The sequence below is a fragment of the Platichthys flesus genome, chromosome 4 (assembly GCF_949316205.1).
Source record: "Platichthys flesus chromosome 4, fPlaFle2.1, whole genome shotgun sequence".
NCBI lineage: Eukaryota > Metazoa > Chordata > Actinopteri > Pleuronectiformes > Pleuronectidae > Platichthys > Platichthys flesus.
Window position 1 is genome coordinate 28,044,358 of NC_084948.1, and position 68,975 is coordinate 28,113,332.

Here is a 68,975-nt window from a genome sequence, read left to right on the forward strand (position 1 = left end):
TGTGTAACGACTCTTCAGCCAATAGAAAGCCAAGGGTAGTGATGACAAAGTGAACTGTCCCGCCCTCTTTATGGGTTCATTAGCTATACTTCTTTGACAGTCACTTTACCTTTACAATGTCTGGGCCAGGAGTCTATGTCCATTTTCATTAACTGTCTTTGGTGAGAACAGGAGCAAGCGAGGGTCTTGCAGTGCACCATGGGTAATGCAGTTCATACAGAGCCAGTTAGAATGACACAGAGAACATGGAGGAGAGAAAAGAGAAGCTTGTGCAGGGAGATCAGACCCACTTCAGTTTCTCTGGATCAGGTGAGTCCGAACACCGAACTGGAAGCAGCAGAAGAAGAGTAAAGGTCAAAGGTCAAAGTTGAACTTACAGACTCTGAAGCCTGGACCATGGGAGCCGTCTCTGCGTCCTCCTCCTCCTCCTCCTCCTCCTCCTCCTCCTCCCTCGGAGCTGCTGCTGTACAGCGTGGTCACGTTGCCTCTCTCACAGTAGTTGACACATCGGTCCTGGTTGCAGCGCACTTTGCAGATCGTCGGCGTGAACATCACCTGGATCCTCTCCCCCCCTCCTCCTCCCCCTCCCCCTGCTGTGGCGGTCTGTCCATCAGCTGGCGGAGGAGACACGAAGAAGAAGAAGACGATGACGGACAGAGAGCAGCAGAGCGAAGGCTGCAGCATGTCGACTGCTGCACTCAGAGTTTCTCAATGTGTTGCATCGTCTCAAACTCCAAAACCTCTCCCCTCTCCCTTTACTCTGACTCTACCTTGCTCGTTCCCCCCACCACCTCTCTCTCTCTCTCTCTCTCTCTCTCTCTCTCTCTCTCTCTCTCTCTCTCTCTCTCTCTCTCTCTCTCTTATCCGGGGGTCGACTGAAACGAGTGTCGCACGAAAAAAAGGAGAGAGGGAGGGAAGAAGAAGTAAATGACCACACGTCACCCCCCCCACACACACACACACTCTCTCTCTCTCTCTCTCTCTCTCTCTCTCTCTCTCTCTCTCTCTCTCTCTCTCTCTCTCTCTCTCTCTCTCTCTCTGCTTTCTGTTTTTTCCTAAACACTCCTGTGTGTGAGCGAGCGAGCAACAGTGCCTGAGCAAGGAGAGAGAGAGAGGGAGAGAGATAATTGAAAGCAGTGTGCAGGACTGGGCTTGGCTCCAAACTAAATGTTTAACAGGGATCTGGTCCATCAGTCCACACAGAGAGAGAGAGAGAGAGAGAGAATTAATACACAAATCTCTCTCTCCCTCCTTCCCTCCTCTTCTTCTCCTCTTTTCTGTTCTTGGCCTTTCTCTGGTGCGAACAGAGACGATCCATCTCCGCTCAGTTTCATAACCGGCTGCAGGATGTTGGAGGATGTCAGGCTGATGATGCAACACTGCTCTGGCTTTCAGGAGGACGGACTCACTGAATGTGTTGAAGTTCAAAGTGTCGACAGAGGAGAGCATGACACGCTTTGATTCTTCATGTGTGTTGTGTTAACGTCTTCCATGTTGCATGCACTGAACCTCTGGCCTCAATATTTAGGTGAACACAAACACAGACCCACTGATCGTAAAAGTTACACAAACGTCCTCAGTGTTGACACAAAGAGAGAGAGGCTGCGCTGGTTTGTGTAAATCAACTGTGAAAACTAAAGAAAAGAAAAGTTAATGAAGCTGCAGATGGAAAATACAGTTTTACACAAGGCTCAAAATATCACTGCAGTACTTACACATGTAAAACACTACTGCAGTAGATCCAACACATATAAAACACAACTGCAGTAGTATTAACACATGTAAAACATTACTGCTGTAATACTAACACATATAAAACACTACTGCAGTAGTACTTACACATGTAAAACACTACTGCAGTAGATCCAACACATATAAAACACAACTGCAGTAGTATTAACACATGTAAAACATTACTGCTGTAATACTAACACATATAAAACACTACTGCAGTAGTACTTACACATGTAAAACATTACTGCAGTAGTACTAACACATATAAAACACTACTGCAGTAGTACTTACACATGTAAAACATTACTGCAGTAGTACTAACACATATAAAACACTACTGCAGTAGTACTTACACATGTAAAACATTACTGCAGTAGTACTAACACATATAAAACACTACTGCAGTAGTACTTACACATGTAAAACATTACTGCAGTAGTACTAACACATATAAAACACTACTGCAGTAGTACTAACACATATAAAACACAACTGCAGTAGTATTAACACATGTAAAACATTACTGCTGTAATACTAACACATATAAAACACTACTGCAGTAGTACTTACACATGTAAAACAATACTGCAGTAGTACTAACACATATAAAACACTACTGCAGTAGTACTTACACATGTAAAACATTACTGCAGTAGTACTAACACATATAAAACACTACTGCAGTAGTACTAACACATATAAAACACAACTGCAGTAGTACTAACACATATAAAACACTACTGCAGTAGTACTTACACATGTAAAACATTACTGCTGTAATACTAACACATATAAAACACTACTGCAGTAGTACTTACACATGTAAAACATTACTGCAGTAGTACTAACACATATAAAACACTACTGCAGTAGTACTTACACATGTAAAACATTACTGCAGTAGTACTAACACATATAAAACACTACTGCAGTAGTACTTACACATGTAAAACATTACTGCAGTAGTACTAACACATATAAAACACTACTGCAGTAGTACTTACACATGTAAAACATTACTGCAGTAGTACTAACACATATAAAACACTACTGCAGTAGTACTAACACATATAAAACACAACTGCAGTAGTATTAACACATGTAAAACATTACTGCTGTAATACTAACACATATAAAACACTACTGCAGTAGTACTTACACATGTAAAACATTACTGCAGTAGTACTAACACATATAAAACACTACTGCAGTAGTACTTACACATGTAAAACATTACTGCAGTAGTACTAGCACATGTAAAACATTACTGCAGTAGTACTAACAAATATAAAACACTACTGCAGTAGTACTTACACATGTAAAACATTACTGCAGTAGTACTAACACATATAAAACACTACTGCAGTAGTACTAACACATGTAAAACACTACTGCAGTAGTTCTAATACGTATACATTTTGGAAAAAGGATTTCGGTGAATATTCCTGATTCACTGTTAAACTGAGGACAAAGATTCTTCTGACTTCCTGCAGAGTTGTGTTGTGTCAGTGGATTTGTTCTGAGCTCCTCAAAGTAAAGAGAGATGACGAGAACACACCAGAGGCACACAGAGGCTGAACGCAGCGGCTCTCAGAGGGGCCCCCCGCAGCCTTAGGGGCCCCCGCAGAGCTGAGGGCCCGGCTGCTCTGCTGGTATAGAGACCCGTTGTTTCTGCAGCTATGAGCTCATGTCCTCTCACAGACACACACACACACACACACACACACACACACACACACACACTGAGCCAGTGAAGCAGAACAACAATTAACATGAGCAGTGGAACAAAGTGTTAACACTATGAGCACAGTGCTACAACAGCATGATGATGTAATGATGATTGATTCAACATGTCACCCGTCAGTCACATGGGCCGACACACACAACTCCGTGTGACGATGTTTCCATCAGTCGAGTTTCAAATGTAAAAAGTGTTTTCCCACAGAGCGTAAATAAAGATGGACGATACGACTCGGAATCGCCCCCTGGTGTCTGGCTGCAGTATAGTTCAAAAAACCACCTCCTTAATGTTAGCAGATGGGACATGGACCAAATAAAAAAATCATGGTGTTTCAGTTTTTTTCTGGCTACAGCAAAAAAGATTATATTCATCCCTCAATCTAATGTCAGGTTCATGCTCCTCAGTGAAGCTACGTTGTAGTGAAGCTGTAGTGAAGTTGTAGTGAAGCTGTAGTGACGTTGTAGTGAAGCTGTAGTGAAGCTGTAGTGAAGCTGTAGTGAAGTTGTAGTGAAGCTGTAGTGAAGCTGTAGTGAAGCTGTAGTGAAGCTGTAGTGACGTTGTAGTGAAGCTGTAGTGAAGCTGTAGTGAAGCTGTAGTGAAGCTGTAGTGACGTTGTAGTGAAGCTGTAGTGAAGCTGTAGTGAAGCTGTAGTGAAGTTGTAGTGAAGCTGTAGTGAAGCTGTAGTGACGTTGTAGTGAAGCTGTAGTGAAGCTGTAGTGAAGCTGTAGTGAAGCTGTAGTGACGTTGTAGTGAAGCTGTAGTGAAGCTGTAGTGACGTTGTAGTGACGCTGTAGTGAAGTTGTAGTGAAGCTGTAGTGAAGCTGTAGTGAAGTTGTAGTGAAGTTGTAGTGAAGCTGTAGTGAAGCTGTAGTGACGTTGTAGTGAAGCTGTAGTGAAGCTGTAGTGAAGCTGTAGTGAAGCTGTAGTGACGTTGTAGTGAAGCTGTAGTGAAGCTGTAGTGAAGCTGTAGTGAAGCTGTAGTGACGTTGTAGTGAAGTTGTAGTGAAGCTGTAGTGACGCTGTAGTGAAGCTGTAGTGAAGCTGTAGTGAAGCTGTAGTGAAGCTGTAGTGAAGCTGTAGTGAAGCTGTAGTGAAGCTGTAGTGAAGCTGTAGTGAAGTTGTAGTGAAGCTGTAGTGAAGCTGTAGTGAAGCTGTAGTTACACACAGGGCCGAGCTTTCATGGCCGTGCAGAGATGTGTGTGAGTCGTACTGTAATTACACCTCCGTAACACTAGTGGCGGTAGAGCCTCTATGCTGGTGTTGAGTGTCTTGTGGTTTCTGGTCGACTTGTGAACAAAGTCTGTGTGGTGTGTTAACAACATGGAGCGTGTTCCTCAGCGGATCCTGTTGGAGCTGAGAGGTGACGAGGAGCAGTTTCTCATAAACATGTTCCTTCCTTTAACTCAAATTAAAAATGGCGGTGATTCTGAGGGAAACGCGAGGCTACCAAGTGGACCAATCACAGCTCGGGTCGGGCACGGCGTGAACACAGGCTAAAGACATCAGCTTTACACTCACTGTTCTCCAGTCAGTTCTCCACATAGCTGACAGTAACAGGATTTGTTCACTGTTCTAATCACAGTGATTGTCGCTCGACTATGAGTCTGTATTAACAGTCACCTTATCTGCACCACACACTCACACACACACACAGACACACACACACACATTAAAAACCAGGCATTCCAGCTCCATTAAATCACCATCATGAAAAAAAAAAAAGCGTTACAACAACACACGTCAGCCGGTCCTGAGCTGTGTGTACAGTTTATCTCTGAGCTGCACACTGGTTCTTATAGAACTTGGTGACCCGTGTGTTGTGGTATGTGTGTTAAATAAACTGTCAGATTGTGTTAACATGTCCAAACATGATTAGAGCGTCTGCTCTGGTGTCTGTGACCCACCACAGCCAGATACACACATTGCCCACAGTGAATACACACTCTTTGGTTTCGGAGGAAAACAATCATCAACAATAAAAAATGGGTCAAACCCAACGTCCCCTGATGTCTACTTTGTTTGTGATCATTGCCCGACAGATGTGGATGTGAGGAGCCGATGCAGATTCCAGAATAATGAGATAAATGATCATGAAGAATAATCGTTGTCATCATCATTGTTCTCTAACTGACCTGCAGGTGCCGAGATGTGGACGGTGTACTGGCCCTTCTGAGAGTGGAAGCTCTTCACACTGGTTTTCACTGATGATGAGGAAGAGGAGGAGGATGAAGATGATGAGGACGGGTTTGAAGAGGAGGTCATGATGTTAAGTCTCTTCCTCTCCTTCTCAATGTGTTTCATCAGCAGGGCGGCCATCTTGTCTCCTCTTCCTCTCCTGAACAGAGTCTTCCTCAGCAGCACGGCCTGGGCCTCCCTCAGACTGTCACACACACACACACACACACACACACACACACACATATTTGTTTCAGTCGTGGTCAAACGTGACTGCTGCAGTGCATTGTGGGACGGCATCATCTCTTTCCCTTGAGTGAAGGACCCAGTGTTTGCTCAGCTCCGCCCCTCAGCTCTTATCACGCTGCCACTCAAACACCTCAGGTCATTTCACTCATTCTGGAACCTTCAGAAGAAAAATAGGTTTCGACCACGTCCCCGTCTTCCCACAGTCTGTCCTGACCCTGGCTCCGACCTCTGACCTCCACAACCTCTGACCCCTGACTCTGGGATCATGTTGATTGTTAAGATGGAGGAGACTCGCAGTGATCTGCTTTTTCTTTCTGACAAACTGTCCAAACGTCCTCCTACAGGGGAAGAGGACACGCAGACGTCCAGTGTCTAGTGACGGACAGTTGACCTTTGACCTTTTCAGATGAAATCTCTCACGCTCATCTGGAGAAACTCAAACTCACTCGAATCGACGGACCCTGACTTTGATTTGTAAAGTATTGCAGCTGCTCGCCCTTAACACAAACGTCTGTTTCTGCTCTGGTCACTAGGTGGCGGTAAAGTTTTTATCTAACACGTATTTTACTGATCTGCAGCGCCCCCTGGATCAGGACCAACACTGATGTTCCGTAAAGTTTTAATCTGCTTCCCTGCAGCTTGAGACTTAACATCAAGTGGCTGAGGGGGTAGAGCGGTCGTCCTCCAACAAGGAGGTCACCGGCTTGAATTCCAGCCTGTGCTGAAGTGTCCTTGGGCAAGATGCTTAACCCCAGATCCCCATCATAGATGGTACAATTAACTAACTGGAAGTCGCTGAAGGCCATGTAATGTTACATGTTAACTTTTTATAATAATTATTAGTTGTTTTTTATTCCAAATATTTATTTGTAATTGTTAAAATATTAACTTAAAGTGTTTTCATTGTGCAGCCTGCAGAGAGAGAGAGAACAGAGAGAGAGAGAGAGACAGAGAGAGAGTGAGTGAGAGAGAGAGAGAGAACGGAGAGAGAGACAGAGAGAGAGAGGGACAGAGAGAGATATAAAAAGAGAGAGAGAGCGAGAGAGAGACAGAGATAGAGACACAGAGAGAGTGAGAGAGCTTTCCTTTAAAGTAAAGTCAGGGGAAGAGCTTCACCTAGTGGCTGATCAGAGAACTGCAGCATGTATTCAGTCTGACCTTTGGATGATGAAACACAAAATAGTTTTCACAGAAGAGGAGGAGGAGGAAGAAAAGGAAGAGGAGGGGCCTATTTACTGTTACCTCGTCACAATAAACGATAACTCTCACTCAGGGAATCACGTGATCAGTAATTAAAATGTAAATATTGACTATAGCTGCTTTATAGCAGTGTTCGTTTGTCAGAGCTTCTGACAGATTTATATTGATCTCATCACATAGATTCATTGAGTGGGTTCACTGAACACGAGAGGAGGAGCCATCTTACCTGAGCGGCTGATTCTTGGCTCCTGCCGTCTTCACCTCTGTCCTCGGACCCGGATCAGACTCCACATGTTCTCCTCTCTCTGCTTTAGGCCTGAGGCTGGATTCTGGATTTGGAATTACATCTTCTGTGAATCTCTGTGGTGAGTCAGACTGAGGGTTCCCACTCTCTTCACCCTCCGACCCTGAAAGAGTCTCTGGATTCTGGTTTGTATTCGAAGGTTTCTCCAGGATCTCAGTCTCCAGAGTTGAGGTTTTGAAGGAGAGGAGTTGTTTCTCTGAGTGTGAGTGTTGGACCTCCTCTGGCTCTGAGTCAGAGTTTATTTTGGCCGCTCTCTCTGTGACCTCTGCTCTCTGCTCGTTTCTGGCCCAGAGCTGGAGGTCGTTCAACTCCGGTTCAGACTCAGCTCTTGTTGGTGTTTCCTCAGCTGCTGCCTTCATCTTCAGCTCCTCAGTTCTCAGAGCTCTGTTCTGCTCGTACACCGGAAACCTCTTGGATACACTTTTGGTTTTGAGTCCAGGACCAGAGTCCGGTGTGTGAGCCTCGTCCTCTTGGTCCTGGCTCTCGGTGGAGTTCAGCTGGGACGCTCCTGGTTTAGTGTTTAAAATGGCAGCTGTGGTGGAGACGGGCTGGGAGATGTGGCTCTGAGGAGGCTTGGTGATTCGCCGAAGGCTGGTGCTCGGCCCTGGAGGGCGGGGGAGTGGGTTGAAGTGCACAGGAGGCCGCCGAGGGACGATGGTGGGGTGGATGGAGGTCAGGGGCCGTCCCGGCAGAGACAAGGTCACCGTGGAGAGCTCGCAGCGAGAACCAGAGAAACCTCGTCTGCAAACACAGCGACCAGGCCGTCGGCACAGAGCTCCGTTAACACAGGGAGGGAAACATCTGGCTGCAGGAGACCGAGAAGAAAGAAGATCACATGTGAAACTGATAGATGGATAGATGGATACTTTATTCATCCCGAGGGAAATTCAGTGATTTATAAACTTCTTTGTTAGTTGTGATGTTAAACTGCCCTCTCACCAGTAGATGTCACAAAGTCCTACAAACTGCACCTTTAAATATGAACTTCCTTTAAATCAGATCCTAAAGATGTGTGTGTGTGTGTGTGTGTGTGTGTGTGTGTGTGTGTGTGTGTGTGTGTGTGAGTGTGTGTGCTTGTGTGTTGCCAGACATTTCCATCTTCAATCAGGACAATGTGACCAAACAGTAAAGCTTTACCCTGCAGACTCTGAGCCCACTGCGACTTACTGTGTGTGTGTGTGTGTGTGTGTGTGTGAGTGTGTGTGTGTGTGTGTGTGTGTGTGTGTGTGTGTGTGTGTGTGTGTGTGTGTGTGAGTGTGTGTGTGTAAGCCTCCCTCAGAGAGGCTAAATCTGTTTCCATTCACGAGTTTCTGCAGGCCATTCACAGCCATTTAATCCGGACCTGAAAGGAACACTGAGTGTGTTCACGACTCATTTAAAACAGGACCAGTGTTTTGGCACAAACTGTGATTGACCCTATTTACACACATTCTCTTTCTGTGTAAGAAACTATAAAACATACATTATAAAAATATGTTAATTAAGACCCAATCAAACTGAACAGGGAGAACAGCACATCAACGTCTGACGTGGTTCAAACAAAGAGTGAAATCTCTTCATCCACATGGTCCACATCAGAAGAACAGAAGACATTAAACTCCTCTCTCCCTCCGGCTTCCCCCTCGTCTTTCTGCAACAGCCTCAGAAGCCTGGGACGTCTTGTTGAGTGAGACCTGTGTGATGTGACCAGACTCTCAGCAAAAACCCACAACAGTTATTTGAGCCTTTTTATTTATTGTTAAAGAACGATTCCTGGAGAAGCAAAGCTTTCTCTGACAGCTGATCATCAAAAATCAGTTTCTGACTAAAAACCAGAAGCTGCTTTGTCTGCGTCTGTGAATCCAGGATCCATCCATCTAAACTTTCTGACTTTTCAAGTTAGGAACAATCAGATGAGCTGACGTCTCCAACCGACAGACGGTAGGAATTAAACCTCGTGTGTGTATAAAATGGAGGAGTATTTATGGCTGTGAATCTCCAGGTCTGCAGAACTTCCTCTGCATGAGGGTTCAATTAACCTCACATCAGATTCATAAAGAGCTGAATCACAGGAAATCCCTGAAGAAGCAACGAACGCCTCGTAAATCCAGCGCCGCATGTGGATCCCGGCGTCGGCCATCAGGTCGCACTTTGAACTGAGCCATGAAGCAGCGGGGGGGGGGGGGGGGGGGTGCAGCTTCAACCTGCTGTTATATATCAAATCTGTGATATAACGTCAAGCTCAGCACCTTTAATCTGGCATCAAGCGGGTCAGTCCTCCAGAAGATCCATCTATTCTCTGATCGTCCAGCAGGTGGTCCGTCCATCACAGACAAACACTCATGCTCCTCTTTCTCCTGCTCGAGTCCCAGCCCATGCTGAAGTGCCCTTGGGCAAGGAGCTGAAACTGGAAGGCTCCTCGGACGTTGAATCTATGGGAAACTCTCTGATTGGACAGTGCTCACAGCAAAGCACTGAGGGACTTGGTTGTAGAATTTATTAATTATTTTATTATATTTAAAGTTTAATTTACTGATTCAAGACACATATCTGAAATCACTCCCTCCTTTTTATCCTAAAATAAAAAACCTATCAAGCTTAAAGAGAGAAAAGACGGAAGCTGGCTGAGTCCAGATGTTCCTGTGAAGCAGATGTTCTACTGAGGATCCACAGCAGGTTTCTGTTGGAGTCAGTTTAACGTGTGCAGCTGCTGCCGGGTTTCACTACAACACGACAAGTCCAACTCACACATGAATTACACAAAGACAGATGTGCTGAAAACACACAAGTTGTAAATCCAACAACTTTGATTTTGAATAAATCTGATGGTCATTTTGTTAGAAGCAGTTTGATGTTGGGAGAAGTGTTTATGAGTTTATGATTTAGTTTGACAAGAAGAAGAAATAAACAAAGAACAGTTTGACGACAGTCGTTACTCACATTTGATGCAAGTCCTGGTTTTCTGTGACAACGTCCAACCGACACAACACTGACGTCCACAGACATGAGGACTGCAGAGAGAGAGAGAGAGACAGAGAGAGAGAGAGAGACAGAGAGAGACAGAGAGAGAGAGAGAGAGAGAGAGAGAGAGAGAGAGAGAGTAAGGGAGAGAATATAAAGCAACTGTTTTAAACATGACAATCACAGTGATATTAGAGTTTGACCTCTGACCTGACGTCGTGGCTCAAACTGCTTCAATCTGTCAAAGAACTCTGTGTGTGTCTGTGTGTGTTAGCCAACGGCCTCCTAACTGACACACATACAGACACACACAAACACACACACACACCATCAAAGTGACAGACCAACACAACTTCACAGTTGTGTGATACAGGAAGTGAGTTTGACAGGGCCTCTGTGTGTGTGTGTGTGGTGTGTGTGTGTGTGTGTGTGTGTGTGTGTGTGTGTGTGTGTGGTGTGTGTGTCTGTGTGTGCGTGTGTGTTTGTCTGTGTGTGTTAAATGGTTTGTTTGAGAGGTTTCAGCTGGTTTAAAAAGCGGAGCAGGAAACAATCAATTTACTTAATTGTTTGAGTGATTGATACAAACACAATTACATCAGGATGCAAATAAGTTTCTGATCTAAATTTAAATCTAATCTTCAAATGAAATCTAATATAAACTTTGAATTGTATTTTAAAGAAAATCTATAAATATGTGACACTACACTGAGTAAGGTGGTGTATTAAATATATATATGTAATATAAACATAATAAAAATAGATTTGTTTCGAACCATTGACTTTGTGTGGAATTGACTGAGCTCCTGATCCAGGTTTAAACCAGAAGCCCTCGTCCAGTGTTTCAGGTTCAGGCTTGAGTTCTGTTCACACTTTGGTTTTTCACAAACTTCAGATTTAATATGAAACCGATGTGAGGATGAGAGAGAAGAGGAGAAGAAGGAGTTTGTAAATGTGTGAACACGGCCTCGCTGCCGAGGATTTAATCATTACTCACAGTGAGTGGTCGTATTGTATCTGCAGAGGAGGCCCCACACACACACACACACACTATTGAACCTGTAAACACACAGACAGTCTGGTCTGGTCTTAGACTCTGAGCCTGTTTCCAATTTCAATCCCTTTTTATGAGACTGTACTGAGCTGCTTTCAGCCTCAGATATTTTATTATGTGTGAAGTTTATTGACTGAATAAAACTTCAACCATTTACCACACGGAACACAACTCCTTTAACTTTATCCAGATTCGTGATTCAAAGTGTTTTAGTGAATGAATCATGTGACATTTAAAGAACCAATCAGAGCTCTGTCCCTGAGTAGATATTAGAGTAGATATTAATCTACTAAAGAATCGAATTAGACGTTAAATAAATGTTTGTAAAGATGTTTCTGTCATTTCAAGTCGTTCTTCTCTCTTTGATGTTTGATCAAGTTTCTGATCAGTTTGGTTTGAATCAGTTATTTGATGATATAAGGGCAGGCTGAGACGTCCTGATTGACAGCTGACACTGACTCCTGATTGGTCGACACCAGAAGCACCGAAATATCCTGATTGAGTTTTTATTTTCTGTTGTGTAATTAACGGACTCGTCCTTTTGGTCACAGACAGTAGTGAGTTGTCTCCTGTGCAGGGAAGCACCAGTGTGAGTTCAGGTTGGAGTCGATCGCTCTGAACTTCCTCTTCTTCTTCTTCTTCTCAGTTTTCTGTTTCATGTCGAGGCAGCAGACAGGAGATGAGACGTGGAGGTGGAAGAGGCCCTCAGTGTTCTCAAGAAGAACAAAGGAGAATATTTGATTTGAAGTTGTTGTTGAGGTCGTTGGAGCGTTGGTGGGCGAACACAGACGACATATTGTTACTGCAGCGTAGAGAGAGAGAGAGAGAGAGAGAGAGAGAGAGAGAGAGAGCGAGAGAGAGAGAGAGAGAGCGAGAGAGAGAGAGAGAGAGAGCCTGTGAAGGGAGGTGACGGTGCTGCCTTTAAAGGACCAGACTGTTTCATCATGATTTAATCACCCATAGACAGTTTATAAACGTAAACTCTGGGTCTAGATGGTGAAGCCACGGAGGAAGTGTGTGAAACCTGTGTTCTGTGTCGTGACCAGCAGGGGGCGACTCCACTGGTTTCTATAGAAAGTGACTCTTCTTCTCTCTTTCTAACGTCAGTAAACATTCAGGAGTTTCTGTCACAGTCTCTAGTTTCAAGTCTTCTTCAAACAGCTGATGATCATTTAGTGAATTATGATCATTAGAGTCAAACAGACCATAAAGCACCAGAGTGTGACGGGGGGAGAGAGAGAGAGAGAGGAACTCTTTCCCCTTTTCACACATTCATACAAACATGCCCGTTTTAAACCTCTTTAAAGCGGCTCTGTTTACACACACACACACACACACACCTACACACACACACACACAAACACACAGAGTTTATGAGGCCAGTCAGTTCACAGGGTTTAGAATTAGATGCAAAGATCTGGATATGGTGTGTGTGTGTGTGTGTGTGTGTGTGTGTGTGTGTGTTGACTTTGCATCCATCACTTGACCGTCAGACAAACTTGCACTTGATGCCGAACACACACAAACACACACACACGCACACACACACACACACACACACACACAGAATTTCACACATTCCTGAGGTGTCTGCAGTCTCACACACCTGCCAGATGCTGATTGGTCGGATGCTGTGCGGCTCAGTCTGCCGGTAGAGAACAGACGGAGACGTCCCACCAATCAGATCGAGTTCAGCTGAACGTGGTTAAACATGTCGGCCGTGTTGATGAACAGTGACAACCAGTCCAAACCGAGCCCGGATTAAAAAGTGGTTTCAGCTTTGGACTCAGACTGTGAACAGTCACGCCCACCGGCGCTCACTCAACGGTTTCACTCGGCGACCATTTTCCTCAGACGTCAAGCTCAGGGCCGGACGCTCAACACGACGTGATGAAGTCGTCCTGCTGTGATCGAAGTTCATAAGTCGAACAAACATGAGATCAGAAAGTGAACTGAGGTGTCAGACTGTGAGGACGTGTCAGCGCTGCAGACGCTCGGTTCGTCTCTCAACTATAACATGTGGTGCATTGCATTGTGGGATTTATTTAGGCCATTATATCGTAAATAAGTTCAAGCTCAGAATTCAGACACAATCGACCTTTTCCAGTTTCCTAAGCAACATCAACAACAGCTTTCATCTACATTAGCAACTCATGTGTCACAATTTGGAGCTCTGTGATTGGTTGTTTCTTAACCAAATACAAACTGATTCTCCGGAAAAAAATCTTTTTTGTGCACAAACCACAGACTGAAGATGAAGACGCTCTCCACCTCCTCCAGAAGTTAAACTGAAACTCCTCAGGTACACTCAGGATTGACGTCCCACCCATAAACATGCTTGACCAATCCTGAGTCAGCCTCAGCTGTCAATCATTATGTCTCAGCCCATTTTTATATCATCAAATACCTGATTCAAACCAAACTGATCAGAAACACTTGAACAAACATCAGAGAGAAGAATGAGCTGAAATGACAGAAACATCTTTGACAAACAGTTTTACCTCTACTTTGATTTTTTGGTTTGGTCCATGTCCCATCTGCTCACATGGAGGAGGAGGGTTCATGCTCTAAACTGCAGCCAGCCACCAGGAGGAGCAAGAGATGCTTTGGCTTCAGTTTTGGGAGCTTTATATATAATATTTAAATATATGTTAAAATGAAGTGTTTTTTTAAACATGTTGGTGGCGTCATATCCTCTTTGTGTCAGAGTTGTGTTTGACTGAAGAGTCAAAAGTGAAAAAACATTTATAGCTCTCATGGTTTTTGCTCAATATTTGAAGCAGATGGAGGATTTGAGTCTTCGGACGTCTGGATCTGAAGTTTCCAGAGAAACAAGCTGAGCAGCATGTAGATATAAATATATGATACATTATATATATAATATGTTATATATAACATATTAATAAAATGTATCATATTGTCTTAAAGAATTAATGAAACCTTAAACAACACTTTTCAGCTGGATCATATTTTCACAGTGAAACTTTCAGTCCATCACTGACAATATGACATATATACATTTTCTGAATTATTATGTTGAAATATAAATGAATCCCTTTTCGATTGATATCTGATAATTTAGTGACATTTACAAACAAACGTGAAATCTGTGGAAAGAAGCCCGAACAAGCTCCTCAGTAAAAACCGTCCGAATATTAATAATCCTGTTTCATTTCAATGTTCCACCAAAGTGAAGGAGAAAGAGAAACATGAGGGTTTCAGATGTTTGCACGTTCAAGTATGAAATCCTTCAAACTATAAACCACTGCAGAGTTTCTCTCACCCGCTCAGAGCTGCTCTCCGCCGGGCTCCTGCTCCGACCTTCTCCCCGGCTCCTCTCACCGCCGCCGGCTTCTGGATGTCAAGCCGCGGAGGGGACACTGCGCTGGGCCGGAGCCCGGTCCGGGGCTCGGTCCGGGGCTCGGTCCGGAGCTCGGTCCGGAGCCGCAGGGTTTCCTCCTGAGCGGCGCAGAGCAGAGTGAAGATCCAGCTCGTCCACAGGAGACAGATCCACATGTCTGAGTCCTGATGGAAACTTGAATGACTTTAATCAGTTTGTTTTTACACGTGAGAGTAAAACCCTGCAGAATGCATTGTGTGCGCGTGCACAGTGAGGGTGCATGAGACTGTCAGGTTTATATAGAGTCTTTGGGAGGAGCCAGGTTTCCATCAAACTGACCACTGACAGTGTCCTTCCTCTGTATTTATACCAACATCAGCCAATAGGAGCACAGCACCTGAACAGCCAACAAGAGACCAGTGGCCACGGGAGGAGGCAAGGAGAGGAAGGATGGGAGGATGTAGGACGGTAGGATAGAAGGATGAAGGATGAAGGATAGAAGGATGAAGGATGGGAGGATGGGAGGATGTAGGACGGTAGGATAGAAGGATGAAGGATGAAGGATGAAGGATGAAGGATGAAGGATGAAGGATGAAGGATGAAGGATGGGAGGATGGGAAGATGGGAGGATGGGAGGATGGGAGGATGGAGGATGAAGGATGGGAGGATAGGAGGATAGGAGGATGGAGGATGAAGGATGGGAGGATAGGAGGATAGGAGGATAGGAGGATGAAGGATAATTAAACACTCAGAACAAACTCTACTCTATCTCCATGGTCCAGTCCTGCAGCTTCTGTAACTTAACACTCAACTCTCTCTGAAATAAAACGTATACAGAGCACTTCCTAACTGGAGGGAATTTAGATGGAAGATTAAAATGAGATACTTCAGAACTCCACTCATAACATCTAATGGAGCAACACCTCAGCACTATGCTGGAGGGGTTGTGGCAGCTGGGAGACCACACACGTATATTTTGGGACTGTCCAAAGTTAACAGAATACTGGTAAAAAATACAAAGAGAAATAAAAACATGTTTATTTATAGACATTCCGTTAGAACCGTCACACTTTATTTTAGGGTCACTGCCTGATAACCTTGAAGCAAATAGCCAAACAAAACTTCTGAGAGCCCTTCTTCTGATAAATAAAGTGATAACAGCCTCCTGGCTGAAGCCACAGCCCCCCCCACAATAACCCAATGGAGGGATAGAACTCAAGATATGTACAGGAAGGAACATAGACTGCTCTATTACAACTAAAAACAGAGGTATTCATAAACAACTGGTCTACGATTGCTCTACACTTCCATCTGATATGATAAGCAGAATGTAAATTTATATTTATTTTCACTTCTGTTTTTTTTTCTTTTAGGCGATGGACATTTGCAGGCGATCCTCTTTCTCTTTCAGAATACTGTCTTCATGTAATGTCATGTGTGATGAACTGTGTCTGTGGACAATGTTAATGTGTCAGTTCTGATATGCCTGCATCCTGATGGCTGGGCCCAAGACATCCATGGGCAGTTACCCCCCCTGGCCTAAGACTTGTACTCGTGGCACCTAAGTTAAAAATGACTGGATGTGATGTACTGTATGACTGCATTTGATAAAAGGAAATAAAAAGAAGTTCAAAAACAAAATGTGTGCCCCAAGGCTGGGTCCTTACTACACTGGTCTGGTGTCAATTCCAACCTACCGCCCTAACTTTCCAATCCAAATGAAGCAAAACAAATCTCAATATGTGGTGTCCAATGGTTTGGTGTCCAATGATTCTATGTGTAGTTCTGGTTTATAATCAACTAATCAACATTACTGTGCTGTGTGTACTGCCCCGTTCCCTCTTCTAACTTGTGGGTGTTTGCAGAGTTCCAGTGGATAACTAACCAGAACCTGCCTCACACATTCTGTCTGGATCCTGATCCCACACTCGTTTGATGGCTTTATTCCGACAAGAGGCTTCTGGAACTGAAGAGAATGCAGAAGCTTTGGCTGAAATGTTCAAAGTCCATGATGAACAGGTGATGTATATGTTAAATAAAGTATTTATAAATCAGAACACGTCTGATAGAGATGAAGGGAGAAATGCCAATGAATACGAGGAGCTGTATATGTAAAGATTATAACTAAAGTCAGATTGAATGAATTGGTTGAATGAACTCAGTAAATATGGATGTAGTACCGCCCCGCGCCGCCGCTGTCGCTGCACCTCTCATGTTTAGCTGTAACAACCCGGATCTCTGGCGGAACTGGAACTTAGCGGTCGGTTAGCAACCGCATCATCAGCAGGATGCTCGTCCAGCTGTTACAGTAAACTCACTGTTTGCGGTTTATTCACGCGTCTCTTCAAACCGCACCGCCATGCGTGGCACGCAAGAGCGCGTGCACACAGAGAGAGCATGCCCACCGCTGCAGCAGAGCTAACAGGCTAACAGGCTAACAGGCTAGCTGTCAGAATGAGGCTGTGTTAAACTCGATCGACACCTGGACCTAGTGACACCAACAGTCACACAACATGGACTCACTGCTGGACTTTGAGGAGTGTGTCATCGACTCACCTGCGTTCAGGTCAACACACACACACACACACACACATCCTGTTTGAATGTTGTAACTCTGCATTAACCCTTACTTATTGGGATTTTTTACTTTTCAGACTGAACCTGGATCAGTTTGAGAAGGAAGTTTCTCTGTTGGAGACAAACGTGGACATGGTACAATTACTGCTTATAATACTAATAGTTCGAATACTACAGCTAAAACTCTTAATACTAGACCACAACTACTAATAGTTGTGCTAATACTATTGATGATACTTGCACAACTAATAAAACAACTATTGCAAATAATACTGCTAATACAACTACAGCTTTTATTACCAGTAATACTCCTACAATTACTGTTTATAATACTGCTATCGCTCCAACTCCTGCAAATACTACTACTGCTGCTGCTGATGCAAATACTACTAGTACTGCTATTGTTACACCTACTGCCAATAATACAAATGCTATTAATACTGTTATTATTATAACCAATGCTAATAATAATGCTACATGTAGATGCTCCGACACCTTTCCTGATCCCATCTTGACTACAAAGGAAACCTGCTTCTCACCTGTCAGCGGGCTGTTGATTGGTCAATAATCTGTGTCTCTAACCAATCAGGTGATGAAGCTGTGCGGCAGGATGGTGGAGGCGGGACAGGCGTACAGCTCAGCCAACCAGCTGTTCCTGAGCAGCCTGGCCGAGCTCTCCATTTGCCAGAAGAAGGAAAACGTCATCACAGTATGGACCCACATTATGCTAATGCTAATGCTAACATCATACAGTTGAGATCATAGGGGGCGGAGTCTCGGCTCCTTGTTTCCATGTTTCCTGGGAAATGTTTCTCATCCACTTCCTGCTTCCTTCCTCCTCCAGAACTGCCTGAACCAGTTCCACCAAGGTCTGCAGGAGATGGTCGGCTTCCACACTGTGAGTACACACACATGCACACATGCACACATGCACACATGCACACACGGACACACACCCTGTTGGCATGTTCTAACTGTTGTGTGTGTGGGGTTGAAACTAATGATCACAATTTGAAACACTTCTAACCTTTTCCTTTTGACATTGTTGATTCTTTATTCTTGTTTCATCACCATTATGAATAACATATAAGGAGACGATTTAAAATGAAAACGTATAAAACCAAAATCCCCAACAGGCCAGCTACTTAACATTCAAGTAGAATTATAAGGGTATTTAAAAAAAGTCATAATCATTTTCATGATTTTCTATATTTTAATCTTTGTATTTCTATTGTTTCTGTAGATTCTTATTATAATCAAGTTGTGTGATTTTCTCGTTTGAGCTGCCACAGTAATCTGACTTCTGAGCAGCTGCACTAACTGGTGTTGTAGAATTATTAAGTGTCATAGTTAATCTGTCTCATCCTCAGATGTTGTTTGATCAGACTCAAAGAGCCATTAGCCAACAGCTGACCAACCTCTGCACACAGTAGGTCCAACACACACACACACACACACACACACACACACACACACACACACATTTCAGCATATTTTTGTTTGTCTAAAGTCTTTTAATTAAGATCAGTGAAACGTTATCAATTAACAGTGATATACATCTTGTGTTATTGTCGCAGATCAGCACTTCCTGTTGTTCTTTATCGCACCCTAACAATAAACAGAACATTAATATATATTTAGCTGATTCACAACAAGAGGATTAATCATCCTGACGATGAAGACGGTGTTTGTGTTCTGAGGTTCCTCCCCCAGCTGGCAGACACCAGGCGGCAGTTTGTGAGGATCAGTGAGGATCTGGAGACAGCGGCAGTGAAGAGCGCTCAGGTGTCTCGCCACAAGGCCGGCGACGCAGAGAGGGCCAGTCACCTGCTGCTCGCCACGCGGAAATGCTACCAGCACTTCGCCCTGGACTACTGTCTGCAGGTACGCCACGAGGACACGGGTCATGAGCTACGACTGAAGATGTGTTTTCTAATATCTAATGCTGTACACTGTTTTTAATTTCAGCTCAACACTTTCAAAACTCAGCAGAGGGCGGACATCCTAAACTCTGTGAGTTTCATTTTACTAACTGCATAAGAACCTGATATTGATAGGTATCATGAATAATATCAACAGTCTCTCAATCATAACAGTTAGTTGTTGTGTTGCAGCAGTGAGGGATCATGGGAGTTGTAGTCTTCTTCCCTCAGTGTCGATGGCTCAGGAGGTTTTTATCTGAATCCTCCTCTGACGTCTCCTCCTCCTCAAACACAAGCAGCTGATTCACTCCAGTAAAAACAGATTCCTGTTAAAACTCAGGTTTTCTTTATCTCGTCTCTGATTGGCTGAGAGTCGAGCTGCCGCTAACGTCACTCAGCTTGTTTCATTGAAAACTTCAGATCCAAACGTCGACGACTAAAATCCTTCAACTGCTTCAAACATTAAAAACCACCAAAATCTAAAAAGTGTTAAATATGATTTCATACTGGATAAAAAGTCACATTTGACACAACACTGACACAGAGAGGATAAGACGCCACCACCAGGCGACCAAAGGAACTGCACTGTTACATTGATGATAACCTGTGTGTGTGTGTGTGTGTGTGTGTGTGTGTGTGTGTGTGTGTGTGTGTGTGTGTGTGTGTGTGTGTGTGTGTGTGTGTGTGTGTGTGTGTGTGTGTGTCTGTCTGTCTGTCTGTCTCAGGTCTTCTCCTTCATTCAGGCTCAGTTCACTTTCTTCCACCAAGGCTTCGACCTAATCAGAGACCTGGATCCCACCATGAAGACCATGGCAGCACAGGTCCTGACCTCTGCTCCCTCCCTCTCACATCTACCTCCCTTAAATCACTGTCGACACAAAGTAAAACATGAATCTGACGTGTGTGTGTCCTCCTGTCTGTCCCTCAGTTGTCCCAGCTGTCCACAGAGTGTGCGGTTAAAAGAAAAGACCTGGAGAACAATCACCTGCTGGTGCAGCAGAGAGTAAGAACTTCTCCTCCGTTCATCAGCTGTGTCTCTATTCAGGGGCCGCGTCTTTCAGGGGCTCCTTCAAATGTGTCCTCGTATACCTGAGCAACAGAGGGTCCAACGGCAGGATCCTTCTCTGACCAACCCATCCCAGGATGGGTTGTGTTTCAGTGACGATGCCGACGAGCTGGCTGTGTGTGTCTGAGCTGCAGTAAGTGCAGCCGCTCAAAGAGAGTAGGATGAGCTGGTGACACGAAATACAAAATCCTCTGTAGACCAGAATATCTCATTATGATCCTAATTATTATTGGACTGTTTGATGTACGAAGGTACGGCCCTCGAGTGCAGCTCTGTCACAGGCTCGTCTAGGATCCATCATTCACTACACATCCTCAGAAAGAAGTTAATGTAAAGTGTGTGCTTGCGTGTGTGTGTATGTGTGTGTGTGTGTGTGTGTGTACGTGTGTGTGCTTGCGTGTGTGTGTGTGTGTGTGTGTGTGTGTGTGTGTGTGTGTGTGTGTGTGTGTGTGTGTGTGTGTGTACGTGTGTACGTGTGTACGTGTGTACGTGTGTGTGTGTGTGTGTGTGTGTGTGTGTGTGTGTGCAGGATGCCTCGGGTGAGCCGATGGTCAGCCCGTGTTCTGGCAGTGATGACATCATCCAGGGTTATCTGTTCAAGCGGTCCAGGAGGAAATCCAAAACCTGGAAGAGGTACAGAATGGATTCATCATATCATTCATATCAATATCCATATTATTAGAACTAAATCAACTTCATTTAACATTTAAACTGGTTTCAGATGCTGGTTTTCCATCAGAGACAATCAACTCATTTACAGAAAGTCGCACAAGGTGAGACTGAACCTCAGTAAAACATCATTGAATCATAAATATTAAAGTGTATGGAGACATAAACCGTGCAACGACACATGCTGTATCAACATGTGGAGCAGCTGGATCTTCTTTATGATGATAGATACAAACTGAGTCACAGTAGGAGCAGACCTGAACCTCACTGTTCCGTGTTCTCCTGCAGGACGAAGCCGTGGTTCTGTTTGAGGACCTCAGACTCTGCGCCATCAAATCCCTGGAACACATCGAGCGGCGGTTCTGCTTCGAGCTGCTCTCCGTCCAGAAGTAAGAAGCTCGGAACACAACTGTGGCCTGAAGGCTTCTTCTCTTCTGCCCTTATCATCAGTGAAACCCTGGTTTAGATTCAAACCAACAACCTGTGTGTGGTCCCTCCTCTGTGCCGCTGGCGCTCAGCTCTGGGATGTGGATGTTTAACGAGCCTGTGGTGTGTGTGTGGTGTGTGTGTGTGTGTGTGGTGTGTGTGTGGTGTGTGTGTGGTGTGTGTGTGTTGTGTGTGTGTTGTGTGTGTGGTGTGTGTGTGGTGTGTGTGTGGTGTTGTGGTCAGGTGCTGTGCTCTGCAGGCCGACTCGGAGCAGCTGAAGCAGGCGTGGCTGGACGCTCTGCAGGGCAGCATCGACCTCGCCTACAGGGAGAGGGCCGGCGCTCCACTCACTCAGGCAGGTTCACCCTCAGGGACCTTCTATAGCGCCCCCAGGTGGATGGCTGCAGTATAGTTCATAAACCTGAGCCACAGACAAGTACCCACATGGTTTCTTAGCGACTGAAATTGTTGAGTAAAATCATAATTTTCCATAATGTACTAATAATTAATAATAATCTAATAAACAGAGAATCCTGATTGGAATCTTCTAAAAAACATCAGACTTGTAATTTTGTGACATGTGTGTTCTCTGTCTTTACATTCTGGACCCTCTCCTGTGTACAGCCCAAAGAGCCCCCCTCTCTCCTGTGTGGCGGGAGTGACCCTCCGGGCCCCCCCGCTCAGAGGCTGGCTGCCCTGGGCGTGGCCCTGAGGGGCCCCGGGAACCGGCGGTGCTGTGACTGCGGCCAGGAAGAGCCTCGCTGGGCCTCCATCAACCTGGGGGTCACCATGTGCATCGAGTGCTCCGGCATACACAGGTAACCACGACAGGGGGCGTGTCTACTGCTACCCACGATAGGGGGCGTGTCTATTGCTACCCACGACAGGGGGCGTGTCTACTGCTACCCACGACAGGGGGCGTGTCTACTGCTACCCACGACAGGGGGCGTGTGTAATGCTACCCATGACAGGGGGCTTGTCTACTGCTACCCACGACAGGGGGCGTGTCTACTGCTACCCACGACAGGGGGCGTGTCTACTGCTACCCACGACAGGGGGCGTGTGTAATGCTACCCACGACAGGGGGCGTGTCTACTGCTACCCATAACAGGGGGCGTGTCTACTGCTACCCACGACAGGGGGCGTGTCTACTGCTACCCACGACAGGGGGCGTGTCTACTGCTACCCACGACAGGGGGCGTGTGTAATGCTACCCACGACAGGGGGCGTGTCTACTGCTACCCACAACAGGGGGCGTGTCTACTGCTACCCACAACAGGGGGCGTGTCTACTGCTACACACGACAGGGGGCGTGTCTACTGCTACCCACGACAGGGGGCGTGTGTAATGCTACCCACGACAGGGGGCGTGTCTACTGCTACCCACGACAGGGGGCGTGTGTAATGCTACCCACGACAGGGGGCGTGTCTACTGCTACCCACAACAGGGGGCGTGTCTACTGCTACCCACAACAGGGGGCATGTCTACTGCTACACACGACAGGGGGCGTGTCTAATGCTACACACGACAGGGGGCGTGTCTAATGCTACCTTCATTAGGAAACTCCGGGTTGTGTTTTATTCTGGACGAACAGTAACTTCAGTCGAGGCTCTGGCGCTGTGTACTTGTACGGTCATGTGACTTGTTTTCAGGTTCTGACACGGAGCTGAAACTCTTAAACTCTGTTATGTATCATATAATAAATCATATTAGGTTATCTAGAGTAAACATTAGACATTTTGATATTATTTATGTTGAATTATTTTAGAATGTATATGTCAATAAAACTATGCTCAGTTTTTTGTGTAAAATGATGTCATCATGTCTGTAGGAGCCTGGGTGTTCACCTGTCCAAGGTCCGGTCCCTCACCCTGGACTCATGGGAGGCTGAACAGCTGAAGGTAACACGCACACACACACACACACACACACACACACACACACACACACACACACACACAGACACACACACACCACACATCATTTCGAGAATTGGAAAAGCTCTTATTATGGCGGGCACTGAAATACAGGTCATTTCACTCAGTTCAGAAAGTTCCTTCAAAGCTAAATGCCTCACCCAGCGACTGAACGACTTCCTGTTCCTCAGCTCCTGTGTGTTTTGGGAAACGATGTCATGAACCAGATCTACGAGTCTCGATGTTCAGAAGAAGGACGAGTCAAGCCCTCCGCCGACAGCTCGCGGTAACATCACTGTTCCTGTGTCTCGTTACTGAAACATTAAATAAATGAATTCATGAATATTTGGTCATTTTAATAATTAAATATCGATGTGTGTAATGTGTCGTGTTGTCATCAGATTTAGTTTCTCTCTGTTTCTCCTCCTCAGAGCCGAGAAGGAGATGTGGATCAAAGAGAAATATGTGGAGAAGAGATTTGTGCAGAACAGCTGCTCAGACACCGATCGTAAGTCTGACCGACCCAAGGCTGAAGAGTGATACCGGTATCATTACGTTGTTAATGTGGTAAAAAGATTAAATTATCAGATATTTGAAGAATCTTGTTGTGTTTCAGAGCGTCACAGGGTCGATGCCGGGCGGCGTCTGTATCAGGCGGCGCTGGACGGAGACCTGGTTGCTCTGGCAGTGGCGCTGGCGGAGGGGGCGGAGGTCAACGGCAGCATCGCCGAGCAGGAGGGGCGGACCGGGCTGATCGGAGCTGCTGTCGGGGTGGGGGGGCATCACAGAGCTTTTTAATCACCACTGATCACCTGTTATTATTAAAACTTTTAACCAGGTTTCAAAATAAAAGCCACGGTTCTATTCTTGGCATTATATAATGTTTCTCTCTACTGCCTGCAGGGGTCACTGTTGGCCTGTGAGTTCCTGCTGCTTAACGGAGCTAACATCAACCACCGAGACCTGAGAGGACAGGGAGCGCTACACGCTGCTGCCACTGCTGGACACACTGGGTAATAACACACACTCACACACACACACACACACACACACACACACACACACACACAGACACACACAGACACTGTACATGCTGTTTAAATACGATCAGAGGGAGCTGATCTTCATTGGCTGTTGTAGGCAGGTGTGTCTGCTGTTGAAGAGAGGAGCCAATCAGTACGCTGTGGACGAGAGAGGACAGGACCCATTGGCCATCGCTGTGGAGGCCGCCAACGCTGACATTGTCACGCTGTAAGTCTCCGAGTGTGAAGCAGGTCAGGTGTTTAAAGGAAGTTGTGTGTTTCTCCTCAGCGAACGTCTGCAGCAGGACGAGCGATATCAGAGGGAAATTATTATTAGTTTTATAAACTAAGGTCGATCCAGACCAATGCTTATCTAACGTTAACTACTGTTAGCTGAACGAGCTAAGTTAGCTAACTCAGAGCTGGAGATCAGGACCAGTGTTTACCTCAGGTGAGTTGCAGGTCGTATGAATCCTGACATGAGTAAAGAGTTGTGGTGGTTTCAGGCTGCGGATGGCCCGGATGAATGAAGAGATGAGAGACTCAGAAGGAGTCTTTGGATCTGCTGGTGAGTCACGTTTACTTCCCCTCGAACAATCGTCTGTGAACACCGGAGCACTGATTGTAAATGAAATGTTCTCAGGAGACGACCAGACGTTTCGGGACATCTTCAGAGACTTCAGCGACATGGCCTCTCACGACCCGGAGAAACTCAGCCGGCGGCGGTTCAGCAGGGGAGGAGGGGAGAATGAGCGGGACGAGGAGGAGGAAGAGGAGAGAGGAAGAAGAGGTGGAACAGGAAAACCCCTGAACAGGAAAGTCTGTGATGAAAAGACGTCGGAGTGACAGTTCCCCCGGCGCTGGAGGCGAGTCGGTCTGCAGACCTCCTCCCAGTCGAGTCCCCAGAACCTCATTTCAACATTAACAAAAGTTTACAGATTTCTACACATGGACCTAGAATCCCGATACTATCACGTATTTATTCTAATAACAGTTTAACGTAATTTACTTCATGTTCAATTACTATGTGTGAGCAGTGTTACAGACGAGGGGGGGGGTTCACTGCAGCTGATCATTCAATTCATCATCAATTCATCTGGCAAAGATTTTCACAGTTTAATTTGAAAGTGTTTTGTCCGACAGTGAATATTCAGGTATTATTAATTCATTATCATACTAGGAAATATAAAAGGAAATATATTCATACCTGTCATGAAACAGGGAAGTTACATTACACAAGTTACTTTCTGGGTAACAAGTTACTTTCGGGGTAATGAGTTACATTCTGGGCTTTCTAAACTTAATTTGGTGAAGTTGATTCATTATCTTCAGAAACTGTTGAAGTCACCTGACCTGCAGTTGATTGAATCTCTTGGATCTCAGCTCGAGCAGGAGCAGTAGTGTTAGTGTTGAAGTTGGCTTGTGTTTGGAACGAGCTGTGATTGGTCACATCGTCTCTGACAGAAATCTCTGGCTCCTCCCACACTGACCTGTTTAAACTGGCATCGTGTTGCCATGGTTACACCCCCTGAATCAGAACTGAGTCGCCCACGTTCTCTTCCTGATTGGTTCTCATCAGTCACATGACTCGATTGGCAGCCGTGAACACACGCGTTGCTAACGCTTCCTGTCAGTTACACGTCAGTCACACTTCCTGTCAGTAACTCTTCCTGTCAGTGACACTTCCTGTCAGTATCACTTCCTGTCAGTGACACTTCCTGTCAGTATCACTTCCTGTCAGTGACACTTTCTGTCAGTTACATGTCAGTCACACCTCCTGTCAGTAACATTTCCTGTCAGTATCACTTCCTGTCAGTGACACTTTCTGTCAGTGACACGTCAGTCACACTTCCTGTCAGTAACATTTCCTGTCAGTTACGGTTTCTGTCAGTAACACTTCCTGTCATTTACATGTCAGTCACACTTCCTGTCAGTAACATTGTCTGTCAGTTACGCTTTCTGTCAGTAACACTTCCTGTCAGTTACACGTCAGTCACACTTCCTGTCAGTAACTCTTTCTGTCAGTAACACTTCCTGTCAGTTACGCTTTCTGTCAGTAACACTTCCTGTCAGTTACACGTCAGTCACACTTCCTGTCAGTCACACTTCCTGTCAGTAACATTTCCTGTCAGTTACGCTTTCTGTCAGTAACACTTCCTGTCAGTTACACGTCAGTCACACTTCCTGTCAGTAACTCTTTCTGTCAGTAACACTTCCTGTCAGTTACACGTCAGTCACACTTCCTGTCAGTAACTCTTCCTGTCAGGGACACTTCCTGTCAGTTACACTTACTGTCACTAGCGCTTTCTGTCAGTGACTCTTCAGAGGAGTTTCTGTCACTTATCAACCAGCTGCAGAGGAGACGATCTACTTCCTGTTTACACGTCACATGACCAGTGTACAGTCATGTGAAGTGGGATATCAGGTGGTAGTGTCAGTGTGGGCGGGGCCTGAGTTAGTTATTTAATGTGTGAGGGAAGTATTTTATTTGAAAAGAAGTAAGCTGTGTTGTGGGGGTTCGAAGGTCAAAGGTAAAGATCAGTGTCACAAACTCAAGACTTAAGATAGATGAAGATGAAGTTATGAATTTAACACAAACTGGAGAAAATTATGGTTTTCTAACCAGAAGGTCAAAGGTCAACTTCACTGACAAAGGGACATATTAATCTGATCTTTTAGTTTCATGTTAATCAAACACTGACCTCACTCTCGTTTTTCATCGATTTATTTAAGAAACAATAAAGAAATTTGTCCATATTCTATTTTTTCTGGACATCCTGGTGACCAGCGTCACACAGCTGGAGGGACGGGTCTCTGTGCTGGTTCCTGGTCCTGAGAGGATGAATCCCAGTTGTCTTCTCCCTCTGTGGTGGAGTGGTGAAAACAACGGGATCGATTGTGGTTCAGACGTTCATGGTCCTCGGAGGATGAACTCTAATAACTGTGGTGATCTGGGGCGGTGTGGCCTAGGTGGTAGAGCGGGCGTTCTCCAACACGAAGGTTGCCAGTTCAAACCCCAGTCTTCCTCATCTGCATGCCGAAGTGTCCTTGGCAAGATACTGAACCCCTAAATGGCCCCTCATGAATGTTGAGTGTTCTAAAAATGTAAGTCGCTTTGGACAAAGCGAATTACATGACATGTAATGTAATGACATGTCATGATTTCTATTGATATGAGATCTGTTGGTGGTTTCCTGTGTCCCTGATTGGCTGACGGTTTTCTGAGTGACAGACGTCCAGACCAACCACAGGTCAGGGACTGTAGCTGCTCCTGTAACTTGGTAAAACTCAACCACAGCGAATCGGTAGTAGACATAAGTTTGGCTGAAGGCCGGTGACATCACAGAGACGTCCCGACAGCTCGTCCAAATAGCGTCTCTCTGTGGACAAAATGTCTTTAAACCTGTTTCTTTATAAAACACAAACATCTTTCCCCAGTGACGCACCTTAGGCACATTTCCACGTCGGCATTGTTTTATTATTGTTTGTTTACTGTGTGGTTCTCTAACCTGTGTTCAGTAAATACAGTGAGTCCTGTTTCTGAACAGAATCCACCTCCACCCCACGTCCACCAGAACCATGTGACTGAACCTGTCCCCTGAGTTCAGACTGATCCAGGACCAGTGGAACTCCGATAAAAACATTTCACTCTGTTACTAACGTGAGGCTGTTAAATAAAAACTATTAATACAAGTCTGAGTCTGTGCTGCCTGGGGGGGGGGGGGGGGTTAATGAAGGTATTCAAATGTAGTGGAAAGTAACTGAGTACATTTACTCTATTACATTTGGAAGGAACTTACAATTCTTCCTAAAGTCACTTTATACTTTATATAAGTTGAACCTCATGTTCACAACTGAAGATGTGTAATTATTCACTCATGATTGTGACATGGTGATGTTCTGATCATGAGACCACATGGAATCAGTTTATAAAATAATAACACAAGAATAAACAGATTGTATCGTCACAGGTCAACCGTCCAATCACAATCAGCGTCTCTGGTCAAATCTTTATTAACAAACTGAAAATAAACATTTTCACCAGAACAGAATTTAACTGTTGTATTTTGAGGTTTATATAAAATATCAATTTACAAGTTTTAGCAAAGAAACTGAGGTGAGAAAACATTCATTGTTATTAATAAGGTGAGGCGTTTTCTTCTTCTATGTTTTAATGAACGCGTCTCAGTCTGATGATGTTTAACGTCTCTGATCCCACCTCAGGCTTTCTTCTTCTTTTTCCTCTTCTTCTGTGGTTCCTCCTCTTCCTCCCCTGTTTTCCTCTTCGGCTTCTCCTCCACCTGCTCCATTGTGTCCCACACCTCGTCCTCCTCCTCCTTCACCTCCTGACCCTCCCCCTCCGCCCCCGTCTCCCCCGCTGCGTCCTCCAGGTCGCGGCTGGACAGCAGGAGGCAGTTGAGTCGGGACTTCAGGTAGACCTTGTGCAGCAGCCTGCGGTCCTCCAGGCCGTGGATGCGGAGGAAGCGGTCCAGGCCGCAGGACGCCACGACCGGCTGGGACGGGTGACACTGCAGCCAGCGCACGCCGCCCGCCAGGCCCTTCAGACAGCCGCGCACCAGACCCTTCCTCAGGTCCAGCAGGGCGATCTCTCCGTGGGTGTTCCCAACCACCACCGTGTTCCCGGCGGCGGGCAGGGACAGGGCGGTCAGCGGGTACTCGCCGTAATCAGCCTCCAGGACGGGCCGGCGCTGAGGAGAGGACGGGTCGAACACATGGATCTGACAGAGGACACAAAGCAAAGTGATGTTTGTACAGAGGACACGTCAGTGACTTCACAACCAGGAGGGGGCGCTCTCTTCAGCTAGACAGATGGATACTTTTTTAATCTCGAGGGAAATTCAGAAGTTTGGCGTCATAACCTTTAGATTAAAACTGAACGGTTTTAATAGTTGATAACATCAGGTCTGTCCATGTCTCTGTCTGTATGTGTGTGTGTGTGTGTCTTTGTCTCTGTCTCTCTCAGTGTCTTGTCTCTCTCGGTGTCTTTGTCTCTCTCTGTCTGTCTGTCTGTCTGTCTGTCTGTCTGTGTTTGTCTCTGTCTCTCTCAGTGTCTGTGTGTGTCTCTCTCTCTCTCAGTGTCTTTGTCTCTCTCTCTCTCTGTCTGTGTTTGTCTCTGTCTCTCTCTCTCTGTCCCTTTCTCACTGTCTCTCTCTCTCTCTCTCTCTCTCTCTCTCTCAGTGTCTTTGTCTCTCTCTCTGTCTCACCTGATGGAAGCCTGTGCACGTCACCACTTTGTCGGTCTGTCTGTCTCTGTGTGTCTTTGTCTCTCTCTCTGTGTGTCTGTGTCCCTCTGTCTCTCACTCTCTGTCTGTCTCTCTCTCACTGTCTGTGTCTATATCTCTCTCTCAGTGTGTCTGTCTCTCTCTCACCTGATGGAAGCCTGTGCACGTCACCACTTCGTCGGTCTGTTTGTCTCTGTCTCTCTCTGTGTGTCTGTGTCCCTCTGTCTCTCTCTCTGTCTGTCTCTCTCTCTCTCTCAGTGTCTCTGTCTGTCTGTGTCTCTCTCTCTGTCTGTCTGTGTCTCTCTCTCTGTCTGTCTGTCTGTGTCTCTCTCTCTGTCTGTCTGTCTGTGTCTCTCTCTCTGTCTGTCTGTCTGTGTCTCTCTCTCTGTCTGTCTGTGTCTCTCACTCTGTCTGTCTGTGTCTCTCTCTCTGTCTGTCTGTCTCTCTCTCTCTGTCTGTCTGTCTGTCTCTCTCTCTCTGTCTGTCTGTGTCTCTCTCTCTGTCTGTCTGTGTCTCTCTCTCTCTCTGTCTGTCTGTCTGTGTCTCTCTCTCTGTCTGTCTGTGTCTCTCACTCTGTCTGTCTGTGTCTCTCTCTCTGTCTGTCTGTCTCTCTCTCTCTGTCTGTCTGTCTCTCTCTCTCTGTCTGTCTGTGTCTCTCTGTCTGTCTGTCTGTGTCTCTCTCTCTCTCTGTCTGTCTGTCTGTGTCTCTCTCTCAGTGTCTCTCTCTGTCTCACCTGATGGAAGCCTGTGCACGTCACCACTTTGTCGGTCCCCGGTATGAACGCCATGTCTCGGACCCAGTGCGCCCTCCGCAGATCGAGCCAGTCGTCCCGCAGGTTCTTGGCGGTGAACGTGGGTTCCTCCGGCCGCTCCAGGTCCCAGATCTTCAGGCCATTCTCCTTCCCGCCGGTCGCGACCCTGTTCGGATGAACCGGGCTCAGCCGCATCCTGCACACGTTCTTCCCGGCGTCCAGTTCTGCGACGGGCTCGGTGCTGTCCTCCCTCCAGACCCGCACCGGCCCGCGCTCCCCGCAGGTGAGCAGCCCGGAGCCGCCGAGCGCCGCCAGCCCGGTGAAGCAGCCGTCCTCCGGTTCCCCGCAGCGGCGGCTCTCGGTGAACTCGCCCTTCTCGGTGCTGAACGTCTTCACGGTTCCGTCCACGGCCCCGACCAGCAGCTCGCTCTCCGCCGGGTCCCCCCAGCACAGAGCCCGCAGCTCCTGGTCCCGGCTCAGGTGGCTCGTGTTGCAGAAGTTGAAGGCCTGTTTCCGGGACACGCTGACCCCCTTCAGGATCCCGGTCTCCGAGCCGAGCCACACGGAGCACAGCCGGCTCCGCTCCCCCATGTCCACGCTGTGTGACCCGCAGAGACCTACACTGAGACACAAGCTGGTTCCGGTTCTGAAAACACGCGTGCTTCCTCTGCGCGTGGGTCGCACATCTATGACGTCACACCACGTTCCAAAACTTTATTGACATTCTGTTTCAGTTCAGAGAAATAAAACGGAAATAAAAACTGTTTCTGAGTCGAATACGAAACCTGCCGAAAAATTAAAATGTTATGACAGTAAAGATGAATAGTTGTTTATCTGCACTTAAATAGAGTTAAATCATAATCTGAAGCACTGTCTTCGTTTATCACACTGCCCTCCTGTGGTCACATTTCGTATGTACACCTCTGTTTAGAGTAAATCTTTTACTTTGATAGTCATAGGAAGTACTACTATGTTATTATTTCCGCCTTTATGTCAAAATTCTGTCTAACCTCGTGAGCCTCCGTACACGATGGAGTTAAATTACCTTTAAAAATAAATTCAACAATTAAATCACACAATTTCTTATTGTCCACCTATTGATCCTCAAAACGCAGATTATATTAAACTGACGTTTGAATCACATAATCAGTTAAAAACAACCTGGACCAATGATCTGTGTTTGCAAACTTAATTTATAATCCTTATTATTCACTTTTTATCCCACTTCTTAAAATAAGTGTTTTTATAACTATTTTCTTTTATTTAACTGTATTAAAAGTAACAATTAGATTAATTTGAGTCAAGGTGTTGATAATACAGTTTATTTAAAAACTGCAGTGACGCCATCAGGCAGCGCCCGCGTGTGCAGATGACGCAGTTCCGCCATCTTGGCTCTGAGGCTACGGAGGATAGCTACTAGCTCTTAGCTCAACTCCTCGCTAGTTTCTGCTTGATTTAGTCTGCGTGAGATTAAAGTGAAAGTGGTTCCGGCTCTTCGGGTCTGAACCTGAACCTGAATCCGCGTCGGGGGGACTGATGGACGGGGAAGAGGAGGACTTCATGTCCGGGGCCCGCTCCGGTAAAACACACACAAACTGTCTTTGTTTCCCGGTAAAACCACGCAGCTCCGGTGACTTCCTGTTTTCTCATCGTCTCTGAGTCTAAAGTTATTTTTAACTTTGATCCACGCGACGCTCAGCTGGAGAATTAGCATCGCTTGTTGTTGTGAGCTAACGATGCTAATGTTTGGCTTTCAAACAGGAAATGTCCGGTTTCTGTGTTTTGAAATAATCAACACAATAATCATCTGGTGTCAACACTGCAGGAAATGTGTTCATTTCCCATTCAGCAGCAGATGTGAAATCATGTATTCTTACTCTGGTGTTTCACCACTGGTCTCAGATCAGATCGGGCGGATTTGAATCTGGACGTCTGATCAACACATGGTTTTACATTCACTGTTCGAATCCCTCGTTGTGCACTTGGTCCTCATGTGATGAACGTGGAGCTGTAGAGATAAAACAACCTGTTTTCTATCAGAGCAGTTCCATCTTCAGCTCCGATCTCAGATCAGATTCACTCCCACGTGTCTCTGGTGATCTGATGCGTGTTCGCTGCAGGATTTGTTTATTTCACTGAACTCAAGACAATGTGAAAATTCAGATTCTGATGAACGTGTTGTTGTTTTCTGGATTTAAAAGCAAACCCACAGATTGATCTCAGACATGTGATGTAACAGAGCTTGTAGATGAAGAATGGAGTCAATGTGTTCACCTGTTGAGCAGCTGAACCGGAAACTGCTCATTTAACAGTTTGGTTTCCAGATGATAAAAGATCCTTGAAGTGAATTTGTACCCGAACGTTGGACTTGTGTTGCTTGTGTTGCTCCTGACCTGTTGTGTGTCCTTCAGATGACGGCGGCGGCACTCCGGTTCAGGACGAACACCCGGGGTCAGACGGCGAGGACGTGAGGAGCGACAGACACGAGTCTGAGGTCAGGACGAGGCGCCGCTCACTGACCGTCTGTAGACGTACCAGATGAAGTGAGTCTCTTCATGGTTCTTCTGTTTGTCTCCACAGGACGAGGACAGCCACGGGGAGGACGGCCCTCAGGCCGCGGAGCCCAGCGGGGCCGCCAGCGGCTCCGACAACGAGGAGCGCACAGCGGCCGACAGTGACTCCGAGGTGGAGGCCCCCAGGAGCCACCACAACAAGAGTGACTCCGAGGTGGAGGCCCCCCGTCCTGCCGACAGTGACTCCGAGGTGGAGGCCCCCGGGAGCCACCACGACAAGAGTGACTCCGAGGTGGAGGCCCCCCGTCCTGCCGACAGTGACTCCGAGGTGGAGGCCCCCGGGAGCCACCACGACAAGAGTGACTCCGAGGTTGAGGCCCCCCGTCCTGCCGACAGCGACTCCGAGGTGGAGGCCCCCAGGAGCCACCACGACAAGAGTGACTCCGAGGTGGAGGCCCCCCGTCCTGCCGACCGCGACTCCCCGGTCAAACACAGGACGAGTGGATCAGACAACGAGGATTCGTCACCGGTCAAACACAGAGCGTCGGATCATGAGGAGGGGGAGGGGTCGTCTCCTCCTCTTAAACGCAGAGGGAGTAGCTCGGACGGGGGGGAGGGGGGGGGCAGGCCCCAAGCGGCCGCGGACAGCGACTCAGAGAACGAGGACGTCAAACCTGCAGCGTCCAAACAGTCCAAAGCCGACAGTGACTCTGACACAGAGACGCCCACGAAACGAAAGGCGGCACAGATAGACTCAGACGAGGAGGAGGGGGGGGGAAGGAAACAGGAGGAAGTGGGAGGGGGGGGGAAGTGGAACGCTGTGATGCAGTCTGACAGTGAGGATGAGGAGGAGGGACAAAAGAGGAAGGCTGCAGCCGGAAGTGACGGAGAGAAGCAGGAGGAGGAGCCGAGAGACGACAGCGACGACGAGACGCCAGGTACTGACCTCAGATCAGTCACATGACACCATTCAGTTCTCAATCGACCACACAAACTCACCTACACTGGTCATGTGGTGTAAACAGGAAGTAGATTGTCTTCTGGTGGCTTAGTTATGAATTCTAGTGACGAGTAAAGTACAGCAACACTTTGTATTGGCCGCTGGTGGTCGAGTCATGTGACTGATGACAACCAATCAGGAGGAGGACGTGAGCACAAAGAGTTTGTGTTCGTCCGGAGTGAAACACAAACCTCGAGTTTTCAAACCAGAACGAGAAGAGCAGCTTCATGATTAAACCTGAGAGCTCAACCACTGATGGCCACTTATCCTGAATTGAAAATGATTGTGTGATGTGTGTGTGTGTGTGTGTGTAATGTGTGTGTGTGTGTGCGCAGTGAAGAGGAAGAAGGCCATCCTGTCAGACAGTGAGGAAGAGGAGAAAGTAGACAAACCAGGTGAGAGATGGTTTTATATCGTGGCTCATTCAAACTGTTAAAATGTCATAAATCAGAAAAATGAAAAGTTAAACTGATGATCACATGACACCTGGTGGAAATTGTCCCCCCCCCCCCACACGCCCGTCACATGCTTCCTGTTCTCTCCTCTTCAGCAGCCAAGAGGAGTCGGGCGGTGTCGGACGACGATGAGAACTCGGACAGCGACGCGGCGGGGGGGCCTGATAAGAGCCTGGCAGCCAAACTGAGGGAGCTCGGCTCCGACAGCGCCAGCGAGGAGGAGCGCTCGAAGGCGGCGGGGGGGAACCAGGACGAGCAGGCGCTGTTCGGCAGCGACAGCGAGTCTGGAGACGAGGAGGAGTGAGTTCAGGAGTTCTCATCGGTCGGTGCACGCGGCCCCAGAGCTGCTGGTTTGACCTTTGACCTCTGTTTGTTGCAGGAAGATGATCGCAGACATCTTCGGGGAGTCCGGGGAGGAAGAGGAGGAGGAGTTCACGGTGAGTTCAGCTCCGGCAGGTGCAGCTCGGCCACCACAACCAGTTTCCCTTCACTCCTCTTCTCTGTCCTTCGTCCTCACCTTCATCATACCGCTGATCACTCTTAACCTCAATGCAGGAGAACTGTGTGCACAGGGTTCATATGTGTGTTTCAGTTTGCACACTGAGGAGTAGAGAAGCTGACATGTGAAGTGTGTCTGCTGCAGGGCTTCAACCAGGAGGACCTGGAGGGGGAGAAGCAACAGGCCAAGGAGCAGCAGCAGCAGCAGCAGCAGGAGGAGTCGGAGTCGGACGATGGAGTCGACCGCAGCGGCCAAGAGTAAGAACCTCATGAACTCCTCAGATCAGAAACTTCTACTGAGCAGGAAACGAGAACAAAGTGAGCTCCAGGTCACGAGTCGGGTTCACGTCTCAGTAGAAAGAGAACGAGTCCACAGGGCGGACTTCAATCAATCAATCAGACTCAACTCACGTTTAATATTTAATAAGACAAACTAAAGTAGGAAAATCTGACTTATTTTATAAATATGTGAATAATAATGTTTTATTCACATTTTCTAAACACTCCGTTGAGCAGGTTTTAGGTTTTTATAGTAAAATAACAATATTTGGCTTTTGAGTCCAAAAGGTTTTGCTGAAGCCAATGTAATGTTTTCTTTTTAAAGTATTATAAAACTTCCTTTATCGATGAGATCATATTATTGTGTGTGTGTGTGTGTGTGTGTGTGTGTGTGTGTGTGTGTGTAGCAACAGCTTCATGTCCGACTTCGACATCATGCTCGCTCGGAGGAAAGCCATGAACAGCAAGAGGAGAAGACACCGGGACGGAGGGACGTTCATCAGCGACGCCGACGACGTGGTCAGCGCCATGATCTGCAAGATGACCGAGGCTGCAGAGGTGCGCCCTTCAAAGTAAAAGCCTCAGCCAGCTGCTGCTGCTTCTCAGTGAGTCCTGACCGACGTGTGTTCTTCCAACAGGAGGATCGAACTCTGAACAGTCAGAAGAAACCGGCGCTGAAGAAACTCACGCTGCTGCCGCAGGTCGTCATGCACCTGAAGAAGTAAGAGTCTGCTCCACCTCCTCACACCTCCTCCACCTGCTCCACCTCCTCACACCTCCTCTCACCTGCTCCACCTCCTCACACCTCCTCCACCTGCTCACACCTCCTCCACCTGCTCCACCTCCTCACACCTCCTCCACCTGCTCACACCTCCTCACACCTGCTCCACCTCCTCACACCTCCTCACACCTTCTCACACCTGCTCCACCTCCTCACACCTCCTCACACCTCCTCCACCTCCTCATACCTCCTCACACCTCCTCACACGTGGTATGACCATGGAGAACATGGTGCTGTCTGATCCGGCTCTGACTCGTTTTGTCTTAATAGTAATAATATATTAATAATATAGTAATAAAGTTTTAGAACATTACTCTTTTCTCTAGAGGTATCCAACATTTATCTTCTTTGGTTAAGAGTGTAAGAAGTAAAGGTTTTCCAAAGTCATCAATCTTTTTTTATTATTAGGTTTGTTCAACTCGTGTTCAACTCATTTATATAAACTGTTTTCAGATATGTCCTGATATCAGATCTTCTTACATGTGGCTTCTAGATGTTAATGATTCTTGTTGTTGTGGATCTGCTGCCTCATGTTGACCACCAGGAGGCGCTCATCCAGAGCCCAGCTGTAAACAACAACACTGATGTTTCCACAGCAGAGTTTATACGTCATGTCCCGCCTCCTGCTGCTCTACAGGCTCCGCCCCTCACCTGGATGTTCCCACATGTTCCTGTTGTTGGAGTCGGACCCGACAACCTGCTGCTTCATGTCCAGATGGTTTGAAAGCAGCTGCTCCTGTGTTTGTGTGTGACGTTGTGTTTCCCTCAGACAGGACCTGAAGGAGACGTTCATCGACAGCGGGGTGATGTCGGCCATTAAAGAGTGGATCAGTCCTCTTCCAGACAAGTCGCTGCCTGCGCTCAGGATCCGAGAGGAGCTGCTGAAGATCCTGCAGGAGGTGAGGTCGCTGCTCGTTCACCTCGTCTCCTCTCAGGTCAAGTCTCAGTTCAGTTCTCACGGTGTCTCCTCCTCCTGCAGCTGCCCAGCGTCAGTCAGGAGACTCTGAAGCACAGCGGCATCGGCCGCTCCGTCATGTTTCTGTACAAACACCCCAAAGAGTCTCGACCCAACAAAGACCTGGCGCTCAAACTCATCAGTAAGAACCAGACCGGACGCAGCTCCTTCTCACAGATTCCAGTGAGTGTGCTCCTCAGTTATTGATCTGTGTGTGTCTGGCTCTCGTTTGCAGATGAGTGGTCGCGGCCCATCTTCGGTCTGACGTCGAACTACAAGGGGATGACGAGAGAGGAGCGGCAGCAGAGAGACCTGGATCAGCAGATGCCTCAGAAACGACGGCTGAGGTACCGTCCCCCGACAGCGCTACACAACTGTGACCTGTGTTTATTGTGCGAATCCGTGAGCACCGAACATCTCTGGTTAGCATTTCTGCTCCGTGTGCACCGCTCGTGGTGACCCCCCCCCCCTCCCCTACTCTCTCATCAAGATCAGTTTGAACCTTTGGAGGCGGGACAGGGGCTGATGCCTCCTCCTCTGATTGGTCACTTGGGAGACTCCCCTTCATTCTTCTGTAGCAGCTGTAAACTTCATGGATCATTATACGACAGAATAAAAACCATTCATCACAAAACACAGATTGAAGTAGTTTGAGAATGACGAGTTCTCGTGTTGGATAAGAAACCGAGAAGCTTTCTGACCTAGATTGAAAAAATGTTTTTGTTTAGTTAGAACAAGTCTATTTTAACTTTTGTATTTCCATCACAAGTTTGGTCTCAAGCTTCATTTTCACGGATGAACTTGTTTTCACTGACTCGTTGTGACTCGGTGGATTCGAGGAGGATTCAGATCACGACTGGTTCCTGCAAACAAACAGATCTAGTTTCAGTGCCTCGTCCTCCTCTTCCTCCTCTTCCTCCTCTTCCTCCTCTTCCTCTTCATGTCACGGCTCTGCCTTGTGTCTCCTCTTCGCCTCCTGTGTTCTTCCTCTCACTCTTTCCTGTCGTACTATTTTTTTTTTTTTCTGTCATTCATCTTCACCCCTCCATTTCATTTCTCCCCCTCCTCCTCCCCCAGTCAGCCTCAGAAGGTGGAGAGGGCGGAGGAACCTGACGTCTTCTCTCCACCAACCAGGTTCAGTCATGTGATGCATGGTTGTGCTGACTGACAGTTTGACCACAGGAAGGGAAAGTGACGGCACTAATGAGATGTTCAGGTTGTTGTGATGGAGCTGAACACGTTGTGTTGTTCAGCTGAGTCGACCCGGTTGTTCCTGACCCATCAGAACCGGGTTGTTCCTGACCCATCAGAACCGGGTTGTTCCTGACCCATCAGAACCGGGCCTGGTTCAGTTTGCTCTCTGCTCCTTGAGATGCACGTTAGGATTCAAACGGTTTCAGGAAACTAGTCTGAGTCTGTGTTTTGATTCGCCGGCTGCTGTGAGGTGATGGAAACTAACCACAGCATGAAGCCGCCTGTTGATTGACTGCAACATGTCAGATTGTGTTTCCATGGTTACCTGATATCAACCTCAGTGTCTCTGTCCCCCCCCCCCCCCCCCCCTTTAGCTCCGGGGGTCAGACGCCTCGCAGGGACCTGGAGAAGCAGCTCACTGGAGAGGAGAAGTAAGATTCTGTTCAGGTTGATAAACTTGTGTTATGACTGTTATGCCTTCATGCTCTAATGGTAGGGGGCGTGTCCTGTAGGACGCTGAGATTTTCAAATGTTTGATTTTGTCTTTGTTTCAAGAAACGTAACTTATTGTGGACTGTCCCTTTAAAATCTCACAGGAAGTCAAGGTTATTTTATTATTATAACAACTGGATATCTCCCCTCCCTCCCCCCATAGAGCTCTGCGACCCGGTGACCCCGGGTTCTGCGCCCGGGCTCGAGTCCCGATGCCGTCCAACAAGGACTACGTGGTTCGACCCAAGTGGAACGTAGAGGGCGACTCCAGCAGGGTGAGTACATGGACCGGGGGGGGGCGCATGTATTAAAAAATATTTTTTTTTAAATTGTTAAAATAATTGAAAAACAATATTTTAATAATAATAGCAGTTCAACCTGAAATTATTCAAAGGAGAAATATAATAATTCTTAGATGAGGTGTTTACGCTGGTTTGATAAAGTTAATCTGAGAATATGAAGTTTGAAGAACTGATCATTAAATAATATTTATTTAAGAAAAAGGCTTATTAAATACACTCTTAATGATCTACTGGGAATAAAGCAGTTGAACCAGAGGAGCCACTGGGCGGCTGTCCACACGAAGCTGAAACCCAGGTTCCATCTTCTCCCGCTGTGAACACGTCCGGTCTAAACAGGAAGTGACTTTATTTTCCTTTCAGTGAAAGTTCACGTGTGAGAACGTTTTAATTATAACTCGGCTTTGAAAGACGCCGTGAAGAATCTGTCAATCAATCTACTGATCAGTCGCTTCAGTTCTAATCAAAACAACAGTTCCACTGTGACTCAGCACTTCCTGCACATATTTCACAATAAAAGTCCAGCAGCAGCTTCAGAGGGGTTTTTACCGTCATTCATTCGCTCTTATTGTGAAGGGGAAATGAGATTCACGGACGATGTCGGTCGTTGGAAGAACTGAAACTTTAACGAAAGTAACATCAGTGTAAAGAGCTAACTGAAGTCCGATTGAATGTTTTTCACTCATTTCTCATCTGTTTCCACTTGTGTGTGTGTGCTCCTCCCTGCAGGGGCCCATGAAGAAGGGCGTGTCCCGGGTCGATAAACAGATGCGTAGAATCGCTGAAGTCCGACGCCTGACGAAGCCCGGCCACGCCGTGAAGATCAGCGTCCAGGGAAACCACATGCCGCTCTGATTTTAACCTCCCTAGGATTTATACACTTCTTTTTCTTTTTAGTGTTTTGTTCCTGACTTCCCCCCCTTCCTCCTCAGGTCCGGCCCTGCCTTGCTCAAGGGCTGAGGTCAAAGTGTGAATGTCTGGTGATGTCACAGATATTTGAGAGATTTTGACCTCGCAGGTTTTTCAGGAACGATCCACCTCTGCCTTTTTGTTTCTGAACGTGAAGGTGTTTTTATGTTTTGTCCCCTCTCTGCTGCCGTAGCAGCTGTACAGGTGTGGTCTGATCCCACAGTCGGAATGTTGTGTATCTGATGATGATTTTGTTAATAAAGTCACAAACTCTCTTCACTCGGCTGTTCTCTCTTCAGTCACTCTCAGGCTTTGTTGCTTCGTGATGTTTAACACATTAAAGAGCCTCGTCCATTAACATTCATGTATTTTAATACCAGTCTCTTTCAACCACTCACAACCTGAGCTCCTCTAACGTAGGTTAATGTCTCTTTATAATAAATATAATTATTAGATCAACAAATCACCTTATTTTCCAGATTAAGATCCATCGTCTGATGGAATCTTTGACCCCTCGAGGAAGAAGAACCCTTTCAGAGCCGTGATCATTTATTCTTTATTAAGCACGAGAACACGAAGATTCAGAAGCGTTTTCAAACCAGGATCAGTCAACGGGTCCGAACAGGAGCGAAGTCATTCTCTGATGAGGAGACGTGTTCCACTGCACCAGCGGGTCGCACCACTTTAATGAGGAAGTTTCTACTGTGGATGTTTCAACAGACTGGTTCCATGAGCTGGTGGAACCTGGCTCTGGTTCTATGAGCTGGTGGAACCCTGCTCTGGTTCTATGAGCTGGTGGAACCTAGCTCTGGTTCCATGAGCTGGTGGAACCTGGCTCTGGTTCTATGAGCTGGTGGAACCCTGCTCTGGTTCTATGAGCTGGTGGAACCCTGCTCTGGTTCCATGAGCTGGTGGAACCCTGCTCTGGTTCCATGAGCTGGTGGAACCTGGCTCTGGTTCCATGAGCTGGTGGAACCCGGCTCTGGGAGCTGAGGTACAGAACCCGGCTCTGGTTCTATGAGCTGGTGGAACCTGGCTCTGGTTCTATGAGCTGGTGGAACCCGGCTCTGGTTCCATGAGCTGGTGGAACCCGGCTCTGGGAGCTGAGGTACAGAACCCGGGGGGTGCAGTGGAAACGTCTCGGCTCGTCCTGCTGTTACAGACCTGCTGCACCAACAACAACACAAAACTACGACACACACTCAAGTTGTGTCAGACTTTCCAGTTCGAGGCGACAGACACCTCCGGTCGGGGGGGGGGGGCGTGATGCATTCAGGTCTCTGATGATCCTCAACAGTTTTGAGATTGATAATGAGACATATTCTGATCAGATGGAGAGAGAGAGATTCATCCACTTGACTCAGTAACAATGTTTACATGGAAACTGATATTCAGACTTGACTCTTTTCAGAATTAGGGATTGATTCAGATTTTGCAAAGTGGTCGATTCTGATGTTGATCTCAAGAAGTCTTGATAAACAATATGTCTCTTCACATCTGAGATGTTCCACCTTGTTAAGATCCATGAGACAAACGGATTTGTGAATATGGGCTAAATGAGTGAGTGATTGTTTATAGAATATCCCTGTTGACACGTTAAGCACATAGTCTGATTATGATTCATGTATTAATATTGTTTTAAAATCCCAACCTGAAAGTGTTTAATATGACGTCAAAGCTCCAACAGGACGTGATGAGGACATGTCTGAATCTGATTATTGATCATCAGGTCAATCAGAATTGATGTTAGCTTCAATTAGCTTCTCAATCAGGTGAATCACAGAATGTTAGATTCCAGGTAAACACAGTCGATGTCTCAGACGTTTATCTTTAGAGAAAGTGAAAGAAGGTTTTGAACGTATTGATACGTATTAAGACTTTCTGCTGCTGTGGACGTGAACACGATGGAAACCACAAAGGATTAAAGTCAGATCACTGGGTTAGGGTTAGGTTAGGTTGGGTAAGGGAAGGTTAGGTTGGGTTTGGGTTAGGTGAGGTTAGGGTTAGGTTAGGTTGGGTAAGGGCAGGTTGGGTTGGGTTAGGGTTAGGTGAGGTTAGGGTTAGGTTAGGTTGGGTTAGGGCAGGTTAGGTTGGGTTTGGGTTAGGTGAGGTTAGGGTTAGGTTAGGTTGGGTAAGGGCAGGTTGGGTTTAGGGTAAGGTTAAGGTTTGGTTGGTTTAGGATCAACAGGTTGATCTTTTCTTTGGTCCTGACACTGCTGCAGATGTGACGGATTCAGGGAGCAGCACCTGAATGCATCATTGCGCATTCACTGCTGGGGGGGGGGGTGCACAGTTGAAGCGACGGTGGATGTTTGACGGGTGATAGGCATTTGGTGGGCGTGTCCCAGCAGGTGACTGGCAGTCGGTGATTGGCTGTTCATCTGTGGTGAGTCTGCAGAGAGGATTTAAAGGAACAGTTCTGTGTTTTCACGTTAACGACAAATGAAGCTCGTTATCTTCATCGTGAACATGTGACTGTACCTGTCCAGAGGGGGCGGGCTTTCAGCGGTGAGGGGTGGGGCCTATCCTCTGCTGCTCGGTAGACGACTCATCCCAATCCTGTCAATGGGAGGAGGATGGGCTCGTCGCCGTGGCAACTCTGCGACTTTACTTTAAAACAAGAAGAAGAAGAAATAAACAACAACACAGAGGAAACTGCCCCCCCCCCCCCCCCCCCCCACCCAAAAGCAAGTTCAACATGAAAGAGTCTTCATGAAGGTCTTCAATCAAAGATATATATTAAAGGTCACTAACTCGGATTTCACCAGTGGTGAAGTTGTAGATTGCAGTCCCCCCCCCCCTTTTTAAAGTCACGTTAGTAAGACGTCACACTAACTTTCCCCTCAGACACTTCACTGCACTCAGTTGTATGTCTCAGTTGTGTGTCTCAGTTGTGTGTCTCTGTTGTGTGTCTCACACTAGTCCTACCTCTGCTTGTTTGTTGCGTGTTTGGTTTCCATGGAGCTGATTGACAGGCGGTCCAGAGGTGCGTTGTTGCCGGGGAAACTCCTCTTCCTCTTCGGCTCCATGACATCATTCTCCATCCTCACCATGTCGTCCAATAGGAGCAGTTTTGCCGTTAGCTCCTCCCCTTCCCTCTTCACTCCTCCGGGACGGAAGTGAAAAGCTGCCCGAGGCCTCAGAAGGGGCCGGCCTACCTGCTGGAGCACAGGGACAGGGTGGGGTAAGGCTACGTCCTGAAATGATAGGTCACCTGATGAAATGAGGTCGATATATATTTATTAAAGTTGTCAATGATTCCTAAGATGTCCTTATCAAGCGGTAAAACACAGGTTTGATATTTTACAGTTTTACCATTAACTTTATCATAAATATTGATAAATACATAATATAAATACAAAATATAACATATACAGTGATATATAATAATAATATATATATAATAATTTCAGTAAGTATCAGTAAAAACATGCGACGTCTGTTGGGTGGCGGTGAAACATCTGACTGACACGTCACATGGAATCATCTGGAGATGATGCACACAGATGTAGATTGAATATAAATTCCCATCTGAGGTCGTCCTGAGTGTCTCCTCCTCATCATATCACCAGAGTTGTGACTGAGTCTTTTATTTTCTGAGAGGGAGGATCCGTTTGGAACAATATTGACCTGAGCAGAGAAAAGCCTCCCTGCTCCGCTCAGTGTTTTCTTACGTCAGGACTCCATGTTGTGGATCAGCTCTCACGTCACGACCCCGACCGCGGGCCGGGGCTGGCTTCCTGTCCGCCCGCTGCCTCTGATGAGTCAGACGATCAGCTTTCATCCAGATTCAACATAAACCACCTTCAGGGGCCCACTGAGGGAGGGGCCGTTTGGTTTGGCCCTCGGGATGATGTGATAAGAAACAATCTGATCTGATCCACGTCTGAAGCGTCAGTTCATCACCGGAATCAAAACCAGTCATGAGGAGAAAAGTGCCACAGTGCTGCTGATGAAGGTTCATAAATCTATGTTCACAATCAACTTTCTCCATCTAAGCTTGAATGAATGTAGAACCATGGATGGTCAGCCTCAGTGAATAATTCATAAATATCAATTTATAAATTGTTTTCATCCTGTAACATTTACACACCTGCGGCTGCTGTCGGACTCTGAAGCTTTCAACGCTGCAGTGCAGAACAGTGATGATCAGCAGGAAGGAGAACAGCAAACAGCTGCAGGACTGCATCTGCAAGAAGAACAAGAGAGCACCTGAATGCATCACAGCTGAAACAAGAGGAGCACCTGAATGCATCACAGCTGAAACAAGAGGAGCACCTGAATGCATCACAGCTGAAACAAGAGGAGCACCTGAATGCATCACAGCTGAAACAAGAGGAGCACCTGAATGCATCACAGCTGAAACAAGAGGAACACCTGAATGCATCACAGATTAACAAGAGGAGCACCTGAATGCATCACAGCTGAAACAAGAGGAACACCTGAATGCATCACAGCTAAAACAAGAGGAGCACCTGAATGCATCACAGATTAACAAGAGGAGCACTTGAATGCATCACAGATTAACAAGAGGAGCACCTGAATGCATCACAGCTGAAACAAGAGGAACACCTGAATGCATCACAGCTAAAACAAGAGGAGCACCTGAATGCATCACAGATTAACAAGAGGAGCACCTGAATGCATCACAGTTTAACAAGAGGAGCACTTGAATGCATCACAGTTTAACAAGAGGAGCACCTGAATGCATCACAGCTGAAACAAGAGGAGCACCTGAATGCATCACAGCTGAAACAAGAGGAGCACCTGAATGCATCACAGCTGAAACAAGAGGAGCACCTGAAGGCACCACTCGCGGTATACGTCCTTGTGTTTTATGAATAGTATTTGTATTACCTTCTTTCTACGTCACTAATAAAACGTTCTGTATGAAACATGAGTCGAGTATTGACGTCATAATGAGCTCAGAGGATAGATGTCATCAGAAACCTAAAGATAAGGTCAGTGGGTCGAGTTCAGGTCGTAGATTTAAGTTATAGAACCTTCACTAATCATCACTCTCATCAAAGTGTGGCTTCATTTTTTTTCGGGAGTTATGATTCTATCACCACAGAACGTTCAGGATTATGACTTTGTTTTTATCAGTTTTGATTGAGTCGTCACAATTTAAGTCTGAAACTGGACAGCACGTCAAAGTCATCTCTCTCTCTCTCTCTCTCTCTCTCTCTCTCTCTCTCTCTCTCTCTCTCCCCCATCTCTCTCTCCCCCCATCTCTCTCTCTCTCTATCTCTCTGTCTCTCTCTCTCTCTCTCTCTCTCTCTCTCTCTCTCTCTCTCTATCTCCCCCATCTCTCTCTCTCTCTCTCTCTCTATCTCCCCCCCATCTCTCACACACACACACACACACACACACACACACACACACACAGCAGGACACTTTTAGCTCAGCTGACGGGTGAAGAGTATTGTCCAGCAACATCGGCTAATTTTAGCATTTTCCATCCCTACAAATAAACGCCTTTTGACCGTCACATAAACGCACACTTACGTGCACGGCCCTGCATACCCCTCTCTTCCCCCGGATACACACACACGCACACGCACACACACTAACACATTATTCCCTGCAAGCAGATGCTAGGACAGTCAGACTCAAACCTTTGCCTTCATCGTCACACACATTTTCATGATGCACAGACTGCTGTGCACGCTCATAAACATGCACACACACACATAAGCAGCCAGTCATGCACACACACACACAAACCATGAACTTTTCCCATTCACATCACTGCTGATGCTGACCTACTGCAGCTCTCATTCATGCACGTGTGAGGACTCACACACTCCCACACTGTGAATTCTTCCATTCACAGAAATACCCTGTATCCAGCTGCCGACTGAAATTCAGCCTCATCGTCTCAGATGCATCAGAAAACACCTGAACAGTCAAAACAACTGTGTCAGGAACTTTAAGTGTGATTTAATTTAACAAATTAAACCTTCCTTCAAGATTTATGGTTTAATTTGAATCACAGAGAATAAAGATCTATTTAAAATGTAAAATCATGCAAAAAACATCAGATCCACGATTTCATCTCACAAGAAGAAGAATCGTCTTTTTGATCCACAGAATAAATCCGTGTGAATCGGGTTCTGCAGCTCTGATTCGTTTTGTTCTGACAAATTTAAACAGAAAATAAATCAGCAGCTTGAATGAGTCACAGATCTAATGACAAATTTAGTATTAAAATAAAATTTAAAATGTGCATCAAATGTTTCCTGCAGAGAATCTGACACAAATTCGAGATGATATTTAAAAAAAATAATCACTTTGTGAAAAGTGACATTTTTTCAAGTAAAGTTTTCAAGTAAACCCGCACGAGTGTGATCCTGTGCAGACCTGCACAACACACACACAGACACACACACACATAAACACACACACACACACTAACACTAACAAGTGTAAATGAGTGTGTACCTTCAGGGTGAGTCTCTGTGAGGAGGAGCGTCTCTGTCGTCTCTTCTCTCTGTTCCTGTCTTGTTGTGGCTTCACATCAGGTTTTATAGCAGCTGCCCGGGAATCTCCTATCCAATCAGCAGCCTCCGCTCCTGTGACATCACTTCCTGTGCTTAGTGCTTAGTGTGTGTGTCTGGAATTTCACCATCAGACCCATTACCTGTTAATGAACTCTCCTGGGAGCGATCCCAGCTCCTCTCGTTCCCTCCTGCAGGTCATATCTCTGATGTCCTGCTCCGTCAGACTGAAGCTGCATCGGAACCAGGTTGATGATCCACAGCTCCCAGTGAGATGTGGTTCCACTTCACCTCTTCACGCAGAGCACCAGACCTCTACTTCTGGTTACATCAACTGATTAGTTGATGTAACGGTTACCAGACTGGATTTGGCCATTAAGTTCATCGGGGGGGAAAGTTCTCCACATTACCAACAACCACTCGATGTACTTTGAGTACTGAGTATAATAAGGTAACTGTCGACTCGATCATAGTACAAATGTACAAATCCAGACACACAACAACTAGCCCGCACTTTTTTTCAAGCATCACACAAACAAGAGTATTAAAAACTAATAATGTAAGTTAAGAAGTGTTGCATCATGACATTCACCTGCTGGTGTCCATAACACAGACTGATTATCACTAGTAAACCAGTAGGTGGCGCAGTAACTCACTGCTCTCTAGGTTCTCCTCAGTGAGTGAGGTTCTTCACTGACTTCAGGATGGAGAAGCTCCTTCACAGGACACTTGCTGGTCAAGATCAAAAACACCATCAGGCCACCGGGGAAGGTCCTGGAGCTCCTGATGACTTCATTCTACTGCTTGGAGAAACTGATAGCATGCGTTTCACATGCACAGAAGCATTGGAGCCAAAAGCAGAGGAGCTGGAGCTCAGGAAGTCTGTCCAAGCAGCAACATACCTGAGAGCAAGAGCAGAGTTTGAGCAAGAGCAGGAAAATCAAAGCACAGACAGTTTGAGTGTGAGCTCAGGATTTAGAGTGAAAGCTTCACAACGTCTGAGCAACAAATGAGTCCTGATCTCAGACTGAATGACCACGCTCTGGAACAAAACATCAGGATGAAAGGTTCCTCAGAGCAGAAGAGGAGTTCTGGGTCTGGATCAAACTGAACCTGGTTCTGTTGCTTTGCAGAGAAAACACTCTGTTGGAGAGTTTGGACTTTTGGACCAATCACAGGAAGTAGAGACAGAATTAAATGATAGAAGAAGAAGAAGAAGAAGAAGAAGAAGCTGCAGTCTTCTCCTCCTCCGATGTAATGGTTTAACCACGAGGTCATTCATTTGGTGCATTTGAACTAGTGTAGTTCTGTAGTACTGGAGTACTGTGGAGTTCTCTAGTACTGTAGTACTAGAGTACCTTAGTACTGCGCCTGAAGGTGCTGATGCTCCTGGTGATACCATTATCATGTTACCATGGCAACCAAATGAAGCTCTTTATTCACCCCCCCCCCCCCCCCCCCCAACTGACAACACGCTTGAGTCAGACGACGTCTAGCAACCAATCAGAGTCAAGTATAGGTAGACTCCGCCCACGTGGGTGATGACTAACTTCATTTGGCCCTAAATTACAAAGTGAAAGCCGAACTACCAGATCAAAGGAAACATGGATGATGAACACATGAAGCTTCAGACTCAGAGAGGAACGGTCCTTTGATGTTTGATCTCAGTCAGTCGTACATGTCGTCCATGTTCTCCATGTTCTCCATGTCGTCCATGTTCTCCATGTTCTCCATGTTCTCCATGTTCTCCATGTTCTCCATGTTCTCCATGTTCTCCATGTCGTCCTCTCTATGACCGTTACTCTGGGCGACTCTGTTGTCCTTGTTACCATAGTGACGTCACACAGGGTACTGGTCCCAGTTCAGATCGTGGTCTCCAGATTCATGACTCACCCGTCGCTCAGCGTTTCTCACCTCAACAGGTTGTGTGAGTTTAAACTTTACAGTTTGACCTCTGCTGGTTCCCGTCCAGCCTCACCTCCAGGAGGGGACGCCAAGTGAAGCCAAGGCGCCACGGGACTGGTTCCAAACCAGTCTAATAACGTCACGGTTTAACAGAGACCAGCTGATCTCACATCTGCAGATCGGCTCTGTGTGTGCATCTATCTGTAGTTATGGTCCTCACAAAGGTCTGTTTGAGGCTCAAGACTTCGTTCTAGGGTCAGAATCTGGGTTAAGTTCAAGTTATGAGTTGTGATGGTTAAGGTGGTGGTGGTGGTGGGGGGGGGTTGGGACTTCAGAAAGCCAATGAGTGTCCTCACAACTATAGAGAGACAAGTGTGTGATGGTTTGCATGTGTGTGTGGGTGCTGGTGAATGGGGGGTCACATGACATCAGAAGGTCGTCACTAATTAAAGGGCGAGTGGACGGGGGGGGGGGGTTTCCGTCATTATTAGCCTGTTAGCTGCAGTGTCATTACTGTGATTAACCCAGGTGTGTTTTCTCAATGACCCAATCCTCCGTCCTGAATGAATGGAGCGAGGGATGGATGGAGGGATGGATGGAGGGATGGATGGAGGGATGGATGGAGGGATGGAACAGAGGTCGTCCAGTCCCACGAGGTGCACCCCACCATGGGGGGGGGGGGGGGGGCAACATGTCACCACTGGCAACAGCTACACAAAGAAAAAATCCTCTGGGAACCGAACCCCCATCACCGAGAAGGAAGTGATGTCATCGTCCGGTGAGTTGGACGAACACAGAAACATGTTGACACAGAAGATACACAACGGGTTTGTGGTGCCACCGCACAGGAAGAAGGTTCCCCGCTCGGTTCTGAGTACTTCCTCCCACAGGCCAAATATATGCCCCACTTCCTCTACTTGTTTCAAAATAAAAGCACTGCAGACGATCCATAGAACATAGATCTGCTCAGCATGTGAGTCGCTCTGCAGCCGACTCACTTCCTGTGTGAACACAGCTGCACGGGGGGGGGGCTCCGGCGTTTGGTTGGCATCAAGATGGCTGCCGCTGATGAGCAGAGGTCAGTGGTACTTTCTCCTTAAGAACAACTGACTGGTTGTTGGTCTTTTCAGTCTGTGTCTTGTAGGATCAGAACTGATCTGCTGACACCATCTCTTCTTCTTCCTAAACCTCATCAACAGAGTCTCTCATGATTCTTCTCTTGTTTCACAGCCGTGGACACAGCAACCTTCTGATGGTCGTTACAGAAGCCAAACCATATCCTGCAGACTCCTGTGACCCCCCCGCCTGGAAAAACTGAAACTTAGACATGTCTTTTGTCGACTGAAGAGGAAAAGAAAGTGTTGCTCATTTGTTTCACTGCAGGATTTGACCCGGTGTCCTCCCGTCAGTCCAGCGTCCTGCTGGCTCGGCAGTAACGGCGTCCAGCTCCAGTTCACATCCCGGCTGATGATTCACTGAGATCAGATGACTCCGGTCCTCAAGCCAAATCGAGCCTGGAGGATTCCCCTGGATATTCCCTGCTGTCCTCCACCTCTCGCCTGCAGCTCCCCTCCACCTCACTGTTTACTCAAACTGGTTTCACACTGAAGACTGAGATTTAACTCCTTGAAGCTCAGATCTGATTGACCTACATGATGCCAGTGTGAGCCTCATGATGCACGGCAGCAAAGTTCCACATGAACTGAATGAAGAGGCTGTGGATACGCACTGATGCTGGTCTGAACCTTAGAAGAATTTAAATCCTCCACCTGCTTATGAAACCACCTTTAAATTCATTACATCCAGATTTGAATTTGTATTTGCACCAAATTACACACACTTATAAATACCAGTGCTCTCAATGTGTCGGAGTCGTTTCATCAAGATGAAATGATTATTCTCTGAGAAATCACTGAGGAGTCCAGACATCTCCTGTAGTGAGTGTTTGTGAAGCAGCAGCAGCAGGTTGTTGGGTCCGACTCCTTCACACCAACAGGAACATGTGGGAACATCCAGGCGAGGGGTGGAGCCTGTCGAGCAGCAGGGGCGGAGCCTGTAGAGCAGCAGGGGTGGAGTCTGTAGAGCAGCAGGAGGCGGGACATGACGTATGAACTCTGCTGTGGAAAGATCAGTGTTGTTGTTTACAGCTCGTCCACAATGAGTCGGCCCTCATCTCCAGAAGATCTGGAATCTCCTCGTGTTTCCAAGTGGACGTCTTCGTCTTCTACGTGTCCTGCTCCTCTTCTTCATCATGAGATGTTTGTGTTCTTCCAGTTTCACGTCCACTCGCTCACTGGGAAGCTTCCACACATTGTCCTGCTGGTTCCTCACATGGACTCACTCTGACATGTTGTAAGGTAGAAACTGACTTGGACAATTCAGGAGATGATCTGGAGATCAGTGAAGTTCTGAGAGCAGATCGAAAAGGAAAATTCCTTGAGCTGTTATGCCACCAAAATGTTACGTCCCAGCCCTCCACTGAATATCATGGAAATCTGTCCAGTTGTTTATGTGTAAACAAACTAACAAATGTAAACATAATCTGTGGAAGTCACGATGAGTCAAACGATGGAGGATCTGTTTGTTCTTCTGTGAGATCTAAAGGCCGATGGAGACGGAACCTTCTCTTCAGGCTCCACTGCTGCACTCGAGGCTCCAGATGTTTTCCTTTGTCAGCTCCCAGAGGATCACAGCCCGAGTGCTCACACTCGGTTTCCATGATGGGAAAAAAGACACAGATACAGTACATTCTGGATTTGTGGATAACAGAAACTGTAATGAAGAGCCCTGGGGATGGAATACTACATACACAGATATGCTGAGTCATACTAACAGAAGAAGAGGCCAGGTACAGGAGGGAGGATGTTTCCATTCAAGGACAAAAATAGATCATGTGCAGTTTTCTATTATTGACGCTGGAAAATACATCCCGTTTATCGTTGTGTGTAAACCTGCAGGTCCACTGACCTCATCGTGTTAACAATCCACGCAAAAACAAACACAAATTCTAGACACAATCACCTACAAAGTCACTGCAAAGACACCTGCAGCTGAGAAGTTGTGGCAGGCGAAGCAAATAGACACAAGTACATTTTCCAACGATGCAGAATGCTGAGTCAGCGTGGAGATTCTCCTGACGTCACAGACAATCAGCACAACTACATCAAGCAAGATGATTTTCATTTGTCGCTCAGGAACTCTCTGGAATCACAGAGTAAAGATCAATCATCACAGTCTGTTAGTCTCATGTTCCCAGTTTGTCTCATATTCCCAGTTTGTCTCATAGATGTTCACAAGGAGCTACTTCCTCTGTTCTTAACTCAACAAGAGTCAAACTACAGAGAAACTTAGTGATCAGTGATGAAGCTCAGTCCCATGTGAGGATCCTCTCCAAGGACACACACATGGGTGCTGATGGACCTGAACACATCAACACAACAACAGGATTCACTACATGAGAAGAACCAGTTTGTAACTTCATGTTCAAAGTGTTTCTACATCATGTGTGATGGAGATGAAGCAGCAGACACGGGGGAATCAACCAAATATTGAAGACATCTGCGACAATTCTGTGAATAACAACCAAATACTTTGTGTTGACACATGACCAGTGCACCTGAGTGGTCATGTGATATGTGTTAGAACAGACGTAGGTTAAAACTGTGATGCAGCCAAAACGCCCACGTGAACACTAATCGCTTTAGTTTGAAAAACCAGTAGAATGGACGCAGCCTTAAGGACTGTCAGGAAAACAACCTTCTGGAATCTACTTTCTGAACACGTCCTGCAGAAGAAACTCTGGAACCCCTTGATCCTCCTCATGAAAACCTCTCAACATCTGCATCAGGACCTGGAGCTAGAGTTTACAGGTCTGCTCAGCTCCAGGATCTGATGTGGTTTCCAGATGGGAACAAACATAATGACGCCTCCGCAGACAGGAGCGGCTCTCTGTGTGTCTGTGATCATGAACAAATTAATTTAACACATCCAACTGGTGGGATGGGCCGGGGGTGTGTGTGTGTGGAGGGGGGGGGTTCCCAGTTTCCAGAGTCTCAAACCTGCAGTAACTCCCACACTCGGATTTAAAGGCTTCAGTCATGACTTCCAGGTTGTGATTGAGAGTCGACACCAAAACAACCTGAACCTGTGAAATCCATCACCTGCACCTAAAGAGACCTTTCACCAAAAACTGCTTCACTCTGCTTCACCTCAACAGCTTTGGTCCATCACTGATAACAACATTTAAATTGACAATCTGTGAACCAGTGACCTCGTTAAGAAGAAGAAGACGAGCTGCAGGTCAGAGCCATCCTCCATCCTCCCCTCACTCGAGACATTTAAACTCCTTCACATGGGGAAATTATGATGTGCAATCATAATCTATGTTCCAGCTGCGTCACATCACACACATTATCCTTGTGTGTGTGTGTGTGTGTGTCTGTCTATCTCAATGAGTTGCGTGATTGGCTCTTTACTGAATAAACAAACAAAACGACATACAGCCAGAAACGCTACCTGCCCATAAAACTGTTGAGGGAATTGAACCTTCAACCCTGCAGGCTCTGAGACAAAACTCGAAACATGATGCAGATCAGTGAGGGACTGTATGTAAAGACGATAAAGCATTTAAACCTAAGACATTTGGGAAACATTTTAATGGAATAAGAAGAAATCAACTATTTTAGTTTGACTCTGCAGGAAAATAAATTAGATTGGAATTAAATTAGAAAGAAGCTTTTCGCTCCCAGAGTGAAGTACCATCTGTAGCCAAAGGGGAGCAGTAGAGTAAAGGAGAACTGGAAGCTGAGGTGCATCAGTCTCAAGACGATGATGAAGATGAGGCGGATGATGATTTCAAAATCTGATCAGTCAGCAGTCACACAGCCATCATTTCTGACTGAATTAAACTAACCCACTTTTAAATCCCTTAAACTACTGCAAGGAACCTAAGATCCTACTTTGAATAGTGTAGAGTGTAGAACTCCTGAGAACCTCCTGTAGAACTCCTGAGAACCTCCTGTAGAACTCCTGAGAACCTCCTGTAGAACTCCTGAGAACCTCCTGTAGAACTCCTGAGAACCTCCTGTAGAACTCCTCAGGAGGCCTCTCCACATCTGGCCGGGTCAGGCCTTGTGTTCATGTCCTTGTGGGGTTTTCTCTGTTGAGCTCAGGTACATTCAGTTTAATGGTTTGTGTATTTATGAAGCAGTTTTCTCATCTTCAGAACTCAAACACTTCCCAGTACAGTTTATCATTCACACAAACATTCATACAGTGCATCCATTAGCAGCACCTTTTAAATACACTTAGGCAAACAGATGGGGAAGACTGGGGGATTGAACTACCGACCTTCTGGTTGGAGGACAACTGCTCTACCCCTTATCCACAGCCACCTGTTGTCTCTCTATGTCTGTCCTGCAATGTACTGACGTCTCTGACTCTCGTCCAATGTCCCTCAGAGGAACACTTCTATAGATGATGGATGCGTCTTTGTGTCTTTGTGTCTTTGTGTATATGTGTCTTTGTGTCTTTGTGTATATGTGTCTTTGTGTCTTTGTGTATATGTGTCTTTGTGTCTTTGTGTCTTTGCACTGCATGTGTCCTCCAGAGACGAGTCTTCTGATTGGACGTAACGAGCTGCTTCTGTTTTCCAGCAGCTCTGACAGTTTGAACAGGTACAAGTTGAAATGTGTTCCAGTTTAACAGCCAATCAAACAGCTAATCACTGTGTCAGCCGGGGGGGGGGGGGGGCTCCTTGCGAGAGACGAAGGCGGCAGATTGACTCGAGGCGGCGGCCGACCGTCGCTGTGATGATGGGTTAAGAGTTACACTGAGAGTTTGACGGACAGCGGCGGGCTGCAGGCCAAGTCCCGCCCCCTGAGCAGAACATGCAACAAATCATGAAAAAAACACAATTGAGGCAGAATGTGGATGAAACCAGCTGGGATTAGAAAGACGACACCGCTGCACACATTCCAACACACGTGTACAGGTCTGTGACAACATGACACATGAGGGCTTGTACATGTGGCCGTATAGTAACACAATCAATGAACGTATGATCCAGGTTGGTGATAGAGAGACACTGTGCAACTGTGAGAGAGAGAGAGAGAGAGAGAGAGAGAGAGAGAAAGAGAGAGAGAGAGAGAGAGAGAGATCCAAACTCTTGGGATCCAATCCCAACAGCCAGTAAAACAACCATTTAAAAAGAGTTCCCAACAAAAAGGCTAAAGATGCTCCTGGCCTCTGGCTGTGCACCGGCTGCCATGTGGACCTCCTCAGTTCCTCTTCACCTTCTGAGAACCTGCTGCTGCTTGAAACACAACGTCTGAGACATGGAGGGAATCTTACTGGCTGATCCAACTGGGAAAGAGAAAGCTACACTCCAGCAAAGTCCTGGAACAACGTGTGATTATTCAAACACTATAAATCCCATCTGTGAAATATGACATTGTGAGAAGCTTTATTGCTTAGAGTTAAGAAATGGAGCCATGGTTTCCTCTCAATATTAACATTAGACCCAATGGAGAGAGGCAACAGAGAACTAAAGAATAAAAGATGGATTCAGTTCTGCTATATTTCATATAGAGACATTTCTGCGAAGCTAAAACGTTTCCTACGTTTTGATCTAAAAATCATGTGTGACATCCTCCATGAGTCGCCTCTCGCTCTAAATGGTCGAGAGACCTTGACTCCTATTCATCTATTTTGGGCAGTTTTGGGGAATTTTTGAATGAACTGTTTGGCAAATGTCTGAGAAAACCATTCCAGAGTCTGATGGTCCTTCAGAAACTTGGTACTTAATTCCACTTGATTAAATTCACACAATTCATAGCTAAAGGAAAATAACTTAATCTAAAGAAAGAGAGAGAGGAGATTTCGTGTTTTTAAAAATCATATTTTAATGACTCATATATCAGCAGAACAAGAAAACAAATGATATCAAACTTGTGCTGAATAAATTGATGTTCTAACAAACATAAAGCTGATGAATACATCTTAATACAGTAGAACTACAGCCCAATGCACCGTATCAAACAACACAGTGACTCCTGTGGCTGTTATGATGTAAACAAATTCACATCAACAATATGACAATAAAATAACAAAGCTACTTAGGTCCAGAATGATCAGAGTCTGAATGATAAGCAAATATCAGTTTGGACCCAAATAGAACATATGACAATCTGAACATGACCTGGTTCAAGGGAGGAAACAAGGAGTGAGGAAGGGAGGAAACAAGGAGTGAGGGAGGGAGTGAGGGAGGGAGGAAACAAGGAGTGAGGAAGGGAGAAAATAAGGAGTAAGGAAGGGAGTGAGGGAGGGAGATAATAAGGAGTAAGGAAGGGAGGAAACAAGGAGTGAGGAAGGGAGGAAACAAGGAGTGAGGAAGGGAGGCAACAAGGAGTAAGGAAGGGAGGAAACAAGGAGTAAGGACGGGAGGAAACAAGGAGTGAGGAAGGGAGGCAACAAGGAGTAAGGAAGGGAGTGAGGGAGGGAGATAATAAGGAGTAAGGAAGGGAGGAAACAAGGAGTGAGGAAGGGAGGCAACAAGGAGTAAGGAAGGGAGGAAACAAGGAGTAAGGAAGGGAGGAAACAAGGAGTGAGGAAGGGAGGCAACAAGGAGTGAGGAAGGGAGGAAACAAGGAGTAAGGAAGGGAGGAAACAAGGAGTGAGGAATGGAGGAAACAAGGAGTGAGGAAGGGAGGAAACAAGGAGTGAGGGAGGGAGAAAACAAGGAGTGAGGAATGGAGGAAACAAGGAGAAAGGAAGGGAGGAAACAAGGAGTGAGGAAGGGAGGAAACAAGGAGAAAGGAAGGGAGGAAACAAGGAGAAAGGAAGGGAGGATATGTGAATGGAGAGAAACAAGTAAGAAAGTGAGATAAAGTCAGGTGAAGGAGAGAAAAGAGAGATGAGAGGGGGGGTCAGGACGAGGGGAAGGGTGAAGAAGGAGATGAACCATTTAAAGAAAACTGGGGATGATGTTCCCCAGTTTTCTCTTTAAATGGTTCATCTCCTCTTCTCTCCCCTTCTTCTCTTTCTTCTCTCTCTTCTTCAGTTCTTTCCTCTTCTACAACTTAACTATAATAAATTTGAACATGGCAATAAAACAGGTAAATATTAGCCAATCAGTTACCAAAGAAAAAAGAACAAGCAATAATCTTAGCCAATAGGAAGACAGCAGGTGAAACTAACCAAAACCCACAAGAAATAAATTCAATCTGCCAGAAACAGTAATCAATATTCTTCACACAAAGACCCGTCAGACACACACATTGTGTGAGAGAGAGTCAGTGTGTGTGTGTTTGTGTGTGTGTGGGCGATCTCAGAGCTGATATCAGATTTAACAGTTTAGACGTTGTGTGTAATCCAGTCTGCTGTTCGCTGTGAGGACTGGTTCAACTGGTTCTTAATTATAACCGTTAAATCCAACCTGTGTGTGTGGCCGTTGTTAATCCAGACACTCAATTTGTGTGTTTGTTCATGATTGAGTGTTTAACTTACATTCCACACACGCTTAGAACACGCGACTGCCGTTATTTGATACACGGTACAAAAGAATCACCGGCACACGCTGAGTTCAGGTTCCTGCTTTTATTCTATCATCTGTTCATGTTTCCTTTTTCTTCTCAGGGACTCGAGCAGACATCTTTAAACTTGAGCATTTCAACTGAAGGATGACCCAAGTCAGAAGAAAACAAACACATGACACATGTAGGACCAGGTTTAAAGTCATTATATTTTTTAAAGGAACTGACCGAAGTGACGATGACATCTACATGTTTATGTTTGATCTTTTATTAAAGGTCCAGTGTGTGGGATATAACATCACCTGTTGGTCAGTGAGCTGCTGCTCTGAAGCCTCAGTCTCACATCTTGTTCAGCGCCATCTTGTTTTATTAAAAAGCAGAAGTAACCATATTTGGAGGAGCGGGGATGGAGCCTGACTGGTAAGGATACGCCCACCTACACCTGCCACCTGCACCCATTGGATGGTGCTACCTGTCAATCACACTGTGGTACCCCCCCCCCCCCCCATTCATCTGGTGCTTTATGGTCTGTTTGACTCTAATGATCATAATCCACTAAATGATCATCAGCTGTTTGAAGAAGACTTGAAACTAGAGACTGAGACAGAAACTCCTGAATGTTACTGACGTTATGAAGTGAAGAGTCACTTTCTATAGAAACTACCAGAGGAGTCGCCCCCTGCTGGTCACTACACAGAAGACAGGTTACAGACTCCTCTGCATTTGCTTCACCATTCAAACCCAGAGTCTACGAGTTTTGGAAAGTGTAACTTTTATGGAATTAAATCCCAAAATATAAGTAACAATTAAAAAATAAAATAATAAACCAAAATAAAACTATATATATTCAGTAGCTTTTCATGTTGCACTTTGCAGTTTGGCTTCTTGAAGCAAATTGTCCGGACTTGATTCTTGTTGTTGTTTGTTCCTCTCTGCTGATTGGCTCTCTAGATAAAACATCAGCTCAATGAAAGTTAAAGTCACAACAATCAGCCCAGATTACATTTGGATTACATTAAAGTTACTCTGTTAATGATTACATTTGGATTACATCTTTGAAATTAGGAAACTTGCTCCACGATAACGAATGATATCAACTAATGAAGAACAGATTACATTGCAGAGGAATCGGACCCAACCCTGTCAATGGTGACTACTGAACACCACCTGACCCACAACTGGAGGTTCACAGTGCAGAGTGTGTTAATTATTAGTAGCTTGGTATGTAGAATACCATAAAGAATCATGAACCTTCTAGCAGACAGAAACACTGAGTGATCAGGAATCAGGATTAAACACATTCACATCTGATCACACCTCCCTCATCGTTCTTCTTTGGGTGTTTTCTTTATTAAACTATTTAAATTAGCATGAAACATTTGTTTGGTCTATTATGAAACAGTGGACAGACGAACAGGTCACTAACATGACCTGCTTGAGCCCAGCCTTTTAAATTAAAAGTACACAATCATTAAACAACAGCTACAAAAAAGTGATGTGGAGAATAATTAAATCATTTAGTCACAGATTGTGAGTACGTGTGTATGTGTGTGTGTGACTGTGTGTCTGAGTGTATGTATGTGTATGTATGTGTATGTATGTGTGTCTCTGTGTGTTTCTGTGTGTGTGTATGTGTGTGTGTGTGTGTGTATGTATGTGTGTCTCTGTGTGTGACTGTATGTGTGTGTGTATGTGTATGTATGTGTGTGTCTGTGTGTCTCTGTGTGTGACTGTATGTATGTGTGTGTATGTGTATGTATGTGTGTCTCTGTGTGTCTCTGTGTGTGACTGTATGTATGTATGTGTATGTATGTGTATGTATGTGTGTGTGTGACTGTGTGTCTGAGTGTGTGTGTGTGTATGTATGTGTGTCTCTGTGTGTTTCTGTGTGTGTATGTGTGTGTGTGTGTGTGTGTGTATGTATGTGTGTCTCTGTGTGTGACTGTATGTGTGTGTGTATGTGTGTGTGTATGTATGTGTGTCTCTGTGTGTGACTGTATGTGTGTATGTATGTGTATGTATGTGTGTCTCTGTGTGTCTCTGTGTGTGACTGTATGTATGTGTGTCTGTGTGTGTGTGTGTGTGTGTGTCTTTATTAACCAGCAGGACTCTCCTGGTGTCTCATCACTCTTCACTTCTTCTCTGCTGGTTTTCTCCCTCACTGCTCCGTCCATCCAGAGGTCAGAGGTCAGACACATTCATACACTTATACATGACGTATTACCCAAAACCAATTAGTGTGACACACAGAGGCCCCTCAGTCAATCTGTAACTCGGTGAGTGTGTGTGTGTGCATGTGTGTGTTAGTGTCTTCCTTCCTTACTGTGTAGGTTTCTTTGTCAATCATCAATAACTGACTAATCAGTACATGTGTATGAATGCGTACATATGTATATATTGGATTTGGTGACATGGATCTAGAATTGTTTCAGCAGGTCACTGAGGTCTAGAGGCTGAGACAAGTCGAAACTTTGGTGAATGATCACTTCCTGTGTGTGCGCTGGCTGAGGTGAGCCAAGCTGTCGGTTCCTGCGAGAATGTGGCGGCGAGGCCGTTCCCCCGATCAGCCGTGGCGGATTGAGTTTCAGTCGGCCGGCCTCTTTAATGACCCCTCATCCGACACGCCGCCCGGCAGCAGAGCCTGTGATCCGGAGCGGCCCTGCGTTCACATTCCTGCCTGCCGGCGCTCACAGGCCCTGAACAGCCTCCAAGCTGTCGGACATCTGCAGCCCGTCTCACCGTGTTATTAGAGATAGACCACTCACTCGGCCCGCCACGGACACAGCCCCCCCTCAGGGGACCGGGGCAGGGCCGGGACCCGGCGCTGGGATCCCCCGGGACGGAGGAAACCCCACCATCGTTACCTGTGGGGGGCGGATCGGGTGGAGGAGGAGGTGTGGTCTGTCCCCGGGGAAGGCCGCACGACTCCTTTTGTTAGAGAGGAGAGAGAACACGGCTCAACTGGTTCAACTGGAAACTGAGCTGAAGAGCGAGGAGACGAAACTTCACCATGTTTCACCGATCACACAGAAACACACACAGAGAAACTGCTTTCAATCAGAACACAAAGAATTCATTAACGCAGATTCTACACAGAGAGTCGATAGCTCTTCAGTTCCTAACTTAAAGATTTAGAGGATAAAGTCATAATATCAAGAAAAAAACATTTCCTTTTTAATGATTAAAAAAAAAAGGTTTTAATTCTACAAGAAATAGGGCTTAATATTACGAGGTATAATTATACATTTTACAGCAATAAACCGCAATTCTATGAAAAAGGTTTAGTCTACTTGTCATGTCAGGGGATGAATATCTAAATTGGTCTTCTGTGTTAAAATGAGGAATGTGCAGCATCTTGTTTCAGGACTTTGAAAAGATTGTGACAGAAACTCTCTGTTGTGAAGAAAGAACCGAACCAGAGGAAACGTTCTGTCCGTTGTCGTCACATTACACAACGTTTGTCTCGTCTTTGTCGTAAAACGTTTCAAGTTTTCACACAGCTTCTCTTTACTGTTGTTTTACTAAACATTTTTCTTTATTCTCATAAAATTATGACTTATTCCTCTTGAGATTACTACAATTACACAATTCTAAATTATTTGTATTATACAATTATTGTGTAATTTTACTTTTTGTTAAAGAAAGGCACATTGTGTCTGTTTCAAATCACACATCTACCTCTCCCAAAGTTCAACCAATCAGCGGCAGCTTTAACATTCTGTTTGAAACTTACTTACATTAAAGTAATATGTTGAAACCTCATAACTTGAAAATAACCTGATAACAACCTGTTAATAACATGACAGTCGGATCTTCTCTTCTTTTGGTTTGAAGCAGTTTTCACTTTGTGGAACTGTTTTGGAAACAAATCCCTGTTTTAGATTTTGTGTACTCTTACCATGGTTGTCGGGTCCGACCGGATCGAGAACCGGTTCCAAACATCGGTGACAATCTTCATAAATCTCATAAATCTGTTTTTTTAAGTAAATTCATTAGAAGCCAAACATACAGAGACATTTTCTTCTTTCCAACTAAAATAAACACAACTTCCACTTAGTAACATTTTTCTTTGTTTGAGGTTTATTGGCAGTTTAGTAAAGAGATAATTTGCACATTACTGCCACCAAGTGGTCTGGAGTTGCAGTTTCATAGATTAAATAACATGTAAACAAACTTAAAGGCAGCTGTGTTCATTTTAACCAGGGGTCACTGGGAGTCCAGAGTTTTTATAATAACATTAAAAGCAGTGCTGCATTAGAATCAATGATCTTTATATTTATTTGAGCAGCTGGCGACATTTTCTTCTCTAGATATAAACAGTAAATTTCACTTCAGGAAAATTTAAGAAATCAGATTTGTTTTTCAGATCTATTTAATCCCCTGAAACCCTTTCTGGTCACTTCTTATGTTTTCTACATTTGTGCATCAAAGTATAAAAAGTATTAAATTGAAAAATAGGCCTACTCTTACAAAGTTATTTCTTTCAATCTGATTAGTAAACTCTTTCCCTCTGCTGTTACAGCCTCTTGCCAGTAGGCGGCCCTCCTGCCCGACCCCACCTCGTTGTTTTTAACGTAACATGCTGTGAATTAACTTCTTATCTAAAACGTAAACTGATCCGTATCCTCACAGAGTGACTGTCAATCCTACATCAAGCTGGTTATTCTTGTTCCACAGTTTAACAAACACTTTTCTTACTAGATGACATTGAACAAAATGCACCACAACCTTTTTTAAATCTGAATGAGATCCATTCAGTTTCACGAGCAGAAGGCAGATAATCCGAAGCTCCATCAGAAGCACCTGACGGGACTGAAGTGTTCTTTAAGGTCTTTATTTGCTTCTCAGTTTGTTGTGTAAAGTCAGAACCTCCAGATCCGGACAGAAGTAGGAAGTCAGCAACAAGTTCAAGAAACTGAAATCTGGACGGTTCTGGACGTGTCTTCAGGGACCAACGAGAGGGGACGTGGAGTTTCCTCAAAGTCTCTTTGGTGGATAGTGACCCAGCCTCCTAGGGTCCCTGTCTGGGCAGCCAGGTGAAGTTCCACGTTCCGTCTGTGTCCTTTGAGACGAAGGCTTGTCCCTGAGGGAAGCTGTGGGTCTTGACGCTGCTGGACGGACTGAGAGACATAGTGAAGGCCAAATCTGTCCGGCCGCGCGGCGTCTGTGGCGCGGTGGCAGGCGGACAGCCCGCTGGCGGACGTGTTGGGCTGCAGCCTGGAGCTGGAGGACAGGGTCGGTTCTGGACTGGACTTGAAGTTGAAACAGGTGAAAAAATTATTATTTCTACTGGTGGACCGAACTGGTTTGTGCCCTCTGATGGTGTCAGGCTGTCTTCCGGTGAAGACCAGTATGCTGGACAGTGGGCTGGGTGTCCCTCTAGAGACTGAGCTCCACTGGAGGCAGTGATGGAGCAGATCTCTGCTCGGTCCGGTGACTCGGGGAAGTTCTCTGTTGTACCCGGGGACTGGAAGCTGGTTAGTGTATCGTGGCTCCTGGACACAGCTGCAGTGAGGTCAGAGCGCTGACTTGGAGAAGTTGTGCAGTTCTGAGATGACTCGGCAGGATATCCACAGTTTGCTCCTTGGCTTCTGGCAGCATGGTACCTGTAGTCTGGGTGGAGGGTGGAGCTCTGGCTGTGGGCAGAGGAGTGTGTCCCAGCTGGAGGGCTCAGAGAGTTCAGAGTGTATCCAGAGGACGAGGAAGACGTGGCATCAAAACCTGACCTTCTGAGGCTGTGTCCCGGTGAGGACAAGGACTCGTTGGACGTATCGATGGTGTCTCTGTCCTTCAGTCCCAGTGTTCTTAGAACCCACAGGTCCAGATTTGGTTCTGAGAAGACGGCAGAGGTTTGGGAGGACACTGAGCTGAGCTCCTCGGTGAGGTTCCTGCAGACCCTCTTGCTGACCTGCGGAGACGCTGCGAGCTGATGTCCACGGGCCTGGAACCATTCTTCATCACTGACGTACATCAGGTTTCTCTTGAGGTTTCTCCTCCCATCAGCTCTAAGCTTCTGTTGAGGGAACACGGAGAGAGGGAGCTCGTGAACACACCTCACTGTCTTTATCAATGACTTTATTACAGAAAGTGTTTCTGCTTCAGTTCCTGTATGGAAATCAACTGAGGGTTAAATAACACTAAATAAAGATGGACGACACTTCTCTACTTCCTCCCTAGATATTAACAGAAACCAGGATAGTTGGTGCATTTAGGATCGAATGGGAAACTCCAGAACCAAAGACTTCAAACAAATAGATGAGATTATAACGTGTGATTGATTGATTGATCGACTGATGTCATTAATAAAGTTTACTTTAGCTTGCTCCTCCAGTTTCCTGACGAACGAGGAGCTGAGGAACTCTCTGAGCTTGTTGTTCTCCTCCTGCAGTCGCAGCAGCTCCTCCTCCCTCTGCAGCAGGACGTCCCGCAGCTGGACACACAGGGACACATTAACCACACACTCATGAGAGAACGACAAGTTAACACAAAGCAGGTCGACACTGCTCATGTGATGTAAACAGGAAGGAGATGGACCTGTTTGTTTCTCTGGATGTGAGGCGACAGCTGCTCCGTCCACATCCGTCCAGCAGGGGGCGAGCAGCTGAAGACACAGTGAGACTCTGACACACAAACACACAGAGAGAGAATAAAACGCTGCTTCTAGAATCTCTTACGTACGATTACACATCATCCATCTGCTGTCTGCATGTGCAGCATCTAGTGGCCATCAGAGGGACTGCACCTCGTCAGCAGAAACCAGATCATATTTCAGAGACACTGGATGAATTGAAGTCTCTGAGCAAAGCGACAGGGAGAAGATTAAAAGATGAATCTTCATAAATAAACGGTCGTGGATCCAGAGACAGATCCGTCCCGCGGAGACTCTGCTGAACGTGGCCTCAGAAACACTGAGCTCTGATTGGCTGGTTTCATGTTGTTGAGTGTGTTATGCTTTAAATGTTAGAAGTTTAATAATTAACAGCTGCTGCAACATGAACGCTCACAAATGTATTAAAGGAACAATTTATTCTATGAGTTACGATGTTTAGATCGATGGCACTTAGCTTAGCTTAGCTTTCAAGACACACTTAGCTTAGCTTAGCTTAGCTTTCAAGACACTTAGCTTAGCTTATGAAAATTTATTTCAATGAACTCTGGTCTAAAGCAGCTGAAATATGAAACGGCTGCATATTAATTATAGCAATGAAAATGAATTTTGTATAACGGGAACTTATGACAATATCTTTTAACTGTAAATGCAATTTTTAATAAACTGTAACTTATGACTGTATGTTACAACTGTCACTAACTTGTACCTCAAACTACTAGTGTAACTTGTGACTAGAACTTACAACTGGAACTTATAACAGTATCTTATAACGTGTAACTGTGTGTGTGTTGTATGACTGGACTCACCCCACTCGGGCGCTGGTGCCTGCTTCTTCTCTCTGAGGTCGCTGAGGTCACAGGGGTCATGGGCCCAAACTGGGGCCAGGGTTTCCATGGAAACGTCAACAATGTCGGGCCAAGGGCCGAGTCCTGGAGCGATGAAGAGGAGGAGGAGGAGGAGGAGGAGGGTCCCTACAGAGAGAGTCGGTGTGTGAATGAAGGGACTTTGTGTGTGTTTTTGTGTGTGCGGGTATGAACGGAGTGTGTGCGTGTGTGAAGGATGTGTGTGTGTGTGTGTGTGTGTGTGAAGGCAGTGTGTTTGTGAAGTGAAGGGAGTGTGTGTGTGTGTTTGTGGTTGTTGATATGGTGATGATCAACACTTCACTCACATATTCAGACTCTTCTCTTTCTAACATTGACATATTCAGTGACATTAAACACCACGTGACCAAAAGTATGTGGACGCCTCGGACTCCTTCAGACACGTCAGGTCATTCTGATGCGGCCCTAGCCGGCTCCTGATTGGCTCGGACTTGAGGAGAAGTTCTGAGAGTTGGAACCGGGCTCACACCGGGTGTCCTTCTACTTTGGGTCTCACGCTGGATTTAAATGAAATAACTCAAACGTTTGAATAATTCAAACAACAAATAAATAAGATTCTTCAGCTATATTATATTTTATCTATTTACCCTCACACTAGTTCTTATTGTCATTTATCTATTTATTTATTACTTTTATGATTCTTCTCTTTGCTGCTGTAACAAGTCACCTCATTATCTTATCTTAATTAATCTAATCTCATCTAAACATATGTGATCATATATCTTGTCTTTTATATTTGACATAATACATGATATATATAACAAAGTAAATGTATCAGGATGCTCAAACCATCTGCAGTGAAATAATTACAGCTTTTTAATCAATTTAATTTCTTACCGTCACGTGCTGTTTTTTACTACGTGAATGTTTTATCGGGTGAATCCCCCTGACTGAGCTAAAGGGCTTCGAACCGAACGCTGTCACCAGGATGAGAAGAACCGTGGGAACTCACCGAGACGCAGCTTGTGCAGAAATCCTCGTCTCGCGCTGCACGTGTTGCGTCAGGCTGTGCGTAAAAGCGCGCTGCGGAGATTCCAAGTACCAAAGCTGCAACAGGAAAAGGAAAACAATGGAAGCAGGTTTCTGTTGATGCTAAAGGAACGAGGCAGAACCGTCCAGCTCCTGAAGGAGAAGAAGAAGAAGAAGAAGAGGAGGTGAGGAGGAGAAACGCTCCTGAAGGATCCGAGTGTTTGACATAGAGACGTGAAGGAAAAGCTCCGGCAGCACAGACAGGTGTGTGTGTGTGTGTGTGTGTGTGTGTGTGTGTGGACACATCCCTCTGTCCAATCAGCTTTCTGGTCTCAGATGATGACGCAGTGAGTTGAGTCGCTCAGGTGAAGAAGCGGAGTTCACTTCCTTTTGCTTTATTCAGTTCACATTATATAATAAATATAAAATATACAGACAAATATTTATTCTCAAATAAATCATCATGACTCAAATACAAACTGCAGCTTCTATCTATTTACCCTAACCCTTCTGTTATTTATCTCTCTTAAATTATGCTATTTCATCTCTCTAATAATAATTAATTAATCAAATTTGTTTTGTGTTGTATCAGCCAGATCCAAAAAAGATAAATATAAATATACAATATTCTTGAAGCCATTTGACAATATGTTGATATGATAAAAATGATTTCCTCATTGTGTATGAATAAATTCAGAATGTTCAAAATCATTTGAGCAATAAAACTAATGAAGTTTAGAGATAAAATATTCATAAAATTCATTTTATTGTTAGGGAAATTGTGAAGAAACGAAGAAGAAGAAGAAGAAGAAGAAATCAAGATGGACAACACGTCTACAGAACCATTTTTTACAAACATTTAACTTCTGCTTATTTTTTAAAAGTTTGGTCGATGTCCCATCTGCTAACATGGAGGAGGAGGGTTTGACCTGTACTATAGCCAGACACCAGGGGGCGTCACCTGAGGAGAAATAACATGTCTATGTTGAAGTTTCGACTGTGTGTGTTGATACTACACACACACACACACACACACACACACACACACACACACACACACAGTTAGCAGGTCAGTTAAACTAACACTTACCACAAACTGAGACTGTGGAGGAGATAAGAGGAGTAGAGAAGAGAGGGAGACAAGAGAAGGAGGAGAGGACGAGAGAAGATAAGGTGTAGAGGAAGAGAGAAGTGAAGGAGGCGAGGAGGAGAGAAGTGAGAGAGAAGAGGATGAGCGAGGAGACGAGGAGAGAGGTGAAGGAGGAGAGGAGGAGAGAAGTGAAGGAGGAGAGGAGGAGAGAGGAGAGGAGGAAAGAGGTGAAGGAGGAGAGGAGGAGAGAGGAGAGGAGGAAAGAGGTGAAGGAGGAGAGAGGTGAAGGAGAAGAGAAGTGAAGGAGGAGAGATGAGAGGAAGAGAGGAGGAGAGAAGTGAAGGAGGAGAGGAGGAGAGAGGAGAGGAGGAGAGGAGTGAAGGAGGAGAGGAGGAGAGGTGAAGGAGGAGAGGACGAGAGAAGTGCAGGAGGTGAGGTGGAGAGAGGTTAAGGAGGAGAGAAGTGAAGGAGGAGAGGAGGAGAGAGGATAGGAGGAGAGAAGTGAAGGAGGAGAGGAGGAGAGAGGATAGGAGGAGAGAAGTGAAGGAGGAGAGAAGTGAAGGAGGAGAGGAGGAGAGAGGATAGGAGGAGAGAAGTGAAGGAGGAGAGGAGGAGAGAGGATAGGAGGAGAGAAGTGAAGGAGGAGAGAAGTGAAGGAGGAGAGGAGGAGAGAGGATAGGAGGAGAGAAGTGAAGGAGGAGAGAAGTGAAGGAGGAGAGGAGGAGAGAGGATAGGAGGAGAGAAGTGAAGGAGGAGAGGAGGAGAGAGGATAGGAGGAGAGAAGTGAAGGAGGAGAGAAGTGAAGGAGGAGAGGAGGAGAGAGGATAGGAGGAGAGAAGTGAAGGAGGAGAGGAGGAGAGAGGATAGGAGGAGAGAAGTGAAGGAGGAGAGAAGTGAAGGAGGAGAGGAGGAGAGAGGATAGGAGGAGAGAGGATAGGAGGAGAGAAGTGAAGGAGGAGAGGAGGAGAGAGGATAGGAGGAGAGAAGTGAAGGAGGAGAGGAGGAGACAGTGGGGGGTTGACCCCCCCCACTGGGAACCTGACTGACTATGACCTTTGACTTTCCCCATCAGCCTTTGTGACTGGTTAAGTGGTCGTGGAGGGGCGTCGCCCGCTCAGCATCGAACAGCAGCAGGGGCGGCCATATGTGGAGTCTGCACGAGAGGAGGTTGCTGGTTTGAATCCTAGTGGAGGATGTGTGGTGAAGTCTACTTGACACTCATTGGTCAGAACTATTCAAGAAGGAAGTGTGTGTGTGTGTGTGTGTGTGTGTGTGTGTGTCAGCAGGCCGTCCTCTCTTGTTTCTGGATGACATGCTGAGCTCCTAGCGGATCAGGACGCCCTCTGTTAATTAAACTGAGCCTCCGGGTTGCCGTAGTCGGGCTGGCAGACAGACGGCCCCACGGAGGATTACTGACCGTCTGTAGCCTCAGGGTCAGGAGCCAGATGCTTTCATTAAGGGAAACCTGTCTCTGCCAGGGAGCCTTTGAGCACACTGAGCTGCCTCAGAGGAGAATTACATTTTCGTGGATTTTGTTTGTTGTTGTTATTGTTTTATTTAATTTCAAAATGTGTTATTGTGTTTATTTCTGCTGTTGTTTTAGTTTTTTTGAGTTTATTTCTAACACAAGGCACATCTTACACACGTACCTGTCGTCTAACTCCACTCTGGTCCAGAAGGCAGATGTTACCCCCCCAACACACACACACACACACACACACACACACACACACAGCTCCACCCTGCTGGGATCCTAATGACAGGGGGACGGACGACAGGATTTGTTGGACAACAGCAGCGGCTGCCTCAACTGCCTGCTCTCCACTGGACGTCCACAGACCCACACACACACACACACACACACACACACACATACACACACTAGTATTAAAATAGGTAATATACCGGAACATAAACCTCATGTAAACCACAACAACCCTAACACATCAACCACAGACCCACAAAGACCAGAAACCAACACACAACAGCAAAAAACTTGTCACTCTGATTGTACAGATCAGATTTTTACTATATATATATATATATATATTACAAGTGTGTGTGTGTGTGTGTGTGTGTGTGTGTGTGTGTGTGTGTGTGTGTGTGTGTGTTAACCTGCCTGGTTATTGCCTGAGTGTGTTTGTCCCCTGTGGAGATGAATTAAAGACAACAGGCTGGATCGGCTGACCTCCGCCCAGGAGGTCACTACACACACAAGCACACACACACACATGTGCACATCAGTCTTTCTACTCTGACCATCAATCTCAGCTGTGTGTGTGTGTGTGTGTGTGTGTGTGTGTGTGGTATCAACACCTCAGCCTCGTGCTGCTAAAGCCTCTTTAGGTCCAGGATGGAGTCCTGCTGAGAGCTCGGGGCCAATTAGAGAGAGAGAGAGAGAGAGAGAGAGAGACACCTCCAGGCCTCTAACCTCGCTCGCCCAGGGTGCTGATCAGAGACTGGGACGATCCTGGTTTATGTTCTGTGTCCGAACATAAAAGATGTAAAAACATATTCTGATATTCCTTTGACGTCTTCTCTGTCCGTCCTGGACGAGGACGTCTCATCACACGTTCATTCTGTTGGTAACTGAACAACTACTGAACACAGGATATTACCCACGATCCCCTGCTTCCTGATATCTTCCGCAGTGTTTTGAACTGATCCCAGCTCAGCTTCACTCTCAGTCAGTTGTTCTCTCAGGAGATGGAAGCCACTCAGCAGAGTCACAGACGCTCAGGGAGAGAAGAGGAAACGTTCTCTTGTTCACACTCACTTCATCCAGCT

The 68,975-nt window shown here is 46.0% G+C and overlaps 6 protein-coding genes across 16 annotated transcripts in view; 2 read left to right on the forward strand and 4 right to left on the reverse strand.

The window, feature by feature from the left end:
• LOC133951675 (latent-transforming growth factor beta-binding protein 4) overlaps positions 1 to 8,293 on the reverse strand; it is a 32,492-nt gene extending 24,199 nt beyond the window's left edge. For all 3 annotated transcript variants that reach the window (XM_062385767.1, XM_062385766.1, XM_062385765.1), the window contains exons 1-3: positions 7,326 to 8,293; positions 5,608 to 5,855; positions 378 to 614 (exon numbers count right to left, since the gene is read on the reverse strand). In XM_062385767.1, the coding sequence (XP_062241751.1) occupies positions 378 to 614; positions 5,608 to 5,855; positions 7,326 to 8,278 (1,438 nt within the window). In that variant the 5' untranslated portion in view covers positions 8,279 to 8,293. The remainder of the gene's footprint in view (positions 1 to 377; positions 615 to 5,607; positions 5,856 to 7,325) is intronic.
• An 8,693-nt stretch (positions 8,294 to 16,986) lies between these two features.
• On the forward strand, positions 16,987 to 28,025 carry zgc:162872 (BAR_ACAPs and ArfGap_ACAP domain-containing protein). Its single transcript, XM_062385770.1, has 22 exons — positions 16,987 to 17,300; positions 17,389 to 17,446; positions 17,901 to 18,020; positions 18,156 to 18,209; positions 18,682 to 18,740; positions 19,012 to 19,195; positions 19,280 to 19,324; positions 19,959 to 20,054; positions 20,162 to 20,236; positions 20,829 to 20,932; positions 21,021 to 21,072; positions 21,257 to 21,357; positions 21,638 to 21,749; positions 22,019 to 22,212; positions 23,226 to 23,295; positions 23,502 to 23,596; positions 23,742 to 23,818; positions 23,927 to 24,081; positions 24,214 to 24,323; positions 24,451 to 24,561; positions 24,839 to 24,900; positions 24,976 to 28,025. The coding sequence occupies exons 1-22, from the start codon at positions 17,248 to 17,250 to the stop codon at positions 25,176 to 25,178; spliced, it is 2,190 nt and encodes a 729-aa protein (XP_062241754.1). The 5' UTR covers positions 16,987 to 17,247; the 3' UTR covers positions 25,179 to 28,025.
• A 303-nt stretch (positions 28,026 to 28,328) lies between these two features.
• Positions 28,329 to 31,030, reverse strand: wdr74 (WD repeat domain 74). Its single transcript, XM_062385772.1, has 2 exons — positions 30,310 to 31,030; positions 28,329 to 29,071 (listed from the first exon to the last, which is right to left on the reverse strand). Exons 1-2 carry the CDS (start codon positions 30,916 to 30,918, stop codon positions 28,553 to 28,555), a joined length of 1,128 nt encoding a protein of 375 aa, XP_062241756.1. The 5' UTR covers positions 30,919 to 31,030; the 3' UTR covers positions 28,329 to 28,552.
• A 661-nt stretch (positions 31,031 to 31,691) lies between these two features.
• LOC133951882 (protein IWS1 homolog) lies at positions 31,692 to 39,981 on the forward strand. Of its 9 annotated transcripts, XM_062386118.1 has the most exons (19): positions 31,692 to 31,906; positions 32,739 to 32,821; positions 32,908 to 33,090; positions 33,133 to 33,168; positions 33,211 to 33,246; positions 33,289 to 33,778; positions 34,176 to 34,235; positions 34,391 to 34,595; positions 34,675 to 34,732; positions 34,939 to 35,051; positions 35,480 to 35,630; positions 35,711 to 35,793; positions 36,623 to 36,752; positions 36,833 to 36,950; positions 37,044 to 37,155; positions 37,886 to 37,942; positions 38,377 to 38,433; positions 38,658 to 38,769; positions 39,523 to 39,981. In XM_062386118.1, exons 1-19 carry the CDS (start codon positions 31,864 to 31,866, stop codon positions 39,646 to 39,648), a joined length of 2,253 nt encoding a protein of 750 aa, XP_062242102.1. In that variant the 5' UTR covers positions 31,692 to 31,863; the 3' UTR covers positions 39,649 to 39,981. The 9 variants fall into 9 exon arrangements, with proteins under 9 accessions (XP_062242102.1, XP_062242100.1, XP_062242103.1 ...); XM_062386116.1 differs by having other exon boundaries at positions 32,908 to 33,168; XM_062386119.1 differs by lacking the exon at positions 33,211 to 33,246.
• A 2,243-nt stretch (positions 39,982 to 42,224) lies between these two features.
• On the reverse strand, positions 42,225 to 43,891 carry ostn (osteocrin). The gene is made up of 3 exons (XM_062385346.1): positions 43,796 to 43,891; positions 42,631 to 42,860; positions 42,225 to 42,312 (listed from the first exon to the last, which is right to left on the reverse strand). Exons 1-3 carry the CDS (start codon positions 43,889 to 43,891, stop codon positions 42,225 to 42,227), a joined length of 414 nt encoding a protein of 137 aa, XP_062241330.1.
• A 17,311-nt stretch (positions 43,892 to 61,202) lies between these two features.
• gmnc (geminin coiled-coil domain containing) lies at positions 61,203 to 65,338 on the reverse strand. Its single transcript, XM_062386335.1, has 5 exons — positions 65,082 to 65,338; positions 64,055 to 64,219; positions 63,173 to 63,258; positions 62,952 to 63,068; positions 61,203 to 62,651 (listed from the first exon to the last, which is right to left on the reverse strand). The coding sequence occupies exons 2-5, from the start codon at positions 64,140 to 64,142 to the stop codon at positions 61,650 to 61,652; spliced, it is 1,293 nt and encodes a 430-aa protein (XP_062242319.1). The 5' UTR covers positions 64,143 to 64,219; positions 65,082 to 65,338; the 3' UTR covers positions 61,203 to 61,649.
• Positions 65,339 to 68,975: the final 3,637 nt, after the last annotated feature.

What these genes read in the sequence shown, in the direction of transcription:
- zgc:162872 (XM_062385770.1), top strand. Translation starts at nt 17,248, where the DNA reads ATGGACTCACTGCTGGACTTTGAGGAGTGTGTCATCGACTCACCTGCG. An exon ending in ACCTGCTGGTGCAGCAGAGA is followed by an intron (nt 20,237 to 20,828) that starts GTAAGAACTTCT and finishes GTGTGTGTGCAG; the next exon opens with GATGCCTCGGGTGAGCCGAT. An exon ending in TTTACAGAAAGTCGCACAAG is followed by an intron (nt 21,073 to 21,256) that starts GTGAGACTGAAC and finishes GTTCTCCTGCAG; the next exon opens with GACGAAGCCGTGGTTCTGTT.
- wdr74 (XM_062385772.1), bottom strand. Translation starts at nt 30,918, where the DNA reads ATGGGGGAGCGGAGCCGGCTGTGCTCCGTGTGGCTCGGCTCGGAGACC. An exon ending in CGTGCACAGGCTTCCATCAG is followed by an intron (nt 29,072 to 30,309) that starts GTGAGACAGAGA and finishes GTCCTCTGTCAG; the next exon opens with ATCCATGTGTTCGACCCGTC.
- LOC133951882 (XM_062386111.1), top strand. Translation starts at nt 31,864, where the DNA reads ATGGACGGGGAAGAGGAGGACTTCATGTCCGGGGCCCGCTCCG. An exon ending in GTCTTCTCTCCACCAACCAG is followed by an intron (nt 37,943 to 38,376) that starts GTTCAGTCATGT and finishes CCCCCCCTTTAG; the next exon opens with CTCCGGGGGTCAGACGCCTC. An exon ending in TAGAGGGCGACTCCAGCAGG is followed by an intron (nt 38,770 to 39,522) that starts GTGAGTACATGG and finishes TCCTCCCTGCAG; the next exon opens with GGGCCCATGAAGAAGGGCGT.
- ostn (XM_062385346.1), bottom strand. Translation starts at nt 43,891, where the DNA reads ATGCAGTCCTGCAGCTGTTTGCTGTTCTCCTTCCTGCTGATCATCACT. An exon ending in GAGTCCGACAGCAGCCGCAG is followed by an intron (nt 42,861 to 43,795) that starts GTGTGTAAATGT and finishes GTGCTCCAGCAG; the next exon opens with GTAGGCCGGCCCCTTCTGAG. An exon ending in CACGCAACAAACAAGCAGAG is followed by an intron (nt 42,313 to 42,630) that starts GTAGGACTAGTG and finishes CTTGTTTTAAAG; the next exon opens with TAAAGTCGCAGAGTTGCCAC.
- gmnc (XM_062386335.1), bottom strand. Translation starts at nt 64,142, where the DNA reads ATGGAAACCCTGGCCCCAGTTTGGGCCCATGACCCCTGTGACCTCAGC. An exon ending in ACATCCAGAGAAACAAACAG is followed by an intron (nt 63,069 to 63,172) that starts GTCCATCTCCTT and finishes CTGTGTGTCCAG; the next exon opens with CTGCGGGACGTCCTGCTGCA. An exon ending in AACTGGAGGAGCAAGCTAAA is followed by an intron (nt 62,652 to 62,951) that starts GTAAACTTTATT and finishes TTCCCTCAACAG; the next exon opens with AAGCTTAGAGCTGATGGGAG.